The following is a 72,089-nucleotide window of genomic DNA, read 5'->3' as shown; positions in this document are numbered from 1 at the left end:
GTTGAAAACATCAAGTTATTATTTAGGATTTGTTAAGAAATTAAAAATATATTATGGTAACGTATAGAAAAAGAATACAAGATAAAAAGAACTTCATTACCCTTTATTAAGCTATGTCTTGTAGAGGACAATTCTGGCTTTCCATTGAAAATAAGGTATACTGTAAGTAAAATGAGTTCAGAGAAAATAAATAAAGATGATCAAAAATGTAATCTGATTTGCATGTGAGAAACACCTAAACCCTTTTAAAATCCTTTACTGGAGGGAAGGGGAAGCGTTACTATCTTTACTTATCTGTCCATGTTGTGTTCCAGTCTGTTAAAGGGTTCACTTCTTTCAGGAGATGGATGATTATCTGGACTCTTGTGTCTTGAACTAAAAGACTCCAGTGCCTGCTCCCTTATCCCTCCTTATTACCTGACAGAAATCACTACTCCTTATATTTTAATGTATCTGAGGAGTAAGTATACATCTATCTTAGATTTTTGCTAGGAATATAGAGGACTTCTCTAATCTACTCCTAGCTTAGGATGAACGAGTATGTGTGTGGACTAGCTACTCAACCAAAGCTGGAGATCTATCCAGGTCTGTGAACTGTGGCTGTCCTAATGACATCGGCTGTATTTTTGCCAGTTTTGCTATTTGCTACCATCACAGTTTGTAGTATTCCCAATCCTAGGCACAAAAGGTATAAATGAGCTCAGGTGTTCTTCTATCTGATGCAGCAGCATTTGATCTGAGACCTTCAGAGCTAAAAGTAAGAACAACTGCCTTACACTGACAAAACATGCTTACTACGCACAAGCACAGAGGAAACCTGCATCGCTCAAAGAGGTGATATGAAGATCTCATTTGTCTTTACACCTCTAGTAAAGAAAACCCAAACATTTTAAAAAAAAGAGGATACTAAAATCTTCTTTCCCAGACTTGATCTCTAAGTGGCATCAGTGTAACTCAAGTGTAATCTCTCTTGTACAGCCTCATTAAGTCTTGACTTGCTTAAAGGAACATATTGAAAGAATCTAATGAGACACAGCACAGGTGAAGTAACTGACTAATTATAATGTGCTGGCCAATACTTGTGTACAGCTTGACTTGGCAAGCATCAAGTGCCTTTACTGAGAACATCTGCAGTCCATGGGGATGAACAGCCATGGATATGTTCCCAACATTTTACTGTACTGTGCAACTCCAAAAGTCTCACAGAATTTATCTTTGTTTCCATAGTAATAAAAAAGGTCTTTATAATTGTGCTAAAATAGGAACCCTTATATTAAACAATTATTTCAATGAAGTTTTTAAAGCACTGCAATCAACAGCAAAAGATCTTTTTGCATTTATTCTCCTATTACTAGGCCAGAAGTGTAAACCTAGCCCTTTATGACAACACTTGTTTTACAGATCTGAAGAAAAAGCATTCCTTACTCTATTACCACTTGGAGAACAGATGACAACTTCCTACATTTTCTCATGTCACATAAGCAGTGTGTATCAGTGTCAGGCAGAAGGTGTTCCTTGACTGGAAAATCTCCAGTAATCACAAGAGAAAACCAGAGAGTTAATCGGCAAGGAAGCAATGACAGAATGTTTTTTTATTCCTCACAGTTCTTAGGTCATTGCCTTGCTCCATGCCTACCCATAAAAAATATGTAGTCAGTTTGACCTCCTGAGGCTTGAAAGCTTACTCGTACTGCCACAATAGGTTATTTTGCAATAGTTTGAATCTTTCAAATAACTCTTTATTACAGAACTATGATTGATGGAATATTATATTGAAAAATATTAGATTTATTAAAGAATTTCCCCCCCCCTTGGAATACTGTGTTGTCTGACTGCTCCAGCTCTTTCTTGAAGTGCTTTCCAGAAGAGAACTTGCCAAAAAATATTTAAGTTATTATACCTTGCTGATAAATAACCTCAAACTGACAGGAAGAGTGATAAAGACCTTGGAATAAAACTGCCTGTAATCAGCGGTAGTGTTGGCAACCACAGGAAGTGGAAATGGCTTTACTGTGTCAGGACACTGAGCAGATCCTTTCCTTGGATAGTCTTTTGTTCCCTGTACCCATTCTTCTGCTGAACACAGAACATTCACCAATGAATTTATAGCCTCATCAAACTTGAACATTTGCTCCTAGGTTTTAAAAATGCCAACTGTTGCCTTCCCTCAGGAGACCACATTTCACAGAGCTGATAGTGATTCTGAATTGCAAAACTGGGACTGATTTGAGTGTATTAGTTTGCAGACCCAGAGTTGAGCTGGAATTAATTTTAAATTAAGATGTAAGTAAAGAAGAAAAAAGTAAAACTATTGAAAATATGATGTAGGTTTATATGGGATTATGATAATACTTTACAACTAAATGCCAAATAATTTCAAAAGTACTTAAATGATATGGCAGTTTAAGGACCTCTGTTCTTTGATAATTTTCGTATTTTTCTGTGTTCTTTTTTTCCATTAAAAGCAAACTATCAGTGCTAAATGGAAACATGGAGTTCAGAGAAGTAAAATATGGCAAGATTTTGACTTGAAGAACTAGCCTTCAACGAGCTGTCTTTTGTGAATAACAGAATTATTAGCTCAAATCTTGACACTTGACTATATATTTTTAGTCAGGTTCCATTTATCAAAAACCTCTGTTGACTCCAGCAATACTTTCTGAGATCAACAGAACAATTTCAATCATTTTAGCACATTTCCTCACACTAAGCCTCAGTGTGGTCCTGTAGAAGACAACTATTCATGCATAGTACAGGGACAGTATCTCACAAGGCATGACTGGATGAGTGAGACCAAAGAAAATGGACCATAAGTTGAAAATCCTAAACTGAAGTATCTGCATTTTTTTCTTTGTTTCCACTTTTCACATGTGGTATATGGCATCAGCAGATGTGGGAGCAATCATGAGATAATGCTTCACTTATTATGAGCATACCTCAGCTTTTCTTGCCTCTCCCTACCACGGCAAACTAGAATTCCTTCTGCTGTATCTCAGACCCATATCTACACCTTTTTATTACCTGCTGTCTGCAACCATATCCCTATTCTGTAGTGAGACACCTCTTACAACCTACCACAAAATTATTAAGAAATACATCCAACAATTTACTTAACATTATCATTATTCTGGATAAAAAAAATATAAAAGTAAGTGAAACTATTTTCTCTTCCAATCCATTCAGTCTATCAGTGTTCTAGAACACTTGTTAAGTGCGTGTTGAAAGGCTATTCAATAGTGCTATAGTACACTTAATTTTACCATGAGTATTATTTCTGATTTTGGGTGTTAAAGCAATTGAGATTCTAACACAACTTCTATAATGGATGAGTAACTGGCAAAGGCAGAATAAAACAAAAAACAAAAAACCAAGAAGCAGCAGATCTGGTGGAATTCTGTGCCAGCAGAACTCTTATTGGTCTTTAGAAAGATACGGTGTTTATACCCATGAGAGGAATAGCCTTACATATCACAAAGCATTGAGACAGTTCAAAGAGCATTGAAAGTTGAATACATTTAATTTAATTTGAGTAAATGGATAAAGAGCACAGGTAAGATACACATATCTAGGTGTGTACACTGAGGGGCCTACACATTACCTAGAGCATTTACAGATGGTGTAGTGAGTGCACATCTAATCAATACAGTTAGTGAAGTTTCCCAGTCTGCACAATATATAGAGTTTGATGGTATTTTTCATTGAGATTGTTATTTTTCAAGACTGCTATCTGTATTGTCTGTTAGGTGTGTTAAGACTCCACTCAGTGACACACCCCAGATTCCTGATGCCATTTAATATGAACTAAGGAGTTCAAATCATTAGCTTGTCCTTGGTAGATAGCGCTCCCAAAGTTCTTAAGGGAGAAGCATGTCCTTCTGGACCAGCAGCTGGCGTAGCAGCACGGTAATCTAGGGCATTTCAAATATCACTGTACCCTTCTGTGAGTAATCAAATCAGGTCATAGATCTGCACTTCCTACAAAAAGAAAAAAATGCTTAAACTTACAGTTATGATATAGATGTCTACCTATAGAAAATGTATACTCCAAAATGTAGGTGTCTGAGGGTTCTGTTTGCTTATTCAAACATAGACATCTAATTCCATTTCAGATTTCCCAGGATATCCTATTTGACACTCATCTGCCCTTCCAGAAAGCTTCTGTTCTCCCATGGGTCTTGCATTACACCTTCAAGATCCGCACAGATGTTCTGGATACCCCTGGGCATCTCAAATTACAGTAAATGCCAAGTCTTAGGCAACTGAATCAAATCCTAAGTGAAAGTTGTCAGTGTCCCTGTCTGAACCATCTGTCTAGACTTTTCCTATTGTCAACCTAATCGCTGGAATTTGAAGTACAAACTACTTGACCAAAAACAAGTATTTAATTAGAGTACGATTATTAACTTCCTCTTCTCCCTCGAATTTACCTTTAGTCATTTATGTCCAGTAGAAGTACAAGTACAAGGCTACTGCCTTGATTACTGATTTGATTAGGTGACATTTCATACGTGCAGTGGAAATCATCATACAAGAACGCCAAAGGAAAGTTGGAACATTTATTCTTACTATCCAGGTACAGATAGTGGTTATATTTGAATCCAGATAAGGAAATTTACATGTGTGAATGTAAGTAAAATCTGGTGAAGAATAACGCATTTATATTTTGTCTATTGTAGTGAATAGGCTGTTAATCTCCAATGAAAAACACTAAATCAATTTATTTGTATGTCTTTATGTTTATTATATGTCTTCTTGGTATTAAAATCCAGCAAATTTGAAGCAATCCTTAATTATTTATGTATCAATCAAGTCTGAAGAACCTCTCTTCCAAGTTTTTCTCTTTATCTATGTGGCAGAAGAATCAAAATCACATGTAATAAAAAATGAATCTGTAGATTTTGACTCTCAATATTTCACAGCACTGATTTGCCATTTTTTTGCTTCTCCTTGGGAAATGAAGTGGCCTTTATGGCTTGAAAACCTGACAAAAGTTTTGTCAAAATAATACTTCTAGTTTAGATTTTTCAGTTAAGTATTGTGTATTGTTGTTACTCTTTTTTTCTTTTCCTTTTTTAAATAACATAGAGCAAGCCAAATTGAGTGATTAAACTCTGACCTGTATCTGCAGGAAGCAATTTGAACAACCTCTTTTAAGAAGTCTAGCCTTCTCTGTAGCATGCACGTAGCTTTCATTAACATTAAATGTAGTTACATGTGCACACCAGGGCATAAGCTTCTGTGTATGTATTAATTAGCTAAGAAATGATCTCATATTTATTCTCCTTGAAGTTTGTGTTTAGAAACTCGATTTTGGCTTGCCACCTTCACAACTTTTTGAGACTATGTTTGTTCAGTTTCCTTTAATTATTTCAATTATCAGATTTCTTCAATGACCTGTTTCAGTGCATGCAGATATTTAAAAGAAAGAAGGTTCTGCATTTTAGCCTCAAGAATTTATTTTCTGTCCATGTCTCTTTATAGACCAATCCCTATAAAACTTTACCAATATTTTAATACTGCTTAATTAATAAATCAGAGGAAATTAATTCTGGGTCGGTAGTCAAAATTATTTTGTGGTTACAGAAGTTGTAATTTGGAAGAAAATGCAGATTACTTCCTCATGTCTCAGATGGTCTATCCAAAAGACACTGCTTTCTTTGTAGCAGTTAGCCAATACAAAACATCAAGCTGTGAAAATAAATTACCACAGTGATACAAGGGGTTAGAATTTTTATTAATCATATATTCTAAATGGATCACTTACAAATAGAAATTACGTAATTACTGTTGGAATTGGGTTCAGAATTCCCAAACAGCTTTTCCAAATCAGAGCCTTAATCTAGCCAGATTGCCCTTTATAAGTGTCTCAATAACTGCTAAAACACTGGGATTAAAAGTTCAGGTACTTACTAGAATGGTAACAGTTTTTGAGCCCACTGCTTGTGCAGAAAGTCTGGAATGTTGTATTTCATAACTATGGGACCTCTAATTCTGATCACAGAAAATTTCATATGAAGGAATGTCTTAATTTGTCTGCAAAGTTTGTAACCCTCTGCTGCACTTCTGCATCTTCAGGTGAGTTACTTTACAGAATCACAGAATCACGGAATTGTAGGGGTTGGAAGGCACCTCTAGAGTTCATCGAGTCCAACCCCCTTGCTACAGCAGGCTCCCTAGACCAGGTTGCACAAGTAGGTATCCAGGCAGGACTTGAACATCTCCAGGGAAGGATACTCCACAACCTCTCTGGGCATATCATCATTATTATTTAATTGTTTATTTATTATTATTATTATTTATGCAGTATTCCTAATTCTTTCTGCTTTAAATTATCTGCAGAAGTACCATGTGATCAGGTATTGGAAATGAAATTCTCTTTGTTCTATTTAGATGTTCATGATGCAAACTTCTACTGTGAATTCAGTTTCCCCAACTCTCTGTGAATCAGAGGATATACAATGCAATATATCTCACTCCCTTAGATGTCAATTGAGGGGGAGATTACAAGCAAAATAAAAATGCTGTAAGTTTGAGTTTGGACCAGACAACCCCCCAGGTCCTTTCTAACTTGAAGTATCCTGCAATCTTGTGAACCTGTAATGATTATTTGTATATTTCTCTCTTTTGACTACAATAATAGTCTTGCTGGTTCTCTCAGACAACGCAGTTAGGTTAGCTTAGAGAATGCAGTTAAAGGTTATGTGAGATGTCATCTACCTTTTTCTTGTTTTTTACTTCTTTTGGAGATATTCAAAATCAGAGAAAGATTCTTTGTGACTGTGTTATATCAGTTTAAATATTAGGTTGTAAGTTCATCCTTGCAAAAATTTGTTATAGAAAATGGAATCTTGTTATTTGGAGGCATGCAAAAGAGATGCATTCATCTCTTGTACATTAAGTTTTGGCTCAAACATGCACTGGTTAATTCTAGAATCAGGGACATTTGCCATTTTTATTCCATATTTATGTCTCTCCTTTATTTATTTTTTATTTCTCTTTATTTAAGTTAAAAGAATATTGTCCTTTACTTCCAGGCGCTGGTAGTGCTTAAACAGAAAGAAAGCAGAGTTAATTAATTTTCCCTTTGGGAGCTGCCCTTTGGCCTGGGGACAGTCATTTTAAAAATATCTTCCCTCTGCCTGATGCCAGTATTATCACAGAAACAATTCTCAGTTTGACTTGTCCAGAACAGAAATGAAATCTTTGTGTTCAAGAGATGAATTCTGTATGCACTGCTTCCCTGTTGTGTTCAAACAGGTTCTTTCCACAGGCTATGTGGCCAGATTTTGAGGGTATTGTTTAGCTTGGTTTCTGTATATCTGATCGTGCTTGTCATATAAGAGTAGAATCTGAGAACAAAACGCTGGTGAGCCTTGAATATATGTGTGTAAAACTGATGTTCTGCTTTCCTGGATCTGCTCAGACACTTTTGGCAGGCTTCTGGCACTTGAATTTGTATTTCTTTAACAGGAAAAGAAAAACAAAACAGCCAAGCAAATGTAGTTCAAATACACTGTTGGGTATGTCTATCTTCTACAGACCACTATTAGCTCAGAAAAATTCTTCTAGATCCCTACTTTAGTTTAAACTTTCAGTAAAATGGGCATCTGCTTATTTTAAGGACAGATTCACTGCAAAAATTAGAAGAGATACTATGTGCAGGTGACATGAGCTCTTCCCAGAAGTTGCCACAATTTTACTGAGCAGTTGATTTCACCCCTCTCTGAAAAGGGAGAAAGCCAGGCTCGTAAATTAAAATTTGCGTTTATTGCTGTATGGCAAGATACGTTAATTCCCAGTGAGTTTAAGAAAGAATCACAAAACTCATGTGAATTGTACTGTACCTTATTTTTATCACTCTCCCAGTCATCATATGCATATCATAAACCATAGCACGTTCCCATCTATCCAGAAACTCAGATCAAAGGGAAAGTCTGTATTCTTAAACATCTGCTGTGATGCTGTATCAGAACAAACTTTTCGTCAGTTATGTTTCAAGTTGATACAATGCTGAAAAGAAGTGCTGTGAACTTCTCAGGCCACACAGAAATGATGAGTGGTGTTTGAACAGCCGGTTGAAAAAAAGTCTGGACTTACCAATTTTGATACTTTTCTCTCATCTTGTTTCCTGGAGATTTCCGCACAAAATGATAAGGACTGAGAATTTAATATTTATGCCACTAAAGAACAGTGAAAAAAAAATGAAGTTCATTTATGTGATTGCTAGTTTGTATACAATTGTATTCAATGTGGTGCACGTCAAGTGTACTGCACAGCCTACTTTATAGGGACAATTTGATGATTAATCTTTGTGAATGGCTATGAGATCTTTAGATAAAAGACACTATGTAGCATTCCTTAAGGCCTCAGGCATGAAAGCATCATTAATAATTTAACAATAAAAATATGGTTACCCTAGAGGCTGTCAGATACCCCTGGTGGTAGAAATACCTACACAAATAGGCTCTGTAGCATTGATAGAATAATTTATTTGATGATTTTTTCAGTATTTTCAAATACATTTGACAGCATCTTTCATTATTCACCTAACTTGCATATCACTGTTAAACTGTAATCTCATGAATGTGAAATGCATACTATAAGTTTTCAGAGTTTCACTTAATAATGAAAGGTGTTCAGAGAATATGAAATACTTACCCAAACATTCTATTAAGTGATACAAAATATTATAAGAAAATATTATATCCATTTCTGAAAATTTTCTTGGTGAGGACATTGGACCAAGAGCTTACCTACTATACAATTCAAAGACTCAGAAATACTCATGGGTAGCTTTCTGATGATAGAAACAGTTGTCATGGTTTTATGATTTTTGGTACTGGTATTCCACATCATAACATCATGTAGTGCATTTAGAGTTAAAGAGCTGATGCTCCAGCTCCATGGATCATCGATAGTTCCAGGTATACCTGTATCAGAAGAGAAGAAGAACTCCATTCCCCAGAGGACTTTGCGATGCTTTGCGTTCTTACGTGTTTACGCTCAGAGGGAAAGATAAAAACTGTCTGCAGTCATGGGACTCTCTCTTTCCTTTGGGATCGACTCAGCAGTGGGTGCTCGCTGCTGTCCGCCTTCAGCGTTAGCATAAGGCCTTCGGTTTATTGGACACTCTCTCTTGCTCATTTTACTTGATTTATTAGCTTCAATTCCAATTATATTGTGCTATTTTGCTTTCCGATATCTATTTAGTAAATTAGCTTTCCTCCTCAGATCGTTGCCACTGTTTTGTTCCTAGGCCCATCTCCCTTTTCCCTTTTCCCTTTCCCATTTCCCCTTTCCTGGGGCGTGGGTCTGTGGGTCCCCCGCACCAATTGTCACGGAACCGGGCCGAACCTGCCCATAAACCGTTGACAACAGTGACTCAATTGACGAGGGGACTGTCAAGTTATCCATACCAAGTTATATCTTCCATTAAGTTCTGGACATAAAGTGTCTTGAAGACATATGATTGTACTGAACTGCATATATTCAGAGTTGACATTGAAAATACACTCATCCACCATACAGAAACCATTTGTTCTGGAACCTTATCATATAGGTCACATCTTTCAAATCCACGTCGCTCCAATTTGAGACAAGGGTGTGGTGGGTGACCATTTCAAAGGCCTTGCAGAAGTCCAGGTAAATGATACCAGTTGCCTTCTCTTTGTTCACTGATGCTGTCATTGCCTCATAGATGGCCACCAGATTGTTGAGGTATGGTCTGATCTTGGTGAATCTGTTCTGGGTGTCTTGAATCACCCACTCATCCCTCCTATGCCTTCACATGTATTCCAAGAGGATCTGTTCTATGTTCTTACAGTCACAGAGGTGAGGCTCACAGGCCTGTAGTTTCTCCTTTTTCCTTTTCTTGTAAATGAAAGTGATGTTTCCCTTTTTCCAGCCTCCAGGGACTTCACCTCAAAGCCACAACTTTCCAAATATGACGGAGCAGCTCAGCAACCACATCAGTCAGCTCTGTTAAGACCAATACAAAGCATTATATATAAATGTTTATTAATTTAGTTTTGGCTGAAATTTTATGGTGATGATGGATGATGGTCAAGGTTCACAATTTATCTGTGAAAGAAAATGACTGTAATAGAGAGAACTGGCCTGTCCTAACATCTGCTGTAGAAATATGAGTTTACGTAATGGCATCCAATCTTTCCTGCAGCGATCTAGGCTATGTACAAACAGGACTTTTACTAGACAAAAAACAGGCACAGGCAACGTAAATAACTTCTTCAAGGTTATAAAAAAGGTTACCAAAAAAGGTTTCTTTCTGATATAGACTTGCATGTCAGATCACCCAAAGTGACTTTTAATGCTACAAAACCATCCTTTTGTGGATAATTGGCTTAGCTGAAATGGTTCAGAGGCCTTTAGTAATAAGTATGGTGAGGCTGAAGATTTCATCATGGAAAATTGTCAAATACTCAGTAATCTCTAGTATTCAAATACAATGTCATTAAAATATTCTCTTAACAAGAGCAGCATTGTTTTATTTAGTAATGGAATAAAGAATGGATGTGACTTATTTGTTTTTGCTTCTTTTCAAAGATGATTATGTAGTAAAGTTGAAGGAGACCCTATTTTTTAACACATCAAAGCATTTGTTTTACTATTTAATTCTTTGGTACTGGCTCTCTCGAGGCCTCTGCTGCTATGAGCTAATGCAAATTCCGTCAGGAAATACAACAGGCTAGTAAACACTGAATATTAATTCAAGATGTTTTTGAAAATGCATAATCAACATCAGTCCCAAAATCCAGAGCAGAAGTAAATAACATTGATAAATTGATACATCAGAATTTTATATGGAGTGCTGTTTTGGCCATAAAAAGGAGCTTTTTTCTTGCCACGTTCAATGATCATGTTGTGGTATTCTAATACATTAGTTCTAAATGGTTGAGAGATATCCCTGCTTTCCTCATGTTATTCCCAGGGCTTGTCCAAACTGATAAGTTCTGCTTTCCCTGTGTTGAGTATCTTTTTCTCTAGATTCACACATGAAATGTATTTTTTGAAAAGAACTAGTTTTTTTATCAAGGACACAGAAGAGAACTTAGGAAGCATACAGTTAGTCTTCAAGTTTTATCAGGCAATCTGGTTAAGTTATGGTATGGCTATTGTTCACCTATGAATGCCTTCTTCCTTCTCTGGTCTTGTCTAGATTATAGATGGCTAAGAAAAATGCATAATAAAATTTGTTGTAGGGTCTGAAAACATTTTTGTAGGTGACAATAGCATTGTGATAATCAGAACAATCAGAATTCAGCTAAGAAACTTTCCAATCTACAAATTAAAAACAAGAAAATATTTGCCACTGCCATGTGCTCCAACATCATCTCTAAAGAAGTGCATGATTTTTAAAATGCAGTTTTTGTCTGGTATCACAATAATATACACAATTCTCTTCTCTACTAAGTCTTGTGTTACTTAAATATCTTGTGGGACTCTGAAATTGATGGGGATGTATTGTTAGAAATTCTGAATGCCAGACTGGACATCTAAGGAGGATAATTATTGGTATCTGTCAAAGGTCAATTGACTGAGACCAAAGGCTCTTTTCTTTGTGTTTCTTTTGAAATGTGTTTTGTGTGCTTCATTGAGGGACAAAAATAGGTTTTATGAATATTGAGACGGATAAGAAGGATACATTGGCATGTATCTTTCTTTATGCATCATTATATATTTTAATATTCATCTTGGGGACATCTCATATAAAATATGATTTTGTAAGCAAGGATCTCCTTTAAAATCTTTGAGCTTCTTTTATCATATAGAAAGTGAGAAAGGAAATCAAACTAAGGTTTCACTAAAGCACAAGGAACAATTTCACTAAATGTAGGATATCTAATGATATCCAGAGACTCATTAGATGGTAACAGATGATACAAAGCAGTACTTATTCTCTGGAGAGCACAGCTACTATTTCTGATATTTTAAAGATTAAAAAAACCCTGCAATTTAAATATTTTATAGGCATCTGACCTCATCTAATGCCTGGATTCTTTCTGGCAGTCTGCAGATGAACTCATGCTGTCTCACAGCTCATTGCAGACATTCACATAAATGCCTTGTGAAACCACTAGCAATTGTCCAATTGTCCAATGTGACAATCAGAGCTCTTGAAGCCACAGGTTCCACTTTGCAGGATAGAAAAGAATTGTGATGCACTCTGACAGCAAAGGAACATCTTTTTCTTTTTCTATTAACCTTCCTTTTTGGAGAAACTGGAAGACACATGATGTTTCCAGTGTCTATTGACAACAAAAGCAGTTTGGTACAGAGTTGTACTCAATTTTTCCCTAAATATATACTCAGACCGAATATTGCTGGTTATATCAATTTTACACCTGGGTATATTCTGACATAAGATATTTTGAAGACAACAGTTTCTCCACTGCTTTTATAAATAATAATTCAATTTTATTTTTCTCATACTGTCAGCTCTAATTTGGATGAAATATTAAACTGCAACGACACCAAATACTTTTAACTAATAAACACTGTTTAGTTTTTACTTTACAACTAGTGAAATATCCTCTTTTTGGTAGATTATTTGTACCGTTATGTATCTTCCATTCTTCCCAGATAGAGCAATGATGTAGGCTAAAGCTAATGTTTCAGTAGTTATAAAACAATTTAGTGACTTTCAAAATTAGACACACAATCACAGAATCACAGATTGGCAGGGAACGGAAGGGACCACAAGAGATCATTGAGTCCTAACCCCCTGCTAAAGCAGTTACTCTAAACTAGGTCACACAGGTAGGAGTCCAGACTGGTCTTGAATATCTCCATAAAAGGAGAAGCCACAACTTCTCTGAGCAACCTGTTCCAGTGCTCAGTCACCTTTACCATAAAGAAGTCCTTCTGCATGTTAGTGCAGAACTTACTATGTGAAAGTTCTGTTCCATTACTCCTTGTCCTATTGCTGTGCACCACCATGAAGAGCCTGGCCTCATCCATTTGGCTCCCGCCTCTAGATATTTATAAACATTAATCAGATCACATCTCAGTCTTCTTTTCCTCAGGCTGAACAGACCCAGGTTACTCATCCTATCCTCATAGGAGAGATGCTCAGGGATCTTTATAATCTTTTTGGCCCTCCAATGGACTCCTGGAGGATCCCTGTTTCTTTGAAGTGTGGAGCCCAGAACTGAACATAGTAGCATAAATGAGTCCTCACTAGGGCAGAGTAGGTGGGGAAGATCACATCTCTTGGCCAGCTGACCATGTTCTTTGTAATGTACCCCAGGGTAACATTGGCCCTTTAGGCTACAAGGGCACACTGCTGGCTCATAGCTCATCTATAGAAGTAATTCTGGTGTTCAAACACTAATATCTATAAATGAATATTTTCTTCTATTTTTGAAAAAAAAAATACCAAAAAACAGAAAACTGTTCAATTCTTTAATTATTTATCATACCAGCAATATACTATAATGAATATCAGATAGACTAACAGTGACAGAGAGAGTTGCATTAAGCTCCCTTGGCCATCTTGGGAGCCATTAGAAGAGATGATGACAAAACAAAACATTTCTTGGCTTCCAGACAGATTTTTGAGCAGAAAAGTTCTGTATTTTCTTAGAATCCAGCAGTGAACTGTCTTTGTTTCAGTATATGATTTGAATTTAAGTCACCCAAAAGAATTATAGTTTTGCAGGTGAACATTTGTCGCAATTTTAAAGAAATTCCATTAACTTTTGTTGATACTTAACTTCTGTTGATATTTCCAATACCCATTTTTTCTTTAAAAGTGTATGTGAGTACATATAAACCTTCCACTCATGGCAATGGCCACTGAAACTTGCAGTGTCTATATTCATAGATCAGCAAATAATATGTATTTACCTTTAACGGAGGTGAATAATTGGTTTCCATATTGAGCATTTTACTTCAAAGATGTTAGTGTTTTTTATGGTGGGATGGTCTTTGAAAAAGCATTCAGGACCAGAAGTGGTTCTGTTGCCAAAAAGGTGTCTTGCATATGTATGGTAAAGATAATAGGTACACTTTTGTTCTGCAAGTAAATTCTCAAAACTGAAGCACTGAATTAGAATGCATGGTAGCGTGTGATCTGATTTTGCTTTAGCTCAGAAGAATTTTCTGGAAAGGTAATATAGTCTGTATATGCTGGTTATTCTCTGTTATATGAAAAATATTACAAAAAGAACCAGGGTACAGGAAAGATTACAGACTAACTTTACAGCTGTTTGGTAGAAGATATTCTCTATTTAAATGATTACACATCTGAAGATTTCATAAAGAATTCGTAAAATAATTTTTTCAACAGCCCTCAAAATTGAAATTTTCCATTCCCCTTTCACAGAGTTACAATGGAGAAAGCTTTGACCTAGTCACAGTAGAGGTTTATGAAAATCACGTCCTAGTTTGAGTTCCATCTGCCAGTGTACTCTTTCTGCCATTCACTTTTCTGTGACCGTGTTAGCTTGATCTGTCACTATATACAGGTCTAAGATTTGATAGTGGTAGTCCTTCTTACTAATATAATAATCACTCCATACTTTCTTCTTTTCTCTTTATTTTAGCTTTAGTTTTCATACTGCTATATTTTTCTTTTTCTTGTTATATACTTCTGCTTACACCCTCCTCCTCTCTTTGTCTAAGGTTTTCCAAAATTACTAGCATTTAAGAGAGATATTCAAATGGCACAACGCCTAAGTGTATTCAAAATTAGCTGAAATCTCTGGTAAGAGATTACACTAACTTTGTTCTTAAAAGTAGAAGTGATTTATCAGCAAAGAGCAGTGGGCCAAGTAGCAGTAGGAATACATCTGTCTTAAGTCCTTTATTAATGGTACTTGTCCTTAATTTGTAATAAAAACATTTTAAAAGGTTAGTGTTTCTATTCCTAAGATCAAGCCTGCTAAGTTTTTGACATTCATATGAAGTTGTTGTTAGAAATAACAACTAAGTTCATGGAAACTTTTTCTCTTACCAAATATTTTTCAGAAAAAAATTGTTTTGGACTGGGAGGAAACACATAGGAAAGTGTGGGAAATATGATGTTCAGCTATTTGTGTGTTTAACTTTGGTCTGGTTTTCTAATCACTTCTGTTTAAACAGGTTTGCCTAGCTAAACATCAATCTTTATGTTCAGGAAGTTCTCAAATTCTATTGTCAAGCATCTCAACAACAATACACTGTCTCTTCATCCCTTAGTTTCATCCATCTCAAAGCAAATTGTATGAAATGTTTCATATTTGTTATTTTATTTCTGAAGTCATGGCTCTAACTGTGCTGTTTTCTGAAACACACTCCTTTTTCTCTACTGAATTCCTGGAAAGTCTGATAATCCTCCTTGGGTGTCATCCTTGAGTCTAAGCACCATTGTTAATGTTAAATAAAGTCCTATATGTTATTATTCCATTTTATTTTCTTTGAACCCGTGCTGAAAAAGAAAACATAGAAGGAGATGGATCTTTGCCTTAGTTATTCCTATCTCTATGCAATTTTGAGGAAACATAGATGATTGATAGGAGTTAGTTGTCCAAAGTTTAGATAGTTATATTTAGAAGATGACTTAATAAAAATATTTCAAAGATCTAGGTAATAATGTCCCTTTTGAGTTTTGCTTAGAGTGAGTTGAGTTAGCACAGATCTTTTTCCTCAGTGCAAACTTAACTAAGACAATCTTTGAGGATTAGCTACCTATCCAATCCTTATTCTCCTGGATAAGTCAGAAGGGAATAAATACCCAAAAATAGTATTATGACAGCTTATGAAATAACATACATTGCAGAGCCTTTGGCATCCAGGTTCCTGCCTTGCTATGAGGAAGAGATATTGCTGCCTAGGCTGTGTGTTGATCTGTATGAAATGGTTTTTCAGTATGTTTCTTGGTGGATTGAATTATAAAACTACTGGCACTTTCAGAATTGAATCTGGAAAGATGCGGAGCTCCATGAGTTCCCAGTGCTTGCAGTAAAAAATGATGATATTCGGCAGCTTGTCAGCACTCAGTCCCATCTGAGCTGCTAAGAGCTGTACAGGCAAGGAATACCTGGGAGCACACCTTGGGAGCATACTGTAGGACGAGATGGTATTTATGCATGTACCTGTAGATACTGTATCTCTTCAGAAATCAGAAACTTGATCGTTAGCCATTGCCTTGTTTTCTGCTTCAAACACTTTAGTACAATATGCATTAAGAGAAAGCTGCCCTTTATTTTGGCCCACATTGTTAAAAATATTGAATGAAGATACATGAATCAGGTTATTCACACTGCATGGATGTCATTTTGTTAGCCTCTGCCAAACATTGGTTCAGTAATTCCTAAAGTGCTTGCAGCTTACAATGTGAGATGATTGACAGCCATTAAAGTGCTATACCTCGCCTTTTGAGAGGAAAAATGCATTACTGATGAGAACAGTAAAAATTAATGATGAAAATCATGGAGCTAACACTTGATTACTATTGGCTTAAACAATATTTCTTTTCATCATGTTTAATCTTGTGCTGAAACTAAAATTCCTGTCCCATTAAATAAGAGTAAGGAAGCTTTATAAAAACATCCATTTTTCCAGCATGAAAATTCAACTCTGTTTAAAGCTCTGCTGGTGTCTAAGTGAATTTATATTGATGACACCAATGGCTCCTCAGATCAGAGTTGTTCTTTTATCCTTGTCTTCATGTTTCTGACCACTCCATCTATTTTTCTGAATTGTAAATGGTTTCTACAGTTTTACATTACGCATAAAAACTGTTTTCTTTTTCTAGAAAAAAATCTTTCTCACTCTTTTTTTTTTAATCTGATTCATTGTTTTCAAGGGCTCTGGTTAGCGCATCACATAACAAACCCAGCTCATTATTATGCATTATCTACTGCTGCTTGCTGCAATGCAATATTTACACTTTGGCATTAAGGCAGGAGATGGCCCTCGTTATGTGGCACAGCCACCACTGATAGATCGACACAATGGTTTTTCAGAAACATGAAGAATTGAAAATAGTTCATCTGGGGATTGCAAATGCTATGAATTCTTTATATCTAACAGTTGGCCTGCACTGACCCAAAGGATATTAGATTTCTTAGGAGCAAACATACTATGCTGAAATGTACTTAAAAAGCTTGATCTCTGTGGCCTGCAGTGGTGTCCCCCCTCCCCTCTCCATCACTGTTGGCCTTTGCCAAGCAGAGCTTTCTCTGCTTCCATGTAACCCTTGCTCCCTGCCTCATACTTCCTGCTGGCTGCCTTAAATCTTCCATGCTGTCGCTGCACAGGGAGCAGGCAGCATTGCGGAGGGGTAAGTGAATATACCATTAGAAGCTGGAGGAGCCCTCAAGCCCTGGATTTTACAATTGTATCACTTGGATTGGTTTTACAGCTGGCAGGCCAGAGTGACCTTTGGCTACCTCCTCTCATTTCTGCTGGCCACTTCCCCGTGAGTCCATATCAAATCCCTATCAAGTCCCATATCAAAGCCCTTATAAAGGGCTACTCTGCCACTGCTGTTCCCACCCACAGAGCAGGAGGCTCTGACCTCAGACTGGAAAATGGAGTGAGAGAAAGACAACTGAAGGGCTATTGATTGGTCCCCCACTTACCAAGTGTTTCTACTCTAACAACAGTAGGACTGAGCCAAGTGCTAACTTAAAATTGCTAGCATACCAGCAATTCACTCAAAGTTGTCAGGTACCACGCAGGCAGGAAGATACTATGGAAACAAAGAAGGACATCAAGTGACACCAACCTTGCAGGAAGCACAAGGCAAAAATCATCTTCTGATGCTAATGAGTCACTTCTCTATCAGTTTCTCAATGGTGATTCCAAAATACTTGACCTACAAAACTTAAGCACAATAATGTCTTTATGCAGTACCTAAGTATAAATGTTATACCTTTTCTTTCTACCTTGGTCTTCTGTGATGACTCTTCATCACACAGTCCTCAAACCACTGGTTCAAAAGAAGGTGGTTTGAGAAGCAACGACCATCCCTCCATGAGTGAAGATAAGGATCATGACCACCTGAGAAACCCTAACATCCACAAGTCTACGGGTCCTGATGAGGTGCATCCCAGAGATGTGAGGGAATTAGCTGTTGTAATCGCCATGCCACTCTCAATGATATTTTAAAAGCCACAGAGGTCAGGGAAGGGAAGATCCACTGATGTGTGATCTATATGGGCTTCAGTAAGAGCATTGACACTGTACTCCATAACATCCTCTTCTCCAAATTGGAAACATATGGATTTGATGAATGGACTGTTTGGTGGTCAAAAAACTGGCTGCAGGATTGAATCCAGAGAGTGGTGGTCAATAGCTCAATGTCTGCATGGAGATCAGTGACGAGTGGTGTCTCACAGGGGTTGTGCTGGGACCAATACTCTCATCAGTGACATCAGCAGTGGGGTCCAGTGCACCCTCAGCAAATTTGCAGATGACAAGCTGTGTAGTGCTGCTGACATGCTGACAGATTGGAATGCCATTCAGAGGGACTAGAAAAACTTTAGCAGTGAGCCCAGGAGAGCCTCAATCCATGGAGCCAGGAGATTCAAGAAAGCTAACTGCAAGGTCTTGCACCTAGATCAAGGCAATCCTCACTACAATACAAGCTGGGGAATAAAAGGATTGAGATGAAAAGTAATTGGGGAAATTTGTGGATGGGAGACTGGAGATGAGCCAGCAATATGCCATCACAGCCCAGAAAGCCAACCATAACCTGAACTACATCCAAAGAAGCATGACTAGCAGGTCAAGGGAGGAGATCCTACCCTCTTCTCTGTGCTGCTGAGACTTCACATGCAGTACTGAGTCTAGATGTGGTGTCCTCAGTTCAGGAGATACATAGTCTTGCTGGAGTATGTCCAGAGAAAGGCCTCAGAAATGATCTATGGAATGGAACATCTTCTAAGAAGACAGGCTGAAAGAGCTGGAGCTGTTCTGCCTGGAGAAGAGAAGGCTGCGAGGTGACCTGTTAGCAGCCTTTCAGGATCTAAAGAAGAGCTACAAGGAAGGAAACAGACTCTTTAGTGGAGTCTGTTGTGATAGGACAAGGGGAAATGGTTTCAAACTGAAAGAGGGTAGATTTAGGTTCAAGATAACGAAGAAGTCTTTTTCTGCTGTGTGTGGTGAGGCACAGGAACAGGCTGCCCAGAAAGTTTGTGGAAGTTCCATCCTTGGAGACATTCATGGCCAGCCTAGACCGGGCTCTGAGAAATCTGATCTAGCTGTCTCTGTTCATTGCTGGGGAGTTGGACTAGATGACCTTTCAAGGTCCCTTTAAACTCTAAGGATTTTATGATTCTTTTGAGGTAGTTTAGTTGACTCATGTCACTATTGATCAGTGTTCACTGTTGATCAGTGAACCAAGTCACATCTAATGGCCATCCATGCACTGGGAAAAATTTCTACCCTACAAAACCATTCTCCCTTTCTCTCTGCAAAGTACCCCAACACCTTTTCAGGGAATCATTAAGACTGGAAAAGACCACTAAGTTAACCTGGGTCCCAATATCCAATCTGAACCTCCCTGGTGCAACTTAAAAGCATCACATCCCCAAAGTGATTTCACTTCTATGTTAGATACTAATTACCGAAAAAGTCTTCTTAGTAGCAAAGAACTAGATAGAGTGTTTGTTGTTTTTTTCACCTACACTCCAACAGAGCTTTTGACTTTGCCAACCCATGGTGATTTTAGAGACTCCACTCAAGATGGAAGGCCAACCATCACAATGCCTTGTACTGGACTATATAGTTGAGATCCAGCCCATCTATGCAGTAGCACACTGCTCACCTCTGCCAACATGGCTCTTGTCCTTCTCCTTATTTAGATGACAATTCAGAGAGGGTGCAGGAGAGAACAGAATCTGGGGGGGATGGTGGGGAGGGGATGAAAAGCTGTCAGATAAATGAGAGAATTTTAATTGAAATGTGTGTTTCACTAACTGCATTGCACAAAGGTTTATTGTAAGGTTGCTGTGGCAACCTTAACTTTGAGCATCCTGATGTGTGATTAAATCTTAGATTTAAATCCTTCATTAAGAATGAGAGTTTTTAACATGGGCAAATTTGACCAAAAATTGATGATCCTGACAATGAGATTCCGATTATAGTCACTAAGGATAGGGAAGGATAGAAGCAGCTATGTAGATGGCTGAATTTCTAGGTGGGAGGGAAATCCTTTTCCTGTCTTACAAATGCCTACCACCTTTCTCCCCCTGCCCTGTGTCTTCCCACTCCCTAAGGATGCTATACTAATCAGACTTAGTAGCTTAAAAGGCCATAAAGGGAAAAATGTCAGGTGCATGCTGCTCTGCTCAGCATGACAGGAGTTCAGATAAGAACACAAAAAGTACCACATGGGGTTAGACATAAGGTTCATTTAGCTGTGTAACCTTTGCCTGGCAACAGCAAGTAGCAAATGCTTAGGCTATGTATAGACGTGACCTTTCTCTCCCAGACCCTCCCAACTCCTGATAACCACTACTTAAATGTGTCCTTGCAAAGCTCCCCCAAATGGTGGTTTTTCCTACTAAAAACCTTCTGAGCTAAGAGAGACATATATTTTCCTTTTCTTTTATCTTTTTTTTCTTCTTTTCTTTCTTTTATTTTTTTTTTCTGTAAGTGGACAAACTTCATCCTTTGAAGGAAAAAATGATTGCTGCTTGTATTATGATGGAATGGGATCAAGAGTTCAGGGCAGCCCTGTAGTCAAACAATGAAGCAGAAGTATGCTAGCAATGAAAGATGTTTTCTCCTCTCTTCTGTTCATTCTATGTCTCTTAAGAGAAAAAAAAAGTAGGATACAAACACTAATTTACCTTTTTTTACAGAAATGGGGATCATTTAAAATGTTTTCTTTCCCCGTTTAACCATCACAATAATTTCAACCTGGAAAGCTGGGACCAGACTGCCATCTTTGATTTTAATCACTGAGGGAAGTGAAGGGAAGAAGAGCTGCTTGTATGGTTAAACTTCTGCCGAACTTCATTCCTGAAACCATGACCTACAACCCATTGTTCATCAACACTTTTTATGTCTTAATTTTTTCCTGGCACAGCTTTCATTTATGTTACATAGGAATTACGATACAGCTGAAAGATATTATATTAAATTTTGAAATTACCTGGGAAACCTACATTAATGTAACATTTACTTATTAACTTACAATTCTGGATTTCTTCATTTCTACATCCAAGAAATGAAAGCTCATTCAGTATTTGATTTTCTCTTGTTTGAGGGAAAAAAAGGTGAAAACTTATAGCACATCTGATTGTTTGTGCAACACAGGAGAAACTTATAATTTACTGGCTTGCTGGGCAATTAGTTTGTGCCCTGAAGTGTGATTTTTGATCACCATCCTTACAGATTTAGTTTGCTGTGCCAATGGCTGTAAAATTACTGAGTCTCTTATTAGGTGGAATCACAGAATTTGTGTCAATGATTCCCAGTTACAGCAAATTACCCATACTGATCAGATGCTGCATGGTCTGGTGCAAGCACATTTTCTTTTGGTTTCCTCATGTATCAGACCTGTAACACAAGTGAGAAAATTCACTACAACTTGTATAATATTGAACAACTCAAGCATAGAAAGATTGCTTGCTTGATAATATGCTTGCTACTGTAATTCATATTTAAAACACACACACACACACAAAACACATTTAGTGATTGGTAAGAACCATATATTATCTTAAAAAAAAAAAGATTTTTACAGGTTTTCTCTGTCCTAATATAGGACAAAACCTTGTGATTTATAAGATATTAATGAAACAACAAACTCACATATAGAAGATAAGCTCTGGTAAAGAGAAAAAATTCATATTGTGTCTTCTACATCTCCATAAGATGTGATAAGTTACATTTTGTTGTTGTTGTTGTTTTTTATTAGAGAAGGAAAAAGATACAGAACTGGAAAATGATGCTTTTTTTTTTCTCTTAAGAAACCTCCTGGCACTTTCCTGTTTCTTTCTAACTAAGTATAGTCTGAATTTTGAAATTCCAAATATGTTTTTGTGCCTATGCCCAGAAGTTTTCCCAGAAATTTCTAGCTTTTTTTTCTAGTCCTTCTTTGTAGTTATATAATTATTTTTCAAAAGGACACTCTTCCTGGCAGGTCAACCACACATTTTAAATTAAAGAAAAAAAAATTCTAAGTGATTCCTAACAGTTCTCTGTCATGAATACTTCAAGATTTTTAACATAGTGAAATAACAGTGTCAAATTTCATTAAACAATGATTCAAGGGAGAAGGAAATAATTATAGGACAAGGACTGAAAGTCATCTAGGAGGACTCACAGTTAGGCAGATTTGAGTAACTGACTGTTTTGTTTAAACCAATATCTCATTCTTGACAAATGTCAATGGAGGATTGCAGAAAGAAGAAATCTTTCCTGTGTGGAGCCAAGTGTTGGACTCAGTGATCCTTAAGGGTTCCTTCCAACTTGGGATATTCTATGATTCTGTGATTTTATTAACAAGGTATGCCATTCTTACATAGAAAAATTGAGGAGGTTGTGTGTGAATATTGCCTTCCTAATGAATGGCAAACCCAGCCCAGCACCTGAAGATCACATAACTCTCTTACGCACTGTATAAATGAGAAATAATGAGAGATTTTTTTCTCCTTGTTTGATTCTATCTAACAGTGAATTTCACATGTGTGCAAAAATAGGAAGGAAACATTCTCTTTTCATGGATGGTCCCTTTCCACATATCATCCGTCTTCCCTCCCAGCTCAACCTGTTTTCTGAGTACCTGAACTATCTTATGAAAAAAATATTTATAAAACAGCAAAAAGCAGCACTGTTTGTCCTCATTTTTGTGAACTCTGGCAGACTCAGGCCTCTGGGATAGTCACCAGCAAGTAAAATTGACAGCAGGCTATAGCTGACTGCACTCCTGCCACTAGGATCAGCTCCCACCAGACCTGTCACCCTTGTTGCACCAGCAATAAAAGATGCATAGGCTGGCAGAGTCATAGAGGAAACATCTTTTCGGAGTGTGTACCCAGGCTGGCCTGATATAATGAGAGCTTTGGTGAAAGGTGACCCATTTAGTGGATGAAGGTAAGGCTGCCAATGTGGTCTACCTGGACTTCAGTAAAGCCTTTGACACTGTTCCCCACAACGTCCTCATGGAGAAGCTGGTTCCTTTACCTGAAAGGTAATTGGAGTGAAAGTGGTGTTAGTCTCTTCTCACTCGTGACAGGTGACAGGAGAAGGGGAAATGGCCTCGTGTTGTTCCAGAGGAGGTTCAGGTTGGATATAAAGAAAAATTTATTTACAGAACAGGTTGTTAGGCATTGAAATAGGCTTGTCAGGGAGGTGGTTGAGTCACCATCCCTAAATGTGTTTAAGAACTGTCTGGATGTGGTGCTCAGAGAAATGATTTAGCAGTGGACTGTTGGAGTTAGAGTAGTATGGTAAGGTTGTGGTTGGACTTGATGGTCTCAAAGCTCTTTTCCAACCTGATCTGAGCAATTCTATGAAAGTCCAACAGCAACTTCTAGTTTTGAGGTAGACTAATTGAAATACTGTTTTGTTTCTCAGAGTTTGCTGATGAAGTGGGAAAAAAGTGGTTGTACCAATAGAACAACAACAACAAATTGAGCTTAGCATGGAACTAGAGGGAGAGACTGAAGAAGAAAATCTACTGCTGAAATAAAAAATGTCATTTCACTCAAACCAAAATGAAAAGTTCTGTTAGAGGCACTTGTAAAGCAAAAAACCAGCAACAACAACAACAAAAAAGAAAGAAAGAAACAAAAAAAAAACAAAGAAGGAAAAAAAGCTATCACCGAGGCACTGGCATCACCTACCATTTACGTGGTAGTTTAAGTGTTACAGCGTGTAACACTGTCTACAACAAATCAGGGTCCATTCTCTCGTGACTGTAAAGGTCTGAGCCAGCTACTCAGACAAAGTATACGGGATCCTAAGCATTCACGTTATCTCTGGTTCAGGTTGCTTCATCAAGTTAGTTTGCAATCCAAGTTCATTAAGGTAGCTGAAAGAATCACAGAATTGTAGGGGTTTGAAGAGACCTCTACAGATCGTCTTGTCCAACCCCTCCTGCCAAAGCAGCTCCCTAGCACAGGTTGCACAGGTAGGTGTCCATGTGGGTCTTAAACATCTTCAGAGAAGGAGACTCCACAGCCTCTCTGTGCAGCTGTGCCAGTGCTCCGTCACTGCACTGTGAAGAAGTTCCCACACATATTTATGCAGAAATTCCTATGCATCAGTTTATGGACATTTCCCCTCATCCTATTGCCACACACTGCTGAGAAGAGTCCAGCCTCATCCCCTTGTCTCCTGCTCCTTAGATATTTATAGACGTGGATCAGATCCCCTCTGAGTCTTCTTTTCTCAAGGCTGAACAGACCCAGGTCTCTCAGCCTTTCCTCATAAGGGAGGTGTTCCACACCCTTTATCATCTTTGTGACCCTTCACTGGACTCTTTCCAGAAGATCCTGTCCTTTTTGTACGGGGGAGCCCAGAACTGGACACAGTGCTCCAGGTGAGGCCTCACCAGGGCAGAGTAGAGGGGAAGGATAACCTGCTGGCCACACTCTTTAATGCACCCCAGGATACCTTTTGCCATTGGCACAATGAGCAACTCCACCACCTTGCCTTGCCTTCCTGTCTTTCCTAAAAAGCATGTAGCCATCCCACGACAGCATTCCAGTCATGTAAGCTATCCCACCACATCTCTGTGACCACTATTGAGATTGTGGCCCTGTGAACACATGCAGACCTCTAACTCTTCCTGTTCATTTCCCGTGCTGCATGCATTAGTATACAGACACCTTAGGGAATCAACAGGTGCAGGCATCCCTAAAGGGATGCAAGAAGATTTCAGGTGGGGAATTCACAATGGTAACTCCTCTGAGGAGTCTGAGCTTTTTCTAGACCACTTCATATTCCTCATCATCCCAAAAGTGAGAGAGGAAAACAGCACTTCTCCCACTCCCTTAACCAACTTCCCTAACCCCCTGAAATCCCTTGATAGTTAGCAGGCTTCCCTGAGGGATTTCATCACTGTTTGCCTGAACTATCAATAAGGGATAATAATCAGAGGTACGAACCAGACCTGTGAGTTTTTTGGTGATGTCCCTGACCCAGGCAGCACACAGCTCTGTGGTTTGTGATGAATCTGCATATGGGGCCCTCCATTCCCCTGAGAAGGGAATCACCTACAATTACCCATCTGACTTTTCTGATAGAGGCAGTCTCAAGACGTGGAGATGACTGCCTTGCCCTAGTCCTCCTAATAGGTGGATCTTCCGTCACCTCTCTACACACCTCCTCGTCAGTTTCCAGCACCCCAAACCTATTCCTTAGGGGGACCTGGGCAAGCGGGTAGAAGAGGAAACTGAACTCAACAATACAAAGTATGATCAGCTGCTTATTTAGTGAAGAATGGAAGGAAAACCCCTTTTTCTTTCTCTTCAGCATTCAGTTTTTAATTTGCCGCATTTGTTTCCCTGTTATGACTGAAGAATTTTATTTAATCTGTATGATTTAGCCATATGTCTGGGAGTGGGTACAACTTCATTAAAAGTGGAATTCTTCAAACAGTGAATAAGAATACTAATTGCTGTAGTTAGCCGGTTTCAGGAATCCAGCTCCTGATAATCAGGTCACCTCTGCTAATGTCCCTGACTGATGAATGTCTCTGTCTGATGTTTAAATATATCCATTGCAATCTCACACCATTGAACACACACATAAAAGCATAAAAATAATCCCAGGGACAGTCCCATACAGAGAAGAGTGTAATGCGTCAGTGTGGGTGCTTCACTTGGACTCATATTATATGTATTTTCTCAGCTTGCCAGGTGCTGTTTTATCCACTATTTATAATGAAACTACCCCACCAGGAAGTAATATTTAAAACTGGGCCAGAGCATCACTTCTGTCATAGTGAACTGAGAATAAATTATACTGTTCTACATTGCAAGAAAGAGGTTGAGGTAGAAGTGTTAAAAAATTCTATTCTGAGAAAAAATGGAAAAATTCTGTCAGTTTTGTACTTGATGTTTGGCTTGTACTTTTCTCTTTTTGTCCATTTTTAATAGTATTTTTTATATAAAGCTTTTACTATTACTTTCTAACCCTGACGTATATTTCTAATCTGAAAGAAATAACAAATTGAAGTAAATTAATAGAAAAATATTATTTAACAATTGTACTATGAAGTTAATAATGTACCTGATATATGAAATTGGTATCTGTATCATCTGCACTAGAAATAAGGACTTATTTTTATTAATTTCCACCACAAACATAATTTCATTATACTTTGCCTGCAATCTTCCAAGATAATCTTCAGTTTTCAGACACCAAAGGAAAAATCAAAATAGACAACCTGCCAGCTATAATCTATGGAAAACCTCCAAACCAGCACATCTGTTTCCATGAAGGCAATAACCATCCAAAATACATCAGAACAATTACATTACAAAGCCATGCCCTTGGACACCATTGTATCTGCTCTGAAGAGAGCATTCATCATCTCTACCTAAATAATTCAAGGTGGAATTTTGTCCAAAAAGGCACTTTTTCCAAGGGAATAGGCTTTGAAATAAGAATTCATATGCATTAAAAGAATAATTTCCACGTGTTGTATACACCACATTTTATGAGCCATTCTTGCTTGGAGTCTGTATGGGAAATCTATGACTTGTTTAATTGTAGATCAAACTTGTATGGGATGATCATATCTACTCAGAACTCTTCAAACCATTCACAACATCTGTATATCACTAAACACATAAGAGGAAAGAAAACTTTCTTTAGACCAAAAACATGACTAAGGGTTTTAGATCGGAATTAACAAAGATATTTAAACCTTATCAGGATATCACCACTCTAGCCACAGTAAATATTCCCACAGTGGATTCTTTGAGCCCTTGATCTTTCCCTTGTCATTTGATACGACATAATACTATTCATAAAGTTCATAAAGTGTCCTACTCCTGAAATGAAAGAACGAAAATAAACCACATAGATGACAAAAATGGACAAAAACACTCCTAATAAGGTAAATCCCTTTTTCCACAGAATAGTTATTCCCTACTATTTCAATCCTGGACGTCAAAAGAGATTTGTACAAGTCTTCTAAAGATGAAACTGGGAACCAAAATTTGTGATCTCGTTGGTTATTAAAAAGCGGGATTTATTCAATCAGCACACTGATTTTGTGGTACGCTGCAATGTTTCCTGTCTTCGCGTCTGTCTTTTCTAGATATATGATCTGATATTTATCTCATTAAGATAATCTTTTTTTTTCCTCATTTTAAATTTAGCCTTAAAATACATTACTTTAGAAACATGTTTAGATATTCTGTATGGGAATTTAAAAAAGCTATTGTCTTTATTTACAACTTATCTCTGATTTAAATATAGTAAATAATTTTTAGTGATTATTTTATTTTAATATTTTTTTCTGAAGTAATATTGTCCTTTCATTTTATGACAGTGATTTTTTTTATAAAATAATTAAAATTATTATATTAAAAATTATTATAATTATTATATTATAAAATTATTATAATTTATAAAATATTTAAAAACATTTTCTGAAGCTTCTTAGTCCAGTCTGATGTTATTCTATTTTTTAAGATTAACCTCAAATTCAAAATCTTTCTGTAGTTTATTCATAGAGAAATTAAATTTTAGGAGGACTCAATCCCCTTGAGTTATTTTTGTCCCTGCAACATTTTTTCTCTACTTAATTATGAAAATTTGTACGAACTCCTGGGACTGAAGGTTGACTTAAAGTAGTTGCTAAATAGGTCCAAAAATGTAATGAATAACTGATGATTAATAGTGGGAATGTCTTACAGTAGTTATACATCTGCAATGTAAATGTACCCATCTGATCTTCACCTCAAATTTTTTCTGGAGCAAAAATTAGAAATTTATTCCTATAGCTAATTTCAGCTAACAGCATTACAGTGCAGACACCAAAATATTTGCCACATGTTTTCCACCCCAGACCCTGAGTGTTTTAGATGCTTTAGTAGCTTAGTTGAGACCAATCCTGCTGCCAGTGTTTCACTATTGAAGTAAGGAATCCAGGTAGAATGTGGAATATCCAGCAATGCTTGGACTGGATCATCAACATCTACTTGTTTCAGTTTTCAGTTTTTCAGCTTTCAGTTTATGACTCCACATTTCCTATCAGGCTGACTGCATGAATTTTCATCCCTGGGATTTACACACACAGAATATAGATTAAATACCAAAGGTCTCTGAACTGTGAGTGATATTTACTCATAGTATAGGTGTCATTAACAAGTAGATAAGAAAAGATTGATCTAGATTCTGGATTTGAGAACATAACTAGAAGATCTGTGTAAACAATCTGTGTTAACAGAAGGAGTATTATCCTTGTAAAATGCTGGGGCTTCATATTTGAAGTTGTATACGTTTTCACTCTGCTCTCTTGGCCAAATTGTTGCTGTTGGTACTTTTTTAGCATTCCACTGGATCTGATGAAAGCAAAACTCATTTCTGATCTATTTTTAAATAACCATTGTGGCATTTGAGCTGAAAACTTAAAAGATATCCCTATTAAAATGGTTTTGTTGATTCACATTCCAATCACTCAAGAACCATGAAGAATTACTCATAACTTCAGTTCTTACCCATTTCTGCCTGATTCAGAACAGTAACCTGAATTTGAATAACTCACCTGAAAAAGATGAGTATCTTTACAGTGCATTCAGATGATAGCCTAGCTAATATTAGAACTCTAGTCCTCTTAGGAATATTGCTTAAGAGTAACAGCAAATCCTTGGTCTTTTTGGATAGATCATCCACCTGTGACTTGTGGCACATGGTGGTTTCAGTCCCTGATTCATGTGCACTGAACTATTTTAATAAGGGGAGAAATTTCCAATTTAGTAATGGAGAGAAAACTTTCTACATTTATCTGTAAAATTAGTGCTGAGCAACTCTCATCAATGTGATTTCCATTCCAAGTTATCACACAAAACTCATTTACTTGTTCTAAGATACATGTCCTAACTTTTCACACAGATGAAGATAATCCTCATCATTACTAAGTTTCAGAAACATATTCAGAACTATCTGAGCACGTATAAATGCATTTTTTGCATTATTTTATTTTATTTTATTTTATTTTGCTTACACACCAACTCTGGCAAATCTACATGCTTGTAAAGTTTTCAGCAAACATAAAGGGCACCAAAATTCCTTTGTTAAACTATACTAACTATATTAGCAAACTTACGCATCTGTTTCCTTCTCATTACCTTAAAACCCACACTTAGACTATTTATGGTTTTGCTTATAATCTGCATTATCCACAAAGGACTGAAAAGGACAAAAGCATGTCCTAGCTCACAGTTACTGCTCAGTTCACAATTAACATTTAGCTGTTGCATTAACATATTACTTTTTCTTGCTGGAAATCAGAGATTCAGAGCTCTTGAACTATGTATATTTATTGCAGACATTGAACAATTGAGATCATAGAATCACAGAATCATAGAATGCTTTAGGTGGAAAGGGACTTTCAGGCACATCCAAATCCAATTCCCTGCATTGGGTTGGTTGACATCTACTTGATCAGAATTTCCAGAGCTCATCCAACCTGGCCTTGAACACCTCCAGGAATGGAGCACCCACAGATTCTCTGGGCAGAATGTGATAGTGCTTCACCAATTTCTGAGTAAAAAATTTCCCCAATGCCAAATGTAATTCTCCCCTCTTTTAGTTTAAATCTGTTTCAGATTGCATATTCTCATTCTTTGTAAGATTACACTTTTTTTCTCTTTGAACTTTCTGTGCAGACAGCTAGAAATGTATATGAACAAGAAGAGAGTAGTCTAGCTCCTCAAATGATGCAGTTTTGGAGGTGTACACATGAGATCAGATATAATTATAAAAAAGAAATGCATGGAGATGAAAGTACTGTTTATATAGTTTAGAATACCTCAGGAAAAAAAAAACACCATTTAGCAAGAAACACAGCACAAGTATAGATTTTATAGAATAAGAAAAAAATGATGGATTTTCCCCTTCTACTAGGTTGTTGAATACTTAAATGGATTGGATTTTAAGATATAGATGCACATTAATATACTTTACCATTGCCATATCAAAGCCAGGAAGATTTTGTTCACTAAATGAAAACCATGTTGGAAGATACCATTTTACTCGGGAACAGGTTTATATATTCATTGCTAACTTTAGCAGTCCAACGTTAATACCGTTCTATAGATATTTCTAGTGTGTGCAGTTATAAGCATTACCACTGGAAGATGGAATCATTTTAACAAACCTCTTCCCTGCCCGTGTCATCCACTGTAGGAGCAGACACTGTAGATTTTTGTGTTTTATGGCACTCAGATGGAGCACTCTTTAGTATATTACTTATGCAGCTTGATATTTGTCTTGTATGATTATTTTTTCCTTCAGCTAAAAATAATTTAATCACACATTAAAGCCATGAAAATTCCATTGCTTTTGGAGACTAGACTCTCCAGATTTATAACCTACTTACCTCACATGGTTTTGCTTGAAGCTTTCAGATTGGCTTTGTTTATTATAAATGCCATAAAGTAAAATAATTCTAAATCACTCCTGCGGAACTACAAAAATGAAACTTCAGATATGTGAGCAGATTTTTATGTCTTTTAATTAGAGCTTATGTTGAAACTTCAAATGCTGTGCCAAAATGTTTGTTGAACAGCCTTTTTCAAGCTGTCTACAAAAGACAGAACCTCAGCTGTTTGGAACTGAGATGTCATGGCTTTTGAGTAGTTTTATATGACAGTATCAATAATAAAAAAATCCTAGCTATTACTTAGGAGATATATAAATGCAAAAAGATTTTTTATCCCCATTTTGCAGTTAGGCATATTGAGAGGAGGTGAGTGCTTGAATTAGAGTATTTGTCTTGTTTCCACAGCTGCTTGGAGGCAACATAGTCGTGATTTTGTCCAAGATTTATTTTCATCCTGTCAATCTAAAGTCAAACAATGATTACAACTTCCTAAATTTAATACTTGTGTTTCAGAATTTCGACTAGCCTGTTGTTATTCAGAAAGTTTGGTCCACTTAGTATAAGATTTTCTCATCATACATTGGATTTCTTTTTCTTTTCTGAAATATCCATTGTGTTTGTTGCAGGTGTGGACATTTTATTTTCTCTCCTGTTCTCTGCTTGTAGCATGTGACTGAGACTTCTGATGACTGAAAAGCATAAGATTAGCAAAAGTCACTGGACTTAAGATACTGCATGCATGTAAAACGTAATCAACAGCAGAAAGTTAGGCTTGATGACCTAATAGTACTCTTTGGTCATCAATTACAAAATTAATAGAGCTGTGTAATTATAGAAACTATGAAAATATAAAACATAAAATTCATGATAATATTAAGCCATTGAGAGTGGTGGAAATTAAGCATCTTGAGTATTATTAGATGCCAAATATATGTATTCACTGAAATCCAAGCTCTAGAAATCACCTCAGGATATACCGTCATATAGCTTAATAAAAGAAAGAGGAAAAATATTTAAGGTCTCTTGACCAATTTCTCCCCATATTTGATAAGTGTGCACACTAGACCTTATTTTCAAGGAATTAAGTGCCTGAGATTCAATTTGTAATGTTAAGTAAATCCTGACTCACAGAATATGTTCAGTTCAGTAAGGATTATTCTCAACACAGTTTCAGTATGATTATGTATGCAAATTTAATTTGATGTACCTGTACTGTAACTTTGTCTTAGTTTTTATTAACCATAGAGTTGTTATCACAATGGGAGAAGAAATTGCTCATCAAATATTGAAAATTTTAATAATTAGTTTGAGTATTTAATATAGCTTAATTATAGTGCAATTGTACCACACAATTACTTCAGCTAATACCTATTTTAGCTTCAGAAATATGCAACTGGACCTACAACATGGTCCATTTAAGGGCCATGAAGATAAGTGAGAAAGCAATATCTAATCTCTGAACTTCAAGACAACTGTTCTCCTGAATATTCACATTTTCATGTAATTTATCTTCTACTGTGACATGTCTTCCTTATCGCAAACAGGAACACAGAGGCTGTGGCTATCAAAGCATGGGCATACATGTCGTGAAAATTAGCATGTTCAATATTTCCTTCTTTGTGAGAGCAACTGTAGTTTGTCTTTGCAAATATACATCTAATAAAATCAAACATAACTTGAAAACTAAAAATCTCACAGGTAAAATGTCTGGGATTCTAGTTCAGAAGAGTATCTACAGAAAGGTTACTAGACTTATGCTAAAAATAACAATAACACCACATGTTGTTTAAAAAAGGAGTCTCTCTTCTGACTGAACATGTAAAATAGTTAAAGAAACTTTACACTTAGGAAAGCATAGTGGCAATACTTCATATGACTGCTTTCAAGATTTTGGACAAAGCTATTCAAAGCTCCACCTTTTTTTGAATTCTTCTTTTTTTTTTTTTTTTTTTTTTTTTTTTGAGCCTGGTTATCTTTCCTGCCTTCCAACTGCGATCAGTCAACTTATGTACTCAGAGAAAGTAATTTTGATGTATTAACTCAGAAATGCTTTATGATTTTAGGTGACTCTTTTCTGGCTGCCAATTTGAGACACTAAGGACTGGAGAAGCAGGACAGATAAGAAGGGCTAGAGACTAGGAACATCTTAAGTCAGACCATGAGACACCTCAGAATAAAATAAGTTGTTCTGCTTTCTCTTCAAAGGGACAAATTCAGAGTTAGTATTCAATTTCAGTTTTGACTCCCATTACCTTGAGCTAAGACTTCTATCATCCAATCCCTGTCCATAAAAAGAATAGCAATAGTGATAGCAACAACAAATTCTGTCTTCATTTTGAAGATAAGCATATTAAAAGACTGAAATATTTACACAGTATGTTTATGGAGGTCAAGTACTCAACCTGTAGTTCACTGAAAATTGTAGTCCCTGAATTAGAATCAGATTTTAGAAATGCTAAACAGCTGTAGCAGTTGTCTTTGATAACTTAATAAATTTCTGTATGCTCCAGTATTGTTTTGATATGTGCAAATTTTAACTATGAGGTTGATAATTTAGAGTGAATCTTTGTATGTGATAGTGATTGTTCAAAATAGTGTTTTATAATATTCTTATCAGGAAAATAATTAATCTTAAATAAAATTTTGCCAGAAATAGTTGATTTATATTTGCACAGACTAAGCCTGTCATACCTATCAAGGATATCATTAATAAAACCAGTCTGAAACAGAGACCAATTTCTAAGGTGAGCTTCATTTCCACCTCATACAGACTCTGAATTATAACCATTAATAAAGAACTAGGTAGATGCTCCATACCTATTTCTCTTAAAGGATGTTTACAGTTATCTCCAGCATTTCCTGATATCTGGTAAAAGTCCTAAGATTTCATGACTTATTTTTTCTTCATGTAATATAGTCATTCCCTTTCAATAAGAGTTTGTATCTTCACATTAACTCATTAACTGCACTTGTAAACTGTCACTGAAGCAAGCAGAGCTTACAGGAATCTGGACACAATGTTGGCTTTTATTGGTAAAATGCAATTACAAAGGTAATTGGCTCCTATGTATCTGTGTGACACTTTCTTGGCAGTAGTTTCTCCCATTTCTGGATTGCCTTCCCCTGTTCTACTCCTCCTCAATATGTTTTAGTGTTGGAGCCAATAGCTTGGTGACCATTCAGAGGTTACACTTGGCAGGTTTAGGACACAGATGCTGGGTTGCAGAATTCAAGGGTTTGAAAGGGTTTTCATACTAAGTTCTCTGAGTGTCTTAATCTCTTGGATCATGTGGCAATAATAAAATTAACTTCAAATACAATGAGAGTTAACTTAATGAAGCATTAACTTTTTTATGAGCTAACTCCATCATCAGATTATTTTGATTTTATTTTTTTAAATTAATTCTCTCAGCTTCAGGATCATGTTTTTCAAATATTCTGCTCAAGATGAGATGATGATGAATTATTTTATGTAATTTTAAATGATAGATCCTTGAAGACCACCCACCTAGTGTCCTGTGCAGTCATTGAGACATTACCATTTCTACACCCTACTACAAATAATCCAAAGTGTAAAAGAAAAGATATGACAGGTGGCTGAAGTGGGAAGTGGGGGTAACTGGATGATGTGGTGCTGTCAATCCTTCAGTCAAAAGCAGCAACCGCAGCCCACAAAATGCAAACAAATATAGTCATAGTCTCCTTCATGACTGTACAAGATCAGTGCAACTCAGAGTTTTCAGGATAAGTACAGTTGAAGTACTGCTCCTTGTCCCAGAAGGCATTGCTGTAGACTCAGACTTTGTCTTTAGCACAATATATACATACTCACACATGAGCTGATACAGGCTTGGAATTGTGGGATCAACAATATTCCTTCTAACTCAAACAATTCTACAATTCTGTGCTTCCATGATATATGGTTACTGCAAGAATTTCATTTTATGAAATATGATGTGGGGCCCTTGAGAAAGTTCTTCAGGCAACAGACTTGCCATTAAAGGGATCTATCTAACCAGAAAAACTGTGAGAGCATGGTGCAACATCAATTTCAGTGATGAAATTTTGAAGAGTATCTCCAAGTAAAATACACGTGTATCATCAACTTCTAAATCATCTGAGATAGTTGAATAAGGCCTTCAGAATACAGGTGAAAAAACTGAGACTCTACATGATAAACTTCATATCCCACATTAAATGGAGCATTTACAGTATTAGAAGTCTCTTAATAATAGTCCTTTCAAATTATATTGACAAAGCCTTTTGGAATTATATGTTAAGCATTTGCAAGTTTATAATGCATAGCTATAGGCATAAATTTAAATCTTAAATCTTTTCCAGACATGTTTTTAAGACTTAAAGGCAAACACTGTAGGACACTAACTTTCCATAATTATAATCTGATATTATAATACTGAATAGGTGCCCACCAACATTGCTATGCAGTAATGGTTAGTTGACTAACTATTTGGATGCTGTGCTTTGTACAAGGTTGTACAAAACAGAAATATTAGAAAATACATAGCTGGAGAATGAGGAATCCTCTTTATGACTAATTCTCCTTTCCATCTTTTTAATAAAGGCAGATCTATGTGTTTCTTTAGAGAAAATTGTAAAAAAAAAAAAAAAAAAAGGCTTTCTTGTGAGTAATGGCGTGCTGGCAAAAGGGTCGCCTTATTTCTAGGAGAACATGTTATCCCTTCTATTTTGACTCTGCAGAGGCACTGAAATAAAATTTTCAGCTCTGGCTTTGGTGATGTCAGAGGCACTTAAGGATGTCCACCCCTTATGAAAATTAGCTTGCATTGGAAAAATTTTTGCCTTTGGCTCTATATGAATTTATGCAGGAGATAGAATAGCTTTTCCCGTATTTGACATAATTGCCAGAATACAAAACAAGCCAGAATTCAAGCTATTCTTCTTTGGTCTTCGTAAGCAATTTAAAAAGAATATCAAATCATTCCATTAGTACTCACCAGAGAAATTCCAGAATGTCGTGGAAGGCTCTACATGTTTGGAAGGTCCATGTACAATTAGCACAAGTTCAGGTTCAATAATCAATGAGCACATCCCAAAGCTTAATGATGGTTAGTTGGAGTGTTATTACAAACTAGTCATGAAAAAATCTGCTTCCTAGTGATTTCTTCATCATGTTAAGAGTTGAATGAGTTCAGTGATTAAGTGCCGGTATAAAAATACAGACAAAGCTACAACTAGAAGTAAAGAGAATAAAGAGAATTCAGACAATATTGTGCAAAGTCAACAAGTGTTTGATTAATGATTTAGTTATGCATGAATTGAAGTATGAAGAAATAACCATACATATAGTGATGAAAATCCATATTTAGCATAGGAGACAGACCAAAAATGTGTTTGTTTCTGCTGTCAAAGATTTATTTTGTTTTGGAAAGTAGAATAACAATGTGACTTAAATCTCTTACTGTGTTATGTAATTGGCTGTTTATGAATATACGGCCCATGGCAGCAAACATGTCATAAGCAATCAATAGTTTGTCATATATTTATATAAAATATTCATCAAACAACTTGAAACTAAACAAATTTATAACAATTTTGCTTACATTCAGTGATGTAGGAAGCATTAGTTCCACTGGAATCCATAGATTATCTCATGTTTGAGCAAAAATGTATAGTCTGGTCTGGGAGGTTTTTTGTTCTGTTTTGGTTTTGGTTTTGGTTTTAAGAGTAGGCACTTGGGTGAATAAGTAAGTTTCTTTTTGACAATAATAGATACTAAAAAACAAAAAAAAATTACTTAGAAATACAATAAATTTACCACTACTGAAAGATATTAAATAACATTTTCTGATATTGTAGAAGAGTTGTTTAATAGAAAAATGGCTGAGTTAAAAAAGCTATTTCCCCATACTTTTGAATGAAGATAGATTGCAATTTTTCTTTCTGGTCCTATAATCTATTAATCTAAAATGTTGAGAATACTTCTATGGATGATTTCTAACTAAATCAATTGGAAATATATTCGTAATATCTATTGTTTAGAGAAAGGAATTTGTCATATCATTCACTACACTGTCTACATATGTATCTATACATATATAATTTGCAAAAGTTAAGGAATATTTAAATGCAAAGCTAATTTAAGTGAGCATAACCTTTTGATCTAAAAAATAAACAAGCGAACAATAGGAAAAATTGCAATCTGTTGAGACATATTTGAGTTATTTTGCTGTAATTGGTTTGGCAGCAGCTTCAGTCACAGATTTCTGTTTCACAGATTGTCCCCAAATGAATAAAAGGTTTGCTTTGAAATATAATTAATACTGCTTTCAGCTGCAAGACTTTCTCAGGTTGTCAAAGGAATTTAAAGAAGGTAGTTAAAAAATAAAAGAAAGAAAAGAAAAAAAAGAAAAAGGAAAGAGAAAAAAAGCAACAGGATGAAGTAGTTAAGTCAAATCTAAAAATGAGATGAAGGATAGCAGAAAAAATACCATAAAGTTGACTGAAAGAATTGACAGAAGTCTCTCAGGTATTCATTTATTATAAAATCAATAATCAGTAAATACTTTGTCACATAGACCATGAATCCATGCTCACAGTGTCTGTTAAGGTAACTTATGAGCTCTTTGGTGTACCCATTACTACCAAGAAGAGACTAAAAAAGCTTAATTTTTCAGTGCTAAAATCATAACAATTTTGCATATATATCCAGGTGCTTGCATAGTGTTTAGAGTTCAGAAATTCATTTTTTTTGCAAATCTACAACTAAGTGCAACGTGCAGCATGGAATGGAAAAATAAGGACAAATTCTATCCACTTCAGAAAGAGTAATTCAGAGCCATGGACAAATCTTTTTCCCAAATTTTCTACAGAATGAGATTCTTGTCGTGCACACAGGACAGGTGTATGGGTCTTTGTAAATGAAATGAAGCCATAAATCTGGTGTACAGAGAAGGCTGAGGTGGTGGTAGAGATGGTACTGGCATCTTATGGCTGATGGCCTGCAGTCCCAGGCAATGAGTGGGGTGAGAAGAGACACCAAGTCCTAATGTCTTAGGTGGCAAAGCCCCATGGACAACTGGACACCAAATCTGAATAACAATGTATGTATGTAAATCTTCCTTGATATTTATCTGTATCGCTTGTTTATCAATAGTTTAAAATGTATTCTTAATTGTTCAGAATGAGCTCCCTCTCCCAGCTGCAAAAAAGGGTAACAGCAGTTTCTAATAAATGTTAGTGACTGTGCACAGTACAAATCAACAAAAGATGGAAAAATTATGATGGCCAAACAATGCTTCATAGTTTATTCCAGTGCTGTAGCACCTACTAGTGTTTCACACTGAAGAGCATTCTAGATCTGTTGTTTGAAGTCATTTCTCTTTGCACCCATTCAATTTTAGTCAGGGTTGTGATCTTCCCCCTGTTCCTGGTATAGCCAGTAAAGAGCCTCTAAGGTTCATCTATTCCAACGATACATCAGATGTTATATCCTCTCTGATCAACAACAACAAAAAAAAGATTACTACTTTAGACTTGTATATACTTAAGGTAGAATAAGATGAAAAACACTCCTCAGTGTGATCACATTATTGTTTATGAACAAAATAAGCAACTACAGCAGCTAATGGCAGAAGAGTGTTTCTCAGGTGAAGAGAAAGGAAAATATAATTAACCATTCTAAAATGAGTTCACTTTTTAGGATGCAAGAAATCAAAATCCTTTCTCTTTTCCTGGATTTCAGCTGTATAAATTTGATGATATGCACGCACATCTATGAGAACTGAGTTATTACTCCAGTCTCTAATTAATTGTCATGATAATGTTTGGGTGAACTTTCTTTTATCCCAAATACCTGGGGTTAGAAAAAGATTCTTACATATCTGCAATGGAGCATATTTGGTATTCAGTCAACAGTAGATGTTTTGCTAGCAATCTTAGATAGCTTTTCCTTAAATATTTAAGTAAAAATTGTAAATGTCATTTACTTCATTTCCAGGTGTCTTCCATTTGTGTAGTTAAGGTCCTATGGGGAAGATAGAATATTTTTGATTTAGAGTGCCTGTATGTAACACTGTGGTAGTATACTGACATTTTATTAGGAACTTTATATTATCAAAGATGATTTAGAGTGAAATCTGCATAATAGTTTTTTTATTATTGTTATTTTCTCTTTTTTTCCCCAGATAATTAACAGTAAATTAGTTGCATGTATTGTTTGTGGAGGAGAATTTGGGGAAGGTAAGGGTTTGCAATAGCAGTTTATGTGCTTCAAGCTAGCTTCACAGAGGAGTATGGATTAGCAAGAATCTGGTACTGAAGCTGCCTGATGTATGAAACAAAACTGTTTGCAAAGGATGCTGTGAAAAAGTGGAGAGAAGGGAGAGATTGAAGATGTGGCTTACTGTATATACTAAATCTGGCTGGAAGATGGGCTTTGAACAAGCTGTTATTTTCCACATGGGAGTAGCATTGCTACAGTAAAATGCCAGATTTCATCCATCATAATGTCATGGCTCATATTAAAATGTCTTGAGGGATCTGAGGGAGGGATGGGCAAAAGACATCAAATCAATTTTCAGGCAATTGCTACGGTTTTCAGAACCTAAGCCCTATGTGATGGTGTTATGGTTGCACAAAGGGAGGCTATAAATAAGGTCCATGTATCAAGAGAGGAAGTAATTTAGAAAAAAGGCAGTTGATTTGACTTTTGCATGAGGCTGAACATATGGTGAAGTACAACCAGGTTATCATTCTTTATATTCCTCACAGAGACAAGAACTGACTCCTTATTTTTGCAAAATTAGCACATCAGTGTGGTCCTAAAAGTGACAGCTTTGGAGCAGGATATTTCTTGCTCATTAAAAAAAAAAAAAAAGTAATAATTTAAAAAAAAATAACAAAAAGAATACAAGAACATTTTATATTTGTTTAAATTAGCATTTAGTTATGAAACATACAATCCGAACACCATCATAATAGCTAGTTATTTCTGGAAACTTGAACAATGACCTTTCTGCAGAAGTTGGATGTTTTTACAAATGCTTTCATAAGCAAAGGGTGGGAAATTTCCCCCAGAATAGTCCTTCATTACAAGAAAGTAAACTTACAAAGTTTGATAATCGACATGAACAAGCATAAATGGGTTTATTATGACTTTTGCAAGGCAACAAGTGGTATTCATATCACATGTCACATGTAATATTTGTACAGGATCGCAAAGCATGTAGCAAATTTGTCCACATAAGGGCTTAATAATCTGGATGCTGCGACCACATAGCAACACCTCTGTTATACATTCCTTCTCAAAGAGAAGGACCAGAAGTTATGGAGTTATGATTCAAGGCACATAAAATCATAGAATCATAGGATCATTAAGGTCAGAAAAGACCTCTAAGATCATCTAAACCAACCATCCACCTACCATTAATATCACCCAATATCAGACACCTAAGTACAACATCTGCACATTTCTTGAATACCTCAAGAAATTAGTGCCTTTATTCCTATTCTATTGTTTTTAAACAAGAGGATTTGGGGAGTTCCCTATAAAGATTCTCAGGAAAAGTGTCTATTTCTCAGGTGCTTATGGATATTTGTCTCCTTTGTGACCTGTGTTGAAGAATGTGATAAGAAAAACATTCATTAAACTAGTCTTATAAAGCTATTTTTTTTTTGTCTTAAGTGGCCAATATTTATTGACCTGCAATGGTCATTAAAGAAGAAATTCTGACTTTTATTGTTTAGTATCAGTCTTAGGCAAGCAAATATCAAGATTTGCTACCCAGCAGCTGCTTGTCTTGTATAAAATTAGAAACTGGCCTCAATCCCAGCCAACATGGACATATGGTTGAGTAAGAAACATACAATACTTAACACTAATTGACATACTTGTTTGCACTAGAGCTGGGTGAATTCAGTTTTTTCTTTTTTTATTATTGTTTTGTAGCCAAACCACACCAAATTTGATGTAGAAAGATGAAAATTCACACACAGAAAATTTGATGTAGGAAAACTGTTTCAGCAAATAAATAAATAAATAAATAAATACGCTTTATTGAAAAGAAATATACATGAATATATATTTTTCTTTCCAAGGTGAGCTGATGCTATTATTTGAACTTTTCTTCTTTCAATGTAGATGACTTATTTAAGTTCAGAGACCTGAACATTTTATTACAAGAAAATTTCCAGTCAATAGCCTGCTTGTACTGACTTCACAGAGTGGCAGAAGTACAGAACTGGGAAGGTGAAAATCTTTTGGACTATGCACTATTAAGTTCAACAGTTCCGTTTACCTGTATAGTTGTAGATATGAAGTCAGAGCTTAAAGGATGAGTACATCTGATACAAAGAAGGTTGGCTTTATTATGGAAGGAGACAGTGTGGCTTTCTCTGGCCACAGCGTGTGGTTCTCTGATCTTGGGTGAGTAACTTCATTTTCACCAGAGAATATATCCTCTTCATTTGTAATCATTTGATAATGCTTCAATCCGTGAGTTGCTTGGTGATAATTATCAATGAAAATTTTAAAGCTCCAGGTGGGAATGTTATACAGTAAGACTCTGCAAAAGTCAACAAGAGTTTTATGATTTTCTTTTACTACATACAGGCCAAAAATGAATATTTCACTTTATTGCATTGATGAATTTATCCATCCGTTTGATTAGCTGTGCAGTAGAATTTTGTTTCAAGAGATAGCTAGTTCTGTTGTTACTTCACATTAGCAATTACGTTCTTTCCTACAGCTAATTTGTATGTCTTCTCCATCTTGAGTCCTTCTTTAATTTTTTATCATTAATACAAGAAACTCTATTGATTTGTCAGATCTTATTTAAAAAAAATGCAGTAGTGGTTTCTTCTTTGTAGATTTGTTAATATAGTATTAAACTAAATTCAGTTACCTGGACATAAGAGTCTACTGATCTCCAGCTGTCATTCCAAAGGTCACAGGTGTCCCTTAGGTCCTGCCCTTAGGTATTTGTCAGGTCTGTACAGATGTCTTGAAAACCCCCAGGCATCTCAAATGGCACCAGATGTCCATGCATAGGTAAATGAATTTATCTCTAAGGATAGGGTGCAGCTCCATATTCAGATAAGATATGTAGCATGCAAGTGTTTACAGGAAAGTTTTGTTTCTAGCTCTCCATTACTGTCCACAGAGTTTTTCAGTCTGGAAGAGTAGGATTGTAGTGTAAGGACCACTTTAATATCTCAGTCTCTATTGAGCTGACATTAGTTCTCCATGCTGGCATCTAGTGTAATCTTAGAATTTTGAGTGTATATACTACGTTTACATGGTGCTTGCATGGACTCATGATATGCAGGAACTCCTGTTTTCTGGAGTGGTAGCTGATACCCAGGTAGGACGCTCCACCATACCTTCACTGACAGTACATACATAACTATGGACAACTGGTTCAAACCCTTCTGGTCATGACAGCAAAGGATTTGATTTAGTTGCCGAAGTAGACATCTACTGGCTCTTAAAATGCCTTTATTTTCACAGAGTTTATAAATGTGGCATAGATATCAAGAAGATTCAGGCTTTTCAGGGTCATGAGTGGCTGCTGTGATGACTGAGTTACATAAATATACTTCATACATACATATATTTCATTAGGCATATATAACAGAATATATGCAGCTGAATAAAATCCTGGTTCTACCTAGCATAGAAAAGGAGTAGCAAGCATTTTAGCTCCCACAGAGGCTCCTACAACACACAAACTAATTGTCAGAACCTGAAACTTAATCCCACCTGCACTGAACAAACACTGAAACAGTAAAACATTTAAGTACGCCAGCTATAGACATCAAGATAGCCTTTTAGGCATGTGTTAATGTGCTCATGCTTAAGCATAAGCTGTACATTAAGCATATGCACAGACCCTTCCCTTTGCAGAACTATTTTTTCTTTCATTCTTCTTTGTCTTATTATTTTTTTTTCCCAAGGCAGGAAATAATTTCTCACCTTTCAAAGTGCCACTTGGCTGTGGGTATTGTAAAGATTGTTACATCTTGTGGAAGTGCCAATTAGAGACAATAATTACTTGACTTGTCTGTTTTAGCATGAAAACGCCTAGAACATTTTGTCCTTGACAGTTAGAATTTTTATTTCTGTACTCATTCAACTTAGGAAACAAGCTTTTTTATGGCACCTGATTTAATGATTCCTCACTACACAGTGTAGGTAAGGCTAAACATGGAGTACTGTGTCCGGTTCTGGGCCCCTAGTACAAGGAAGCATACTGGAAAGAGTCCAGCAGAGGGCCACAGAGTTGATCAAGGTACAGGAGCATTATTGCTGTGAGGAAAGGTTGAGAGAGCTGGGACTGCTCAGCCTGGAAAAGATATCTTGTCACTGCCTACAAGTATCTGAAGGGATGGTTCAGTGTGGACAGATGCTCTTCCATAGTGCTCAGGGCCAGAACCAGAGACAATGAGGGTAAACTGGAACATATGATGCTCCTTCTGAACATCAGGAAGTGTTTCTGTGCTGTGTGGGTAATGGAGCACTAGCACAGGTTGCCCAGAGGGGCTATGGAGTTTCCTCTTTAGAGATCTTCAAAACCCAGCTGGACATGATGCTGAGTGCAGCTCTGAGTGTCCCTGCTTGAGCAGAATTTGGATCAGGTGGACCCAGAGGACCCTTCGACCTCAACCATGCTGTGATTCTGTGAATGATCAGCAAGAATATTGCCCAAGTCACAAAATTCCATTCTTTATTAAACTAATATTCCTAATCTGTTTACTCTGTTTATTTGTTTTAGGGATTCCTTTTCAAGGCAGTTTGTCTGATCATTTTGCATCATTTAAATTATTCATATTAACTTAACTGTAATGTAGATTTTATGAAGGATGTACTCCTAGATTAAATATTCTAAAATTATATTGGATTTTCCCATTCCAAGTAGCATTTTCAAGGAAAATTAAATCAGTCTGCACTAATGAGAACCTAATTTACTAGAACTATGTATGCGTTAATGAAATGGAGTGCAAAGCAGAATGTTATTTTTTTATATAACTCCAAGTTTTCTGATGTTGAGGATGAGAATATGGAATAACCCCAAATCATCTAATACATTTTGATGTGTTTCTGCATTTTAACAGATCTCCTATAATCTCAAGGATCATAAATGTATGTTTATCTGGAATGTTTTTACAGGCTTTTAATAATTCCCATGTGTAAAATAAAAGCTTGGTTTTAACTGCACATTAGGTACTCTCACTGGAAAATGCTTCCAACCAAATTCTACAGTTTTTACTTTCTTTTTGTTTTTAACTAGTACAGAGCATTTTAGAGATTTTTTTCAGAACTATTCAAAACCATTTCAGACTAAAAAAGTATATTCATAGGTGGGTGTTGATTAATGGTGCTAAAAACACTTTGTGTAGGATCTTATGCTAATTACCCTTTATACCCTAACCTGTGTCAATTTTAACAATCTAAATTAGCATTTTCTCTTAGGACCAAGGAATGTGAGAATTGTGAAATTGGCTCAGTAAGCTGAATTAACAGTGAGAAAATTGAGATGTTCTGCCTCTCCGTATTAACATCTGCTGCTTGTACTAGATGTGATGTACTAATGTGATGGAGACATTAACCTACACCCCTGGACAAGATAAATAAATAAATAAATACATACACACATACATACATAAAATAAATAAATAAATAAAAACATTAAAACATTAAAGATAAGATGAAGAGGAAAAGGAAGAAAAGATGGGGTGGGGAAAGGGAAATAAAATTCTCACTACATTGTAAAAAAGTGTAATTGGTGACAATTGTTATTGGCAGTTCCAGATAATCATGTCTGGAATAATGGATTTTTGACATGCGAGTCTTGAAAATTGTTTGCATTATTGTTGATGCAAATAGTTTAGTTTCTTTCCTATTACTGCCATAGCATAATGGAACACAATCTTATAGGCAGTGGGTGATACATAGAGTGCATTGCTCAGATAAAATCCTGATTACAAATGGTTCCATTTGGTTTATTTTATATTCTAATAGTAACATAAGTCTTTCTGGGTTCATTACATTATTAAAATAAAAACCTATGTTTCTGAAGAGAATAGGAAATTTTTATTATTGTTTCTTCCAGTAAAACATTGCAAAGATTACTCAGATTTCAGGTTAGAGACATTTAGTTGATAAACAACGGTAATCAATGGCAGTGAGAAGAAGCTTGTGCGTTCAAAATATAATGAAATCTCCCCAACTTGTGAACTGCCCGTTGTTGCTCATTATTACCATAATCAACACTGTCCAAAATATTTCTAGGCTGCCAGTATGGCATCTGTGCAAGAAGCAGCATCCAGGCAGCAGTGATATGCTCCAGCTGAGCACAAGTCAAACTGCAACATCCTATAGGCTGTACTTACTGCTCCTGAAAGCAGGAGGCTGCAATTAAAAACAGATAAATCCAGTCAATGCTTAAAGATTTGTGTCTGTTCCCACAATGAAAAGCAATTATAAATTAATAAAATGTATATCCATATTAAAAATAGAATAAAATAGGTAAAAACAGCTGGAAGGCATTCTGGGTATTTGGATGCAGAGGAGAGAGGTGTAAGCCAGACCAGTGAGCTGGTGCCATGTTAATTTAGCTTTAATGGGGCTGGATTTACTTATGGCTGGCTAGGAAAAGCCTGCTCCATCAGTGCTCCAATGGCCTGGCTAGGCAAGGAGAATAGGGGAGCATCAGAAAGATGTCAGTTGCAGAGCTTACTGCCAGCTTACAGATATGTCATGGTGATGCTGACAGCCTGAGCTCTTGGAAAGGTTGGAAAGAGCCAATACAAGGCCTCAGTGCTTATCCTTCCCTGTTTGGCAGGAAGTAATGGGAGGGGAAAGAGATTCCCACTCCTATCTTCCTCACTACTTTTGCTCAAACTTGTATGAAAGATAGAAATAATGAGTTTGGCCCCCAGTCATCACTTCATTAAAATAAAAATCCTTCCTGACAGCCCAAACGTGATCTTTAAAATCTTATTACTTGTCAGAATACACTTTTATCCTATTTCTAGCCAAGAACATTTTAAATGATTTCCTTTCATTATTTTTTTCATCCCCACAGCACTGCTATATACAGTCCTTCAGAATCATTGTATCAGTTTCCAAGAATTCAGCTCAAATTGAATTTCCAGATCTTAAAGGGAGTCCAGACAAAACAACTTAATAGTAAAAAAAGAAGGCAGTATAGTTACCCTTGGTTATGGTAGCTATATACTTGATTCTTTGTAAACCAGCACAGTCCAAGAGATAGTTTTGAAAAGACTAAATGAGTGAAAATGTAAACAAGTTGTCATCCTAAATACCTACTTTGTATTTTAAGCCTTAAGTTTGCACTGCCATTAGACTTAATTTTTTATCTGGAATAACATTTCAAAATCCAAGCATCATCAGTCTGGTTTTTTTCTTGTAAGAACCAAATTTTTGTGTATCTCAAACAGAGACCAGTGTTTGAACCCTGCTCTTGCTACTTGCTTGCTACTGTAGAATGTCAGGCAACAAACAGTTTTCTGGAAATGCTCAGTTTTACTGCTTTTTCAGTAGGATGGTAAGTGACTCAGGCAGAACAGCGATAACGTTAACAGATACTGTGTGTACCTACTGATGAGATACAGGTCTTTCCTTTGATCTACACAAGTTGAACCATTTATAAGTGTATAGATTTATGCACCACAACTTGCTAGCTGCCGCTCATCTAACTCTGAGTTAGCTGTTCACTGGGCATGCTGTTTACATTTTCTTTCAACAATCCTTGAATATCTGCAATAAGGATGCTGTGATAACCTAATAATCAGATGGTCGGATGGAGGCATAGAATTGCTTCTTCAGCACCTGCAAAATTTATCTGGTTTCTTCCACTTTCTCTTAAAGAAGGATAAAAGCGATGAACTGCATCTTAGTTTGTCACCGGAAGGGAATGTTTCCCTAACAAATGATCATGTGCCATTCCTAATCCACAATCTAAGACAAATATTTTCCTGACCTATTTTCCTTCAAAACTTTTCCTTTTGTTGGACATTACAAACTACACTGACCAGTTATTGGTACTATCCCTCAACTGGAAAAACAGTGCCCAGTATCAACTTGGCAGGATCACCTGCTTTCTCTTTACAAAGTTCACATGCCCCACTCTGAGTCATTTTGCCTATAAAATCAGCTCTGGCTAACATCTCTGAGGACTGGGGTCTTTAATCAATTATGTTCAGAGCTGTGACAGAAAAGATGGTTCTGTCAGCATCATATTGCATGTGCTTGAGTACTGAATATTTTTGACAAACTCGACTTTTATTAAGCATATCTGATTTATGTTCTACAGACTCTTGGGGGTGAAAAGGCAAATTAATTTAATAATGGATTCACTTTCTATGAACATCTGCTTGCAATCTGCCTGGGCTGCTATGAATATCATTTCCTTGTGTATCAAATGTACTCTTGTATTTTTCATACTGATTCCAGACCCCTTTCTCTCGGGAGGGATTTTTATTATTTTATTTATATATTCACTCATTTATTTTATTTTCTAAAGTTAAAAAATACTGCATTTGGACCTGCAAAACAAATGATTTACTATTCCAAAAATGGTACACTTTGCAATAATATTATGTTGCAAAAGGCTGAATAAATTGAGCTGTGGAATGTGTAGAGAAAAAGATGCCAAGCAGAAATTGTACATATTTTCCTTCTATTTGAAACCCATGGAAGCTTGTTAATCCAGTTGATTTATTTTGTTGCTCTTTTATCCTGGTAATCTTTGTAAGGAACAGAATGTTTACTGATAGAAGTAATCCAAGTGATGGAACTAGTTCAGAGATACCAAGAAAACAATGACCTCAGTACTTTCAGATGTGAGGCAATTCATCAACCCATGAATTTCTGCAATACTAGTGAAGAATACGTGCTTAAACATCTTATCGGACTGGTACCACAGCCCTCAGATCTTTGAAGTGTTAAGACATCACAGAATGTAACAAGATGTAACAATGGCTGCAGAAAATATTAAAAACAGGGAACAGCACTTTGAATTTTAGAGATTATTTGATAGTAGAAGCTCTGTTTCCTTTCAAAATGACTGAAGTGATATCTGTGAGCATTTCATTAACAAATTCATCTGTTGGTACTATTTGTTCACCAGTCTTTCTAGTGGTGGATGTGCAATGAGTAGAGGTATAGTAGTGGTACTACTATTTTAGAGAGCTGTCTTTATCCTTCATACAGAGACAAAACAAAGTCAGAGACTCTACATTTCAATCAGAGAGTAACACTTTGCATGATAATTTTAGGAGATATCATTCCATAGACCTATTCCACACCTCCTACCTTCTCTTCACCAGTGATTCAATGTTCTGTCATATGGTAATGGTTTCCTGTCATTCACAGTTAAAATACTTTGCACCTGAGCCATTGAGCTGGCATTAGGAAAACACTACAGGAAGGAAAACATTTGGTACAACCTGAGATCTTCATAATCCCTTGGAAATAATTGCTATGTTCTTAATTACTTGGAATTTACGAGGAAATATAAAGTTGCTACAAGGTACATAGTTTCTACACCAGATCAGTTTTGACAGTAAAGGTGATAAATTACTTTGGCCTCTCAGTTTCTTTCTTCTTTGGAAATTCCCTGTAGCTAATTTCTCTATCCTTTTAGATTTATTCTCATCTCTAATTGTAGGGGAAAAGTTAGGTCACAGCTTGAACTGGTGATTGAACACCTTGCTAAGAGGTGCGGTTAGCCTAGGGAGCACAGACAAATTGTTTGCAACTGTGTTCCCCACATGACCAGGAGTTCACCCAAGGTGAAGTCACCCTGACTCATGTAAAGGCCAAAGGGAGAAAATCTCTTGAGTCCAGAATGCTTTCTGCTATGGAGTACTCCATAGGCATTCCCCCTCACCAGTTGGGTGAGGTCAACGCTCCTTTCTCTGTATGATCATTGTGAATACTTTGCCCTGTATCACCAAGGACCTGTCAGAAGCAATTTTGTTTATTTGTGAGCAGAACATAACTTTTTTTTTAATTTCCCAATGTGAAATTCATGCCTCCCTTCCTTACTTTTCAGGGCCTGGAAGAATCAGTATTAGACAAGGCAATAGTTCTGATTCTCTTTGGAGTTGTAGACACTATCATTTCTTTAAAACATTTATTTCTAGTCATGTATTTGCTTTTCATACTAGCAATTTCTTATCGTTATTTTCCTGAAAACTCTTTTCTACTTCCTCCATGATCATGAAGTATCACTGACTTTAAAAGAATGATTCAATTTACTGTAGTAATGACCATGCTTGCAATGCTCCTGAGTTTAAGATGAATTTTCAGAGCTACACCATCTCCTCTGTTTCATTGTAGTTCTTAATTGCACATTTTTACCATGTACAAACTAGTATAACATTTCCCTCTGGAACTCTTCTGATATCACCTCTCTCATTTATTTTATTTTTTATCTTCTTTCATCTCAGCATTGTGTTCAGTGCCTATATGCTTCCATATGGGTTGCTGATTAAGCAGCATGGGACAGTGGCAGAGATAGAAAGATAACCCTGCCAGTTCCCGTTGACATGAAAGATTTGGATCATCCTCTTCCATGTTTCATAATGCCAAGTCAAAATTAACAACTGAACAAGCATCTCAGACCAAACCCTACGTAAGAAGAAGCAAAAGTAATATGAACATGATGCATTTCAAAACGTATGATTTCTTGACACATATCTCTGCATCAAGGTGAGTGGTTGTGCTGTTAACATTATGTATATTTTTAAAAGCTTTTTCCATTCTTCTTATTCCTGAATGTTCAGTTGCCTTGTCAGCAAAACATATCCCAACATGGAGCTGACCACTGAACTGCATACATCTTATCAAACTCAAACTGATTATGGTGTGCTATCTATGAGAATAAAATCCCAGAACAGAACAAAAGCTGCCTAGATCACTGCAAACGTTGCATATAGCCAGAAAGGAAAAGATGAAAAATTTAGTTCACAAATTTAAACTCTATTCCCATTCACAAGCAACAAGAAAAAGGAAGGAGGTAGTCATTCACTTTAAATCAGAAAAGGAACACATATCCTAGGTTAGTTTCTCTGAGGGACTACCATAGCGAAAAATCTAACTCTGAATGTGTTATTGTAAGGTTATCTCCCTGCTTTTTTCCTCACAGTCTTTCTTCAGGGCTACATTGCACATCCAAACACCTTTCACCTGACAGACTGAAAAAGAATAGATGTTGTAAGACTCTGGAGCTGCAAGATCCTGTCTGTAAGTAGATAATATTAATTGCCCAATTTTTGAGAGGTATGTCACTTGACAAGTGTTAACCTGAGTTTCTCTCTCAAACAGTAAGACTCTGAAATGCAGGGATCTCTAAAACCCACCTACCACCTGCAGCCCATCTGCTTAGCAACAGTGGGCACTGAGCTCAATATTTAAAGTTGTATTTAACATTATTTGAACAAACTCCTAGTTCTAAAATCACGTTCCCAAAATTTTGGGCTTATTAAGGGTTCATCTTACAATCTTGAAGAATGGCTTCTCTCTAAATGATTTTGCTCAAGACCATGCGACTTGTGCTGATTAGTAACATAACACCATAACTCTAAGTACTTTGTAAAGTATGTAGAGGTGTAGGAATACAGTTAATAGATCATTTAGAGTTGAAAGGGACATTTAAAGATCGTCTAGTCCAACTCCTTTAGAGTGAACAGGGACATGTACAAGCTGAATCAGGTTGCTTGATCAAGCCTCTCCTTGAAAGCTTCCATGGATGGGGCATTCACCACATCTCTAGGCAGTCTGTTCCAGTGCCTCACAATACTCATTGTATAAGACTTTTTCCTTATATTCAACCTAAATCTATACTCTTTGAGCTTGAAACCATTTCTCTTTGTTCTATCACCTCATGCCCTGCTAATGAGTCTGTTCCTTTCGTTTTTACAGACTCCATTTAAATCCTGAAATGCCATTACAAGGTCACCTTGCAGTCCTCTTCAGGCAGAATAGCCCCAGCTATTTCAGCCTGATCTTATAGGAGAAGTGTTCCATTCCATGGATCATTTTTGTAGCCCTCCTCTGGACACACTCCAACAGGTCCACATCTCTCTTGTTCTGCGGACTTCACATATGAATGCAGTATTCCAGGTGAGGCCTCACCAGCTCAGAGTATAAAGGAAGGGTTACCTCCCTTTACATGCTGACCAAACTTCTTTGTGGTGCAGCTTGGGATACGGTTGGCTTTCTGGGCTGTGAGGACACATTGCAAGCTCATATACAACTTCCTATCCACCAGTATCTCTAAATACTTTTTCATCAGGGCTGCACTCAATCCTTCCATCCCCTAGCTTCTACTGGTAGTGAGGGTTGCCTTGACCCAAGTGCAAGATCTTGCACTGGGATTTGTTAACCTCGTGAGGATCACCTGGGCCCACTGCCCAAGCATATCTAGGCCCCTCTGGTGTGTCAAATGCCCCCCACAGCTTGGTGTTATCAACAAACTTACTGAGAGTGCACTTCACCCCACTGTCAATGTCATTGATTAAGATATTAAAGAATATCAGTTCCAGCACTGGCCCCTGTGAGACACCTCTTGTCACTGATTTCCATGGAGACACTAAGTCATTGACCACCACTCTCTAAATTCAATCCTGCAGCCAGCTCTTTGACCATTGAACAGTCCACTCTTCAAATCCATATTTTTTTCCGATTTGGAGAGAAGGATATTGTGGAGTACAGTGTCAGAGGCCTTACTGAAGTCCATATAGATGACAACAGTGGGTCTTGTCCATCTGATGCAGTGACACCACCTTAAAAGGCCACTGGGCTGGTCCAGCAGGATTTGCCCTTGGTGAAGCCATGCTGGTTTTCCCATATCACCTCAAAGGAATGGAATGCCTACCCTACAAAGACAGGTTGAGAGAGCTAGTGCTTTTCAGCCTGGAGTAGTGAAGGCTCTGGGAACACCAGAGAGTGGCTTTTCTGTGTCTAAAGTGAGGCTAATGAAAATTATAATCAATGAAAGATACTTTATCAGGGTCTGTTGTGATAGGGCAAGAAGAAATGATTTCAAACTAAAAGAGAGGAGTTTGAGAATAGATATAAGGAAAAAGTTTTTTACAGCAAGGGTAGTGAAGCTCTTGAACAAGTTGCCTGGAAAAGTGGTGGATGCCCCGGCACTGGGGACACTCAAGGTCAGACTGGACAGGACTTTGAGCAACCTAATCTAGCTGTAGGTGTCTTTATACACTGGAGGGGATTTGGACTAGATGACCTTTTAGGATTCCTTCCAACTCAAATGATTCCATAATTCTATTCTGGTTTGTTTATTATTGAGATAGATTTCTCCTGTGATTATTCTCCATAAGATAATAATACATCTGACTTTGCCATAGCCCAGTACTTTGACTTGATTTTCATTCCACAGTATTTGTAGTCCTCACAGACCACAATTCCATAAGGAGCAACCTGACTGTTTAAAGGCCAGTAAAGTGAATGTGACCTGAGAGCGCAAACACTTTGAAACTGATGGAGCTTAATTACATGGGATTATGAAGAAGTAAATGAGAAACTAATTGTAAGTCAACAGACATGGATTTGACCTTTGTTCTACCGGGAAAAAAAAAGGCATGTTTTATATCTCTGTTCATTTTTTGTCTTTATCCTTTCAAATATAACATTCTCTGGGACAAAGACTGTTATCTGTTTTTGTTTTTGTTTTTGTTTTTTTTTCCTTGTCTGTACAATCAGGAAGTACAGGAAGTTTCAGTGTTAGTAGAAATCAAGTGGAATTGCAAGAATAGTAATTATAGTGTCTTTGTTTCCTGTGTCACAAGTCCTTAATGAGTTAATAGAGAAGTGTCAGTATTAATATTAAAGGAAGGACAACAGATTCAGCCAGCAGGGGATTTAAAAAAGAACTTTAGTGCCTGGAAAATCTGTAGTAGATGAAGAGTTTCTTGTGGAGTCTATTTTATTTAGACAATAAGACATTTGTTCAAATTACAATAGACATTCTAACACTTCTTATTAGAAATCTTAAAATCCAGAAGGAAGCTTTCCTTCTCTTTTTTTTTTTTTTTCCCATTGAAGTCAGAAAGAGAGAGGTTCGTGCTTTCTTATTGTTCTGGGAGAGGCATTTCTATGAGCAAGTGATACATTTGCTAAATATAAGGTTTTATATTTTATTTTATCAAAGTCTTTTGACCATAGTCATTGTTTCTAAACATTTTCCACTTTCTATAGTGTCCTCCTTTTTTTCTAAAATGCCACAGTCGTTCATGTTGGAAACTAACAATGGAGCTTTGAATAGTGCAGTGTGACAAAAGCATTGTACAGGATATGTGTGATTGAGAATGATGAAAATGATAGAACCCAAGTTTGTATTGCTGAAAAGAAAAGCATACATTTGTGCAATTCTATTGATTCAGAAATGTTCCTTGGGTTCACAGGGTAAGCTTGGTGATGGGGAATGAATGTGTTTACATATCTTAATTTCTTTGAAGCAGAATGTTTACTATTTTAGCTCCTCACAGTGAATAGGAATCAGGGCTTACATGGTCACTGTAAGCAACAAAGAAGTTTGTAGCTTAATTTCCCTGAGGTTTCAACCTAGTGAAGCAGTAGGAAAACAGCACAGCCTGTAAGATTTTTTTTTGTAAGGAAACGAGAGTTAGGAAGACATGAACTAAGAGAAATATCCTGCAAATGTTTTTTTGTGTAAATAGTTCTCTTTTTTGGTCAGAGCCAGTAAAGTATAAAAGCGAGATGATTTTGAAAACTTCACATCAGACAAAGTATGTGTGGATGTGTGTTTGGTATATTGCTGATCAGCATGCTCAACCTGACACAGTGAAAAAAGAGGAATGAATTAGGTCATCATAAAGGGAAGCAATTTCCAGGCAAATGAGATTAGACAGAAGGAAATGCCTATGCTGTGGATAAAAATTAACTTTAAAAAGTTTCAAATTGTAATATTTTCAACACAGGATTGCAGTTAGGTAATTAGTAACTGTTATGAAAATATTTTCTCTGTCCTTCTCTCTAATGCCTTTCTGCTCTTACGAAAATATCATAGAAGAGATATTTTTAGATAACCAATTCTGAAGACACATCCATGTCATGTATGCACACCACATTACAGACTGCAGTCTATACTTGGTTCTCCTACATCTTCCTTCTTCCTGCTATCGTAACTAAATATGTCTATGTAATTTATCAGTTGATGTATGTTGCATTTCAAAATACAGGTGGCAATATTGCTGCACCTACTTGGAAGGGTAAAATAGATACTAAAATAGATAGCAGAATGAAAGCGATCAGATCATGTAGAGCACAGTCTACTTTCCACTGCTGCCTAGGTTATGAGGTTTCCCTTTCATCATTAATTTAATTAATTAATTTAATTAATTAATTTATGTAATTTATTAAATTAAATTTTAATTTTTAAAATTCGATTTAAATTTAAAAATTTAAAAAACTAATTTATTTAATTTAATTAATAGTGCTGTCCACATTGTAGAGTTTCTAGATTATGAAGGTATCTCAAAGGCATAGTTTCTTCAAGTTGTGGAAAAGGCCTGTCATAAAGAATTTAATATTTGCTTTCACCAAGATTTCTGGCCCTAATCTTGCAAACCACAAAATCCTTGTCATGCCATGAAGTTTCTGCATGGATTTGTTCCCTTATTTACTGAACTGCATTCAACATAGAGAGAAAACTGGGACTATACACTAAGCAACATATCTCTTCAATGTTTTCTTAGTTCTAAGGCAAGGTGAAAGCTCCTACAGATTGATGTGGAATGTCCACATATAGCCACACTCCTTAGTTCCCCCATGTTCCTTTGGTATCTAAACAGCTCCTCTGGGCAAAGTGCTCTGGAGAGAAAACTCAGTGGGATTGATGATAGGATCTGTCAAGAAAGGGACTTAGGCTTCAGGCTTGACTCCTCTCCAGCAGTGTATGAAGACAGAAAACTTTCTTGTTCCTTGGTCCCTGCCCCACATTTTCGCTTTTTATCTTCACAAGGTCCCTGAAGCACTTGTGTTAGAAGAAATACTCACTCAGCTCTTAAGTTTCATAGCTTCAGGATGGTGATTTAGTGATTATTTATATTTTTTTCCCAAAGGCACATAGCCTTGAAATGCCAATCCTGCATGAACAGTTAAGTGTCCTATGTCAGTATAACATGTCAGAGACCCTATAATATGCATCCATGGTCCTGTTCTCTTACTCTGCTTCACAAAATTGGAGGATGAAGCTTGCAGGTAGTTTTGCTTTGGTTTTTAAAGGTTATTTTTTTAATTAACTCTAGCTGTCTACATTGAATTTTTGAAAAGCAATTAGCTTCACATACTTAGACTGTTCTCTGCAGACATCAGGTGCTAAGAAAAGATCTGAAAGAAAATTCACAAAAGCTATGGCTCTCCTGTAGAGTACCTGGCTGAACAGATAGAAGGTTGAGGTTTCTGTTTGGAAGTGGACAGGCCTTTGAAGTCAATGAAATAACTCTCCTGGTTTAGATTCAGTTTTCAGTCAAATTTCAGTTGCTGGTTGGAATAGTTGTAGGACTGCTTGTGTCTTGCTGGTGATGAGCAAAAGCAATTAGATGCCTGAAGCTTGTCATCTCCTTGTTAGCAGGCTTCTGGGTATGCCTGCAGCCCCCTTATTTGCAGAAGACTGTAATTCAAATGACATCTGTGAGTTATTTATAGGTAACCAGTGCAGGAGCTGTAACCCATATAAAATCAGCTACTATTTTAGTTCCTTGACTGGCATATATTCTCCAAGATGCCCAGGCTTCAGGATTCTCGTCAGTTCAAATATAGGGTCAAGGCAGAGTGGCTTTTTTTTTTTTTTAATTCAATCTCTTATTTTTTTTTCCAGTTCTATGCAGAAATCTTTCTACTACTGTGTGTAATGTCTATTGAAAGCTTAATTGTAGGCATAAGAAATTAAAAAGAGTGCAGAAATATGCACAGGTCAGTGGGCAGCTTCAAGACCAAGAGCTATGAATGTTTCTTCAAGTATGTTCATTCACAGACTGAGGGCATGGCAGAGCTCATATGGAAAGCACGCAGCTATGTCTGCTCAGTCAGCTGCAGAGATGGAAACACTGGGTAAACAGCCACACTAACTGAAGAAGGAGCTTCATCTGCCCTGTCACTCAGAAGCAGGCATATTTTCTCTACTTGCTGAATTCATCCACTGTTGTCATTATTCTGAGTATCTTGCCTGTTACTTCTCTCAGCAGCATTTCCAAATCCAACCTTCACCCTGCAACATATAGGAATCTTTTACACTGGTTCAAAACTGTCTAGTACAGTGCAACACTTTCTAGTCCACATCCAATGAATAAATATGATGAATTTGGTTGTTACTACTTATCAGACTCTCTTTTCTTAAATTTCCCTAATTTCCACTCCATCTTCCCTTTCCCTCAAAACAAAACAAAAAACCTATGGGAAGAATTCATCTTTAATCATAGAAACATATTTAAATTTGAACTGAGCAAATTTAATTACTATGCAGAACTAAGAATTAGAATAGTGTCAGTCCCTTGTTATTAATATATGTTAACATTTTTATTTAAGAGTAGGTGTAATTTACTTCAGAGCATAAAATTGATCAGATCAATGTGTAACAAAATGATACATGGATGCTGAGATTATGGTAATTAATCGCCTAAACATATTTTTAAAGTCAAGTTTGATAGGTGTGAGTCAGAAAGTTTTAAATTAGTAGCCCACATAAAATGCAAAACATTTTCAGAATCATTTCTGTAAATCTTTTGTAAATCTTTACGAATATTAATTAACAAATATATTTTGACTTCAGAAAATAACCTCAAAAGCATCTTGGGCTCCATTTTCATTACCACTCAGCTATCTCTAGGATAAATGTGTTTCTGTTATGCATAGGAAGATGCCAGATTGACACATCCATTCAGGAGTGCCAAACTGTGCTCATTCTGTCTGCTATTGCTTCTAGTGAAAGGTTTTGTCACCAGATCTTAATTAAGCATGCTGTTGATAAAGCTCAAACCAGATTACACACAACACATACTTCATTGCTACAGTCATTCCTCAGTGACATTAGAAATCAGAAGCAATGGTAGAAATTACATATATCTTGATTTTGTAAATGATTTAGGCTGTTGTGATCAGATATGCATACCGTAATTTACCATTGCAGTGATTTTTCCATTTCCCTTATTTGTGAAAGTAGAAATGTCTATATTTGTTTTGATGTATTCATGCATTTTATAAATAAATATATAAGCTCTGTCTCTAACCTTCTAATCTGGAAGAAATCTAATGAATACTCTGGGGTTGGAACTGGATGATTTTGGGGGTTCTTTCCAGTCAAAACCATTCTACGACAATCAAGCTATCTTTGACACAGAGTTATATTGACAGCTGAATAGGTTTCTAGTCTATGCTGACTGCAGCATGTGTAAGTTCAATGACTGAGCTAAAAAAAAAAGCAGAGCTGAGACATCTAATTCACTAACACAAATGTCCATCTTAACACATCTATCAGAACTTCTCAGTATGTTGAATATCATGCTGATATTCATGATATCATGAATATCATGCTGATCCTTCAATTGTGATGTTTTTCTTTGTTGTTTGATAATATTGGTAATATTTTCTTCTCTTTCATAAACTATAGATCCTAAAATCTGAACTTGACTTATGTATTTAGTTCTTTTCTGGATTTGAAGTCTGAAAAGCATGGAAACAGAAACAGCTCATAGCTAAGCACACAATGAGGACATGAACGTACAATAATTGATAAGAATTCAGAAGTGATCAAAATAAAAAAAAATAAAAATAACAATAAAAAGACTTCATAAAAAATAACTAATTGGGAAATTCTGAATATTTTTACCTACTGGGTAGGTAATTAAGGTTTGGTAAACCACTTATCTTTTTTCCATCTGCTCCTCACAATATGACCACAGAGAATGTTTGGTGAAAATATTTTCAGAATTCCCCTCTGTGAATTTCTCAGAGAAGTCCCTATCACCATGTCTGTTGTACAATAAATAAGCAAAAATAATACAACATTGGTATTATAATAATACTGATATTTATGTTCTGGATGACAGGACACTGGTTTTGGAAATTCAGGTGTCTTAGAAATGCATTCTCACCTCTCCTTCCAGACAACTGTGAACCATGCAAAGGTAACTCCATAGTATGAATGTAGCTGCTTTCCAGTTTCAAAAGTCTTTCCTTTTTTTTTTTTTTTTCAGAAGTCTTGTATGCTTAATCTGTAAATTTTCTATCGTAGAGCCTATCTTGTTATGCACTGAAAGAGGTCTTGATCTCACAGACCTCCACATTTATGATAATACAGATAACATTCATCTCATACATATTTGCCCTTTTTTAACCTAGTTATGTGAACAGGCAAAGCATCTTATTTGGTGAGCATGTTTTGAAAATGAGTTATTTTCTGAATTGCTTTCAGGCTATGATTTCAGTCCATTTTATGGTCATTTAATGATAAAAAGTGAGCTTCTTTTTAAAAACAGAACTGTTTCACTGTCAGACCAATGCATCTAGTATGCAATCGCTAGGTTTAAAAATATAATTTCTTCTATTGGACAACTTGATGTAGCCAACATATTGTTGATCAACACATTGTCCATAGAAGCATAAAAATTCAAGAGATCTACAAAAAGATTTTGACATAGCAATGATGACAACCTCTAAATACACCTCTTCAAAAAACACTTCTCCAGCTTAATATATACAGATCTGTCTGGAATTGCTGAAAAGCTAAGTGTTTAATTTGACCCTAATAGTTCTGTTTGAGTCACTTGGGTCTGTCATATTAAAAAGACCTCATAAATCACTTGGCTATAACTCAGAAATTATAAAGCTGTCATAACAAAGATGAGAAACATATAAATGCTTCAATGCAATGTAAAGAATGAACTGTAAGTTTTCTGTGGGGATGCCCTTCCCTTGTCTGCAATTATGCCTCATTGTGTTCAGGCAATGACTAGCAGAGGAATAGGGGTAACTTGTTCCTGTTTATAACTTCAGATCTCACTTCTCCAGCCAGTTTTACTCAGAACAGCCCAGGAGAAGTGAAGATCTAGGCTTTCTGCTCTAGATGTAGGTATAAATTGAAGGTGTGATGAGGTTGGTGCTCACAAGATGAAAAGAAATGGTAGTTGTTGCACTGAGTACGACTGGAGATTTGAGATAGATGTGTATTAGGGGTCATAGTTGAAGCTTATGATTAGAGTACATGGTTTGGAGGATGGACATCTCCGTAGGAACAGGAAAAAAATTGTCCAAAATTTGGAAGAGGAATTGTCTAATATCATATATGTGTTTTTTGTTTGTTTGTTTGTTACATGTGTATTTGCTTATGAAGCAGAATAAAATTTCCCCCCTGAAGTCATTTTTGTCATTGGTGCTGAGTTTAGTAAAGCCGTAAAAAATAAAATGAAAAGAAAAATAAAAAGGAAGAAAAAAACAAGAAAGAACTTGAAAGCTTCATTCAGGTTCTTTATTCATTATTTCTTAAGACTTTACTGCTGCCCTCTTACCAGCTTATAGCATTTTCCTTCCAAAATAAGAATTATCCCAGTTTATTTAGTCAGAACGGAAAAACAATGTCAAAGTGTAAGTGATAAAATAGCAGACAAATTTGATGCCAGGGGCAGGGTTATGTAAGTTGCTACCATAATTATAAAATTAAACAAAAGATAACTTCCCTGTTTGGAACTGATTATTTTTTGACTTCATTAAACTACAAGAATAATTCATTCATTGCCCTTTTCTGCTCCCATTAATTAGCATTTTCAACAAGTCTCTTCTTCAGTGTCAAAGTTGTTATGAACCAGGGGTAAGACAAGTTTTTTTTCCTCCAACTCATTGTAGATAATTTTCAAGATATTGAAAATATTCTCCCAATGGGAATCTCAACCAATTTTTTTTCTTTCTTCAATTCTCTCCTTAAGTTGATGGTTGCTTTGGGGACAACATAGGGTTTTTCATGCATACAAGAAGTTATGTAGTGAAAATGTAGATGATAGTAGATTTTGAAAGATCTAAATAGTTATCTGAATTTATTTATTGCCCACAAGTAGCTCAATAGCAATGTATAACTGAAAAACAGTCCAGACCTATGAGTCAATTGTAGATGTCTAGTGTATGTAGAGTATCTAAACTGAATTTAGAGCAATGTAGTGCTTAAGCATGAGTACATTCACGGATCTAGTACACCTGGCTGATGCCTGCAGTGCTGAATTGCAGATCTCCTCTCTTTTAACTTGATGCAAGTAAGGAACACGTAAGTACTTTCCAACTGTACTTTTTATGTTCTCAGAGAATCTCCGGTTCAAATATTAGTTACTCTATTGTGAATCAGAAGCATACTAAGCACTGAAAATAAAATTGGGCCTAGATATTTCAGTTTGCTGCCAATAATCCTGAAGAAACAAAGCCAAAGCATTTTTCTCATTGTGAATGTAAAACAAGCTATTCATTGTACAGCAAAGCTAACAATGCCTGATTCCTGACAATATGGTGTCCTGCCTCTTGCCAGTTCTAATCATTGTAATATGGTGAATACGATGCAGTACATCTTTTCTGTAGTGCCACCAACCCTCTGAGAAAGACCTATTACACCTTCATGGTGTTTCTGCCTCCTCAGTAGCAGGAATGGTTACTGATGAATTTGGCCCTTGGCAGTTCTTCACTCCATGGAATTTCATATTTGAGATTTCACCAGACTGTCAAATGCCAATGGGTCTTGAGTTATTAGAAGAATACAGACAGCAGGATAGTTCTATAAACCTGTTTTGTTGATTAATCGAACTTAAAGCGCTAGAATGTCATCATTTTTCAGCAGATTTTAAACTCTGAAATTCCTACCCACCAATTATAGCTATTATTTAGTAAGGAAGGACCACTTGGACCAAATTTTATCCTGTCATAAGTGTCAGAACGAGTCTACCATCTTGTCTAACACCAAAGATTGAAATATGGACCTCCACATATTTGATAAAAGCCATGGGTTTTCTTTGTATTAGATTTTCATCCTCTGTTGATTACAAAATTTGGAGACCTAATGAAAACTTCTGCGTTCTGGGTAGTTTAGTGTGTGCTATGTGGTTGCATTAATCAGCCTATTATATCTCTGGTTTGGCCATATCAAAACAAACTACTTGTGGAGAGAAACTCTGGATTGCAGTTAAGTTCTCACCATGGACTGTCTTGTCTGTGAACCTCCAACTTTAAGTTCTCCTTACACTGAAGCATAGTATTTGTTCACTTAAGATCAAGGATATAGCTCTGCAGTGTCCCAAGTTAGTGACTTTCCAACTGCTTTCTTATGTCTTTCAACCAGATATTAACCTAGAATGAGGAATTTCTGAAAATAGTTATTTTATTTGTAACAATGGACAACCTGAACTTTAAAAATCTACAAAACAAACATAAATTAGCCTTGGTTTTCAAAACTATCACATTAATAATCCTAGAAGGTTTGACACCTTAACTCCAGCACAGATTCTATATCTTTTAGAGTGTCTACTGAGGGGGTGAGTGACCAATGAAAGTACACACATTCCTATTTTACATTTTGCTACTGAAAGTAAAAATTTGACCAGTATTTTGTGATGAACATCATTGCATTTTATAATATAACTTTCTAAAATGTCTCCTTCTATTATCTAAATAAATATAGCACACACACACATACATACACACACACAACAAAACTGTGATGGCTTTTAGTGTGATTTATTTAAACTTAGTGACCACTCTCATGCTAAAATGTCTCCTGGAGGGCTATTTCTCTCCACTGACTGGAAAGAGAACTGATGACCTACTCAGACTTAGGCGTTGATATTTTCTACCAGAAATAAGGTTGTGGCAAGGTGGGGGAAAGCCTATTCTCTTGTGTAGCTAGCAATAGGACTAGAGGAAATGGCCTCAAGTTGCACCAAGAGAGATTCAGGTTGTACATTAGGAAAAAATTCTTCTCTGAAAGAGTTATCAGGCACTGGAATGGGCTGCCCAGGGTTGTGGTGGAGTCACAGTCCACAGAGGTATTCAAGGAACATTTAGATGTCATACTGAGGGACATGGTTTAGAGGGAAATACTAGTTAATAGGTGAATTGCTGGACTGGATGATCTTGGAGAGCTTTTCCAACATTAGTGATTCTATGATTCTATGATTTCAGCTACCAGATTAGTCCTTCATCTCATAACATATACGTCTTTAAAAAAATAAACTTGCTACTCAACTATCTGTAACTTTCAGGTTGCAAATTTTGAAAGTTCTGGCTGATTTTATAACAGCAATGGGAGAAAACCTCTGCTAATTTCAGCAGAGAGATGTCAGAACAAAGTTATTTTTGAGTCTGGATAATCTGCACTTTCTTCTTTACATAACTGATCTTATTTATTCTTTTTATTGTTCAAAGTTAGAACTATGTTTAATCCATGTGAAAATCAATTCACTGAGCTACTTAAAGGGTGAAAACATTGCAAAATTCATTGTTTGTTTTTTAAATTGGTTCTCCACTCCTAATTCTACAGGAAAAAACAAGTCTGAGCATAGAACATTGAACAGATACAACGTGAACTGGCTGAGTACACCATTGCTCTGTGAATTGAACCAACATTTCTATCAGTGATTACATAAATAAAATAGAATGCTATCTATTCAGAATGAGTGATCCCACAGGTACAAATCCCTATGTCAACAAATATAGAGACTCAGAGAACTCCTTTGTCATCTGTCAGCTGAGGAAAAACAATGGATTTATCTCCATGTCTTCTGGGAAACACAGTCTATAAGGATATTGGCACTATGCACACCTTGTTTTGTTGAACTTTGCATTCACCAGAAATCAAGGTTCTTTTTCTTGTGAAGCCCCTAAATTGCTGCATTTCATTACCTTAGAAGAGCTCATGAAGTTGTCCCACTGCTTTCCCATTAACACATGGAATATTTGAGAGACATGGAAATTACAAAGATGCTCAAAGAGATTTAATGTGGTATGGACATCTTAATCATCGAAACATTTAGACATCAACATTAGATTAAATGCAATCCACTTTTATCCAGTTTTGCCTATAGAACTTAAATGGGAATAAGACAATTGTGAATCTCACACTGTACTCAAATCAGATTTCTTCAGAAATCTCAGAATCATGTTTTCAGTGTGGTTAGTTTGTAGAGAAGTAGTTTATACACTTCTATCTATTTTTTCCAAACTTTCTTTATATTTCTCTTCATCTCAGCATGAGAAAGCATTTGAGGTATCAGAGATACTTTAACTCTTGCCAACATATTAATCTTTTTTCTTCACTGCAAAATATTCAGTAGAATCCCTTCAGTTCATTTCCCAAAACTGCATTTATGTAATGGTTGAGTAATAAAAGTCAGCAGAATGACTAGATGGTATTTCATCCTTTTGTATTATCATTGAAAAAGACATTACTATTCCCCTATCAAAAATATCCATCAACCAAATTACATCCCTTTTCTTCACAAAGTTTTAAAATTGGATACCTAAGTATGATAGACAATGTAGAGTTATTATTTAATGACCATAAGGGAGTTACATTTTGATTCATTTTCTTATGTGTTAAAAATTTATGACAAACATAAAACCCAGATATAACGGTTGAATCATTTGTAATGGTCATAATTATATTTAAATCATATATAGATAAAACATTATGTACATTTTAAAGCATTATGCCATCCTGAAGCACTTAGGGAAGTAGACTGGCAGATTCAAAAGGAAGCAAACAGTAAGCATAACATAAGCTAGAACGAAAAAGTTATCCCTTTGAAGCATGACCTCTAAAATAATAATATTTTTGCAAAATTTTTACCAATTTTTAATGTCTTTCTGGAAATGTCTACTTTCTCCCTGTCTAGTTTAGGGATTTAAATACTGATTTTGCTATTGCCTTGCAATATTATTTTGTTGTGTTTTATATCTCTACATCAGTTCTGTTTCCCTTACCATGAAATACTAAAGGAAACAAACAAACAAACAAACAAAAAACAACCATTAAGTAAAAAAAAACAAGAATAATTTAAAAAATGGAGAGCACAGATCATCTGTGAGCTAAAGATCTGAGTCACTCCAGACCAGAGGGAGAAATTTAAATGAAACTGGAATTTAAACACTCCTCTCCGCTTTGTGGGTGTCTTAAAAAATTTTAAACTAAATCCAGATGGTTTCTGTTCCACTGGAAAATGATGCAAATAAATTCTCCTTTGTTGCAAAAAGTTGGTCCAGGATACTGAAAAGCAAATTCTGAAAAAAATGCAGAAATGATTTTAAAATGTGAAAGATATTTATCCTGGAGTTCTCCTATAAACAGTGAAGGTCAATTTACTTCTCTCTCCAAATTCTAGTTTAATAGCTTAGTTCTGGTTAAACTGTTGATGCTCAAGTCTACCCTTTTGCCAGAGAATTGTGGTTCCAAGTATTTCCTATATATGTTTTTTATTTCAAATGAAAATCACCTCTTCATGGAGTCTACTTTGGTATTTGTATCACAGTTGAATTGTGGTTCCAAGTATTTCCTATATATGTTTTTTATTTCAAATGAAAATCACCTCTTCATGGAGTCTACTTTGGTATTTGTATCACAGTTTTTTATCTTACTATGAATGAAAATCCCAACTTTGAATTTATTAGAGAAATAGTAAGCTTTACAATAATCATTAAAAAGCTCTTTCTCTTCTGTTAGAGACAAAAGAACTGTAGTACAGAAGATCTATGATTTATATTATAGAAATAAATTATCACCACTAAAGTCTTCTCACTATACCTTTTATTTTTAGAATAAAACAAAAGCGTACCATTCACTTGCTCCATTCTTTTGTTACATAACATTTGCCTGGTGAAGGATTTCTTTTTTGGGGGGGATTATCCCCAAAATAATGTTTGGGATACAATTTATTCTTTATTTTGTCATGGTTTTATGATTTTTGGTACTGGTATTCCACATCATAACATCATGTAGTGCATTTTGAGTTAAAGAGTTAATGCTCCAGCTCCGTGGATCATTGATAGTTCCAGGTATGCCTGTCTCAGAAGAGAAGAAGAACTACATTCCCCAGAGGACTTTGCTATGATTTGCGTTCTCACGTCTTTATGCTCAGAGGGAAAGATAAAAACTGTCTGCGGTCACGGGACGCTCTCTTTCCTTTGGGATCGACTCAGCAGTGGGTGCTCGCTGCCGTCCGCCTTCAGCGTTAGCGTAAGGCCTTCGGTTTATCGGACACTCTCTCTTGCTCATTTTATTTATTAGCTTTAATTCCAATTATATTATATTATATTGTGTTATTTTGCTTTCCGATATCTTATTTAGTAAATTAGCTTTCCTCCTCAGATCGTTGCCGCTGTTTTGTTCCTAGGCCCATCTCCCTTTTCCCTTTTCCCTTTCCCCCTTCCCCTTTCCTGGGGCGTGGGTCCGTGGGTCCCCCGCACCAATCGTCACGGAACCGGGCCGAACCTGCCCGTAAACTGTTGACAATTTTTCTGTTATTCTATCATAAAGTACCTAAGGAAATACTGAATCTCTAATAGTGAGATGTTTTTTTTTTCTAAAGCAGATGATAGGATTACATGCTTGTGACTCATGAAAAATTTTTGTGCTATCAGTTAAAGATTTTGAGGATATTTTGAATCTTTTTATATATATATTTCAGCATTAATTACATGTAATTACCCTTAATAGCTATGACAAGTGTGAGTTTGTTTAACTAACAATAACAAGAAATAATGATTAGGAAATTACATGCATTTCCAATACTTATCTACAGTATATATGAGTAAAGTACATATATTTCTTGTTTCATTGCCATCACTATTAATTACAGCAATAAAACAGACTCAGTTATTGCTGTCCTGAAACAATGTTAATGATGTGGTCATCACTGAAATAGCTAAATTGGCTAATATGATGGCACAATAAATTCAGACTATAATTGGCTCGATTCTCTTTTCTCTGACATCTGTGTAAATTAGGAGCTCCCTAAGCATAAAACTCATGTAAATGAAATAAGATTCAGATCTTTGTTTTATAGCTGTGGAGACCTGTTTGTAACAGTTAGGTAATTTTAGTTAGTCAGTCTGCACTCTTGTACTACATTAGCTGGTATTTATATTCCACATACATAGCCACCTGCATCTCCAGGCTGGTAAGCCTCAGTAATATACAACTTACTAATGTATTAATATTCTTGCAGCACTGAGATTTTCCAGAAAATCAAAAGAAAAAATGTCTTGATGAATAAATATAATCATAAGAAATGTAATTATATAAGAAATGTAATTTCATAAGAAGTGCTTATAGCTTGTAGATATGAATTATCATACAAAATAAACTAAATTCATAGTTAAAAAAATAATTGTTTAAAAAAAATCTTTATTTGCCCCTGCTGTCTCTTTTATTTTATCTACATGATTTCTTTCCTACAAGTTCTAATTCTCATTTAGGGAACAGACTGGACAGTCAGCTATTAATGAACCACCAGGCAATAACTTTGTTTTTCCATTTTGTTCAATGTTCTCAAGCTTTATTTACCGCGCAATATTCAGACTTTGCTCTGCAGACAGAATGATTGATTTTTCCCTAGCATTTACACACAGCTTATCTTTTGTAACATCCATTGGCTTCACAAAGATTATTGAATTTTTATGCACAACACTTCTGTTAGACAAAGAGATTATTCCCATTTTAGAGGAGAGACCTGGATTTGCCCCACTTATTAGTTGCATAACTCTGGTACCTAACTCAACAACCTACTAACTTCAGATTTGACCTATAATCAGTGGAAAGATACAGAATCTTTACAAAACAACTTTACCTATGTTCTTCTCTGTATCATCTACCAGTACAGCATCAGGAAACTATGATTCTGAGTCTAATAAGTGCTCAAAGTTACCTGAGGTAGATGCAGCCTCCCATTTACTAGTCAGTTATGCAAGGCTTAACTTTTCATTGGAATCACAGAATCCAGAGGGGCTGGAAGGGACCTCTATAGATCATCTAGTCCAACCCATTAATTAAGATGCAAAATGGGCTCTCTAGACCAGCACGCAAGCCCATCAGCTGATGGGTCTGTTTCTGTTTTGTTCTTTGTGGTTCTGACCACCACTCCTGCAAGTTCTTTCATGCCTGCAGAGCAGATGATACACAGATCACATGTCATAGAATTGTTTGAGTTGGAAGGGGCACTTAAACATCATCCAGTTCAATTCCCTGCTATGAACAGGGACACCTACTGATAGATCAGATTGCTCAGAGTCCCATCCAACATGGCATTGAGTGTCTCCAGGGACAAAGCATACATCACCTCTCTGGTCAGCCTCTGCCAGTGTCTCACCAAAACCTTTTTCTTATACCCACTCTAATTCTCCCATCTCCCTTGAGCCTCCTCTTCTCCAAGCTGAAAAACCCTAAGTCTCTCAGCCTCTCCTTGAAAGGGAGTTGAAACACCCACTAAGATTGAAATATAATGCTTGAAGCTGCTTGCTAAAATACAGACAGTGTCCTGCAGAAGCAGTTCTAGACCTGAGTCTTCTGTGGATAGATTTCAGATACCTCTGTCAGCAAACCACATTTTCTCTTCAGTATTCTACTCTCTTACTTATTATACAAATTTCTGTAAAAAAAAAATAGTTAAAAAAAGCACAAAACCCAACCCAGATTCTAACATCTCATTAAACTTAACAACCTCACCACTTATCCCCAAGGCTTGCCCCATTTCTGGATCTTAGTGCTTAAGAAATTTAAATGGAAAATTCAGCTCTTAGCACACAGTCGCTGAAACACTTCGGAGCTCTGCAGTTTTTCACCATTTGATGCCCCTTGTCAAAACATTAAGGGGGATGTAGAGGAGCAGCATGTCATTATGTAACATTTTTACACATCATATTTATAAAGAGTCAAACACATTTTATTCTTGATCTAGAACTCCGCTAATTAGATGCTGCTGACAGTTTGACTGCAGACTTTGAGTCTCAATACTGTCATGCTGTTCCCGGTTGGCATTTATAGTTGGCTGGTCCATAGAAGCATGGGCCATTCTGCTCGGGTTTTCAAGGCGAGACAGAAGCGTTGAAACTTTTCACCACTTGTTCATCATCTCTCGCTTGTTAATTAACGTCTGCAATGTTCTGAGCATGTGCTGTCAGAATCTGTCTTTTATTTCCTTCGCAAAAAAATAAAAATGCCTAGAAAATGCTATCGTGGTTTCTCTACAAACAGCTCAACTATCCTGGCCAGGAAAATCAAAATCCAAGACTAAATTGCCTGGTACTAGAATATTTTCTAAAGCATATAGATTACAGTATTATCATAGCAATATATTTTATTGCTATCGTGATTATAAAATAAATATACCTTCGTAGCTAAGCTGGTTCAAGTTCAGCAAAACTAGGACAATGCAGAGCTCAGCAACCAATTTAAAAACCTTCCCAAAGCATGGAAAGGTAATGGACAGCTTAATGCAAACTAAATTACATCCCAGACATGCCTTAACTTTTATTATTGGAAATTATATCTGGAAGATCTCTCAAGACATCCCACAGGCAGCTGAAATTTGTGCTTCTATGAATTTGTACCTCAGTCTGATATGAACATATTACTAAGAAAAACATGTCCTGATCACCTTCCTGGAATACATACAAGTCAACTAAACATGGTAGGCATTTTGAGGGGTAGTCAGGTCCATCACACTTGTTATTAAAGGAGTCTATTGTACTTTCATTCTGCAAAATCATCATTGTAGATTGCTAGTTTTATTTACAGTCTACTTGTAAGATGTCTACATAACAAAGGAATTAAGTTCTCTTTAAGGAAATTAAGTAGAGATTTAACTAAATATAGCACCAGGTCATTAGATATTCTTTCCAGGACTTTCTGATCCTAATTTTGCTATGATTTTTTCTTTCAATTCAAATATTCCTGCCAAAATTTAAGCACGGCTATGTAGGAAAATGGATGTATCTCATTGAAAATTTCACTGCAACATGGACTAAAGGGAGAGGAAAAAAGCAGGGAATGATTAGAACTGGGAGAACATCAATATCTAATGCTTTCTGTAAATTTCTTGGTCATCCTTAGATTGCAAAAGTTCATGAAGGAGGAGGAAAAGACACGGGGAAAGAAAATCAGGAGAAAAGGAAGCATAGACATAACTGGAGGGGAAAATGTCAGTCTCTTAGTTTCACTGTCTTTGTTCTTTAGATACAAAAATCACATTACTTTTCCTCGTAATAAACCAAGATCTCCCTCAGCTGTGTAATTCTTGCCATAGAAATCTTACATAGCAGTAGTAAATAACGCACCACAAGGTAACGACTGTGGCACATTAGAGCTTCATTTGAATGCATACTGTGCTTTGTACACAATGCAGAATTCAATGGACAGTGATCCGAAGCAGGGGAGGAAGCCTGTTTGTGTTCAGATTACATAATCCTCTTGTCTTTATTGTTACCGTTTTAGGTGTTTCGTCCCAAGATGTTCTGCTTTTCATAAAGTGCATTCAGCCTTATCTTGAGCTCAGAAGCCTCAGGCTTTGTAACAGTAGTTATTTATAACTTAACTATATTATAGAAATAAATAAATAAATAAAAGATAGCTGAACAACAAAACACTTCTTCAGTCATAAATAAATAGCTCATTTGTACCTAGGGAGAAGAATGGCTTTCAAAGAGCTTCCACTTCAGTTACAAAATCACGACTTCCAGGTAGAAACTATTGGAAGACAGCTTTCTAAAACTAGTTTTGTGCAGTTTACTGCTAAAAGTTTATAGCTGAGATTTCCAAATGGCTCTGGGATGCGAATAAGTTTGTGCACTTTTGAGTTCCAGTTTGGAATGACTCTGAAGAATTCCTTTATAGTAGCATTTTAGCACCCCGAAAACCAGACATCCTTGACAAAAATAGAAGATTAATCTTATAGGAAGGGGAGAACAAAGTTTTTGTCTGTGAGAAGATAGATGGCAGCTGCATGCAGAGGTACATATTCATGTGTTGTAATTTAAGCCTGAGAAACAGACCTACAGAAAAAAAATATTGAAGTTTCCTAACAAGTTACATAATAATTTATGAATATAATTTTCATATTACAATATTAAATATGGTAAATATTAATTTTGTTCCCAGAAGCTTATTTAAGATAGGGGCCTAAGTCACCACTGGAACAAATAAAACAGGAACCCTACATGTTTATAATGATACTGGTAGATTGATATCAGTTATTATGGTATGAAATTAAACAAATAAATAAACAAATAGAATCATTACTGCTGAAAAAGGTCGTAAAGATTGTCTAGTCCCACCAACAACCTGTCCCCACTATACTCTTTAAAGTCAGAGCTGCAACTGCCCTTTTGTTGGAATCATAGAATCATCGAGGTTGGAAAAGATCTCCAAGATCATCCAGTCCAACCATCCCCTACCACCAATATCTCGCCACTGAACCATGACCCTTAGTTCAACAACTAAATGTTTCTTGAACACCTCCAGGGACAGTGACTCCACCTTCTACCTGGGCAAACCATTCCAGCATCCGACCATTCAGATAACTATGTCACGGTTTTGTTAATATATCAACTGTATTGTTCAAAGGTAAAATAGCATTACAGTGGAAACACAGATGCTTTATATAATCACAAGATCTTACATATTTGCTCCAGTGAAACAGCAGCAAAAACCCAATGAAAAGAGTTTACACTTAAAAATTAGACAAAAATCCCAATAATATTTTCTCCCTTGAGTACAGCTTTTGCAGATATGTTTTTACTTTTCATTACAGTAGATTTCCTGTTGTTCTATGGTAGAAAGAAAGAAAGAGGAAAATCAGAGTTCATATAGTTACTGAGTTTGAACTGCACATAAGCAGTTTGTTACTAAATTTAGGTTGAGGCTGGTTTTGTGCCTCCTGCCCTGCTTTGCTGATCTCTCTGATCATCATCCACTTTACATTAGAACATTTGCAAACTTCTCAAATAAACAGTTTTTTTTTCTTTTTTTTTTTCTTTTATTGCTGTGATTATGCTAGAATACTACACTACCAATTTCCTCAGCAAATAAGATTTCTAATCAGCAACAGAAAACCCTCCTGAACTCCACAAAGCACATGGTGAAATACAGCATTTCTCTACTCTTGAATTCCTTTCAGTAGGAGTTAAAACCCTTTACAGTGAACTGCATTTTGCATTTAGGAACTTCAAAAGAAGTTGTGAATATAATTGAAACATGATAAGTTTGAGAACTGGTGTCATTATATGACTTTCACACATCAGCTTTCTGAAGCAAAAACTAAAAAACTTACTAAAGGAAAGAAGTTTATGCCTATAATAATGAAATAACTCCCTATTAACCTGCTTTAATCCATAAAGCGCTCATCCTAGTCCCAGTATTCAACATTTTAGAGTAGATTACATGTAACTATTCTGACTCTCGTACTTCTGATATAATTTTAAAAATTTATCATTGACAGCTGTAGCACTGTATCCTGCAATTATTATTCTGGTTAATATTTGTATAGAAATACTGACAAGAAAAATATATTGTAATTGGTTACTGGGCACTTACGTTAAATTTCTCTACCCTTCAGTGTGTATTCATTGGCTGTAGTTCTGCTCTAAATTACCATTCCTATTATAATTTGAGAGGCTGTAACTATTATTAAGTATGTTTCCCTGTTTGTCAAAGATCAAGCCAAATAACAAAGAAATGCCTGGGGACAGAGCAGAGCTGCCAGAAATGTTATTTGTGGAGCTTGGATACAGGAGAGACTCAGATATAATTTAGTTGATTCATTTCCTGCTGAAATTTTGGTCATTTAGGTGATTTAGCTGATCAGAGAGTATTAGGATTCAGACTGCTAAAAAGCATAGGGAGCTTGAAGCCTTTGAGGATAAGCTACAAAACTGATCAGAAAACAGAATGATTCTATATGTTCAAAATAATAGTTTAGAAGACAAAAACAAACAAACAAACCATTCTTTCAGATCACATATGTAAATGCATGATGAAATTGAGAGCAAATCTGACCAATAAATCCTTGGGTTGTGCCATATGACACTTATGCTGCTTTACAAAGAGCTCAGTAAATTCTCATGGTTTGCAACATCCCCCCATATTCCTTACTGAAGCATATTTTGCTGCCTAATTTGACTCTTTGTTCCTTTAGGCTTGTCTTTTCATAGATCATTTTTCTGGAGACAATGAGAAGTTTTGTAAATTCTGAATACAAAATCTTTTATGTAATCTCCTCATTAGACTCCTAACGTTCACTTTGTCACATAATCATCAGTTGTAATACTGAAAAGATGTCTGCAGTAGTTAACTGGACTTTTGTTTTCACAAACATTTGGGTTTAAATCCCGAGCTGATCATAATAAGGAACAAGATCTCTGATATCCCATTAACAACTATGTGATGCTAGGATGAGTTTAGCTGAACATCAGTTTCCATGCAGGTTGAGGCCATACTAGAGAAATCTGGAGTCATTGCTGTAGCTGTACAGTGTTTAATCAGCGCAATGTTTACAGAGA

The sequence above is a fragment of the Cyrtonyx montezumae genome, unplaced genomic scaffold (assembly GCF_038088225.1).
Source record: "Cyrtonyx montezumae isolate F1298 unplaced genomic scaffold, pur_monq_1.0 scaffold_3, whole genome shotgun sequence".
Classification (NCBI taxonomy): domain Eukaryota; kingdom Metazoa; phylum Chordata; class Aves; order Galliformes; family Odontophoridae; genus Cyrtonyx; species Cyrtonyx montezumae.
The sequence above is the reverse complement of the archived record's forward strand: the minus strand, read 5'-3'. Positions refer to the sequence as shown.